Raw genomic sequence first — 68,641 nt, 5'->3', positions numbered from 1 at the left:
TAAAACTATTGGTCTGTCGGGTAACGTCCCGATGAACCACCGAACGCAGGATCCAACAAGGTACCTCACACGAAGGTGAGTCCAGAGATACAATGCCAAAATAATTTACACCACAGGCAATTATATTACAAAAATATACAAAATAACATTTGTTCTCACTGAGGAGAGTTTATTACAACACAAGTTCAAGTTTCTGGTTAAAGCAGTGGAGTTTGAAAAGCGTAGTTAATATACACGACGTCATTACAGATATTATGCTAGCCCTGGCATAATATCACTCGGCGGAGTCTGTGTTGGCCGGGGACGGATCCCATTCCACGGACCAACCATCAGGCAAAGGGTAAGGCCATGGTGTAATGAATGCGGGCTCCTCAGAAGGGTTACCTGAATTAAATCAACAAAGCAAGGCTGAGTATACTAATACTCAGCAAGACTTACCCGGAATTGGGTATATCTTAGCCCATAACTAGACTCATGATGGCTTTTAGCTTTGGGTAGGGTTTTCAGCTGAAAAGCAACAAAGAGTAGATCCTTATTTTCAATTTTTAGCTTTCAGGTTCTAGTTGTTTAACCATTCTAGGTAAGCACCTATAGCTATCCAAACATGGTAGAATCTTTACTCAAACATCATCTTTAATAATCACATAATTGCTCTTGTTACTCTATGTGATAAAGGGGATAAGCAGTCTCATACATCGTGAGAGGCGGACGATTCTGAATCGAGATTCAACCCTTGCAAGGTAAACCTAACACACACGCTTGGAACACCACAGGGTTGTTCCGAAGCAACCGTTTGCCTTTCATTCCGACTCGTGGATCAGTGCCACCACAAGCGACTGCAGGTCATATGCACTACAAAAGTGCAGGACGTACGTCTGTAGCGCGACTACAAAACCCGTACTCCTGGTTGCCCAGCAACACATATGCCTACACGTCGAACTAAGTAACCAAAAGAAGCAAATACATGTGGTGGGTGGTATGTCCACTCCTCGGGCCGATCGGTTACTAGGCTTACCGCTTACCATATTTCACGGCATGTGGCTAGTACTTTCAAACGCTTAGCCACCGCTACCACACACTGCGACCTTATCAAATTTCACAACACAGACGGGGTATCATCTTGACCATGATACCTCATAAAACTCCCGTCCGGCATCCTTATAGTGATAGCAGGAATATAAACATTACAATTCCTATATCGCGCGAGTGACAGGAAATCACTCGACTTCTACCGGTCCTATAAGCAGAGCAGCTAGTCGGACTCCAGTTCTAGTGTTCAATACATTGGTTTCTGGAATAATGCAACTAAGTTTTCAAACAACTCTTAAGAACGTAATGCATAAAGAGATATATATAAATAATATAGGTTGCAGTGTAGTAAAGTAGGGGTTATGTCCGGGGCTTGCCTTCGCTGGTGGGGTTGGGGTTAGTCAAAATATTTTCTTCCGAACCTTGGTTCAGGGCTTCAGAGAAATCCGTAACAAGAGTCCCGGGGTCTTCCGAATAAACTTCTTCTTGTTCCGGGATCAGTTGATAATCCCCGTCAGCGAGCGTGGTCGAATCTATATGAGATGCAAAATTACAAGTTATGGGATGCCCTTACTTTTATTTTACTTCCCGAAAAAGTTGCAATCCAATATAAATAACATTTTATTTGGATGCATTTCCTAATTACCCTGTACTGGGCAGTCATTTATTGAGCATTAATAAGTTTACTTAGATTCATTAAACAACAAATTTAGCTAGGTTAAGTATTCAATTAGTATCATGGGGCAACAGGTGGTGTGGTTCCTATTAACATTTATACTAAAGAGCTTTATATATTGATTTCACAATTTATTTGAATTTTAAGCTACCATTACCTTATAAACCAAACATATTATCTTTATGAGTTAACATCTAATTCTTAGTTGAAAATTTAATAATATGTTGTACTAATACAAAACAGAACATTAATATATTTTTCATGATTTTTTTGAATATATGAAAGTGTGTTTATCAATTATATTATGTAAACTACACATTATTTCTAACCAAAATCTATACAATAAGAAAATGTTACTAGAGTACAAGATTAATTATTTTTCTTCAATTCTACATGTTAAAAGAAAATTATTGGCACTGGTTTTACTAATTTATCATTTTTCTATGAATTACTATGTAATTCTTAAGTCTACAAGCAATTAACTTTGATATTTAAATTAGGTCATCAAATATTCAAAAACTAAAGTTGACTCTTAAAGCAAAGTTACAGATTCTTGTCTAAAGTTTCTAACAAAATTTAGTTTACTATTTTATGAATTTTCTTTGAAGAGATATGGTATTTCTAAGTTGACAGCCAAAATTACTTAAGTAAGTCCCTGGGCACTATTCCTCTGAGTCTATGGCTTTACACTTAACCCCCTGGATTTCTTTTCCTTCTAACCCGAGGTCCCTGGCCGTGAACCCGAACAGAGTGAGATCGAGATGGCCGTGTTCCGGCGACGGTGGTCGCCGGCGGTGAGGTCCAAGTGCCGGAATCGGGTCAGGAGCTTACTGTGGTCTTGTTGTGCTACGTGTCGTGGACGGGGATGGCCGGAACAGTAAGATTCAACTTGAACCCGAGGTGACGGCGGAGAGGTCGACAGCGACGAGGGTGCTCCGGCGATGAACGGGGGCCAAGATCCTGCGCACGAGAACCAGTGAGTCATGAGGAACGTGCACGTGTCAACAATTGGATGAAAACACGCTGGATCGAGAGAACTCGACGGAGACCGATGCGGCGGCGGTGAGGAAGATCGCCGGCGAGCGTCGAGAAGGCGCTGTGGTGCACCAGAGGGTCAATGGATGGGTCGGACAGCTTCAGGGGGATGATGTGGTTCTGTTAAGGGTGATGTGGTGGCTCGGGAGTACCTGCAACGAGCTGCCCACGGTGGAGGCCGAAGGCGACGGCGGCGGCGCTCGTCGAGGACCGGGCTCCAGTGGAAATTGGGGAGGATCAGGGGGTCGGCGAGCACGAGCAAGTCACGGGGAAGCTGGTGCGAGCGTTGGCTGAGGTGGAGGAGGTCCGGTGGGAGCTGCCCACGGGCGGATGGTGCACGGCCGGAGAAGAAAGGGGCGGCGGCGGCGGAATGTGGCTTGGTTACGGGAAATTGGACGCGGGAAGTAACAGAACAGCAGGTGGGAGTGGATGTAGTGCTACTGCGCGCGAGAGAGAGAGGGTTAATGCACCGGGGTGGCCTGTCCACGGCGACCAGGAGGTGGCGGCCGGCGACGGCTCGGGAACGTCGTGGCGCGCGTGGGAGAAGCCACCAGGGGAGAGGAAAGGGGTCGGGATCAAAAGGAAATGACGCGTGGATGAGTTCTGCAGCTGGAGGTGGCGCTCGGGGCGCGGCATCGGCGGCGAGCGGCGGTGGCAGGAGCGGCGCAGAAGGGGGAAGCGGCGCGGCCAGAGGAGGAAGAAGCAGAGAGCTGTCAGGAGGACCTGTTCGCCATTTCTAAAGAATTCAGGGACCCCTCTGTAAACTAAAGTTTTCCCACTGCTACAAAGGTCAAATGAAAAAGTGCTCAACATGAAAGTCGTAGAGTTTTTCAAACTCTACATCTTTGCTTTAAGGCTTGGGTTTGAAATCTTAAAGGGTACAGTTTTATTTTGAGAATTTGAACACAATTCAAATTTTAACCTTTATGTGTTAATTAAAACAAAATGCCCTAATGTTTGGGGTCCTTTATGTAATTCTTTCTGCAGTAATCATGACTAGCTCTTTTTACACTTTAGTCCTTAGGTAAAACTAAGTTTTACTTTTATCTTTTTACCATTTCACATGTAAGTCCTTATATGTTTGTATTAATTACATAAAGGTCCTTAATTTCATATAGAGTCCATTCCCCTTAGTGTTTATTTAACTTTTGATCTTTTATTAGTTATAGCCATCTGAAATTTGACATTAAGAACATTGTCACACATTTGCTCATGAGAATTTATAAAACTTATAATTTACAAATATACCCTTATGCTTTGTACAACTTGTATACATTATCCTATTTACATATAATATACCCAAACTTAGTATCTAGTTGTCTAACTACCTGGATATCACAGCCTTCCCCCCTTAAAAAGAATCTCGTCCCGAGATTCCGAAGCTGAATAGAATTGAATAATTAGATTTGGGGATTGGCTTGCAGGAAGTCTGGAAAACTCCGTTGAAGATAAGACTCAGTCTCCCAAGTCGCTTCTTCTTCGGTGTGATGATCCCATAAGATCTTGTACATCTTAACTGCTCTTCTTCTGGTGAATCTTTCCTTAGTATCCAGAATTCGAAGAGGTTGTTCGATGTACGACAAATCAGGTTCAATCTCAAGGGCACCTGTCTCAACGATTTCTGTGGGTACTTTGACACACTTCTTAAGTTGAGAGATGTGAAAGACATCGTGAATAGCCGTCCATTGAGATGGAAGACGAAGTCTGTAAGCCACTGGGCCACAAACATTAAGAATTTCAAAGGGTCCGACATACCGAGGTGCTAACTTCCCCTTTATGCCAAAGCGTTGGACACCTTTGGTTGGTGATACTCGGAGATAGACAAAATCTCCTATCTGGAATTGCAGAGGTTTTCTCCTCTTATCTGCATAACTCTTTTGTCTGGACTGAGCGGTTTTAAGATTAAATTGAATAACCTTAACCTTATCTTCGGCTTCAACAACTAGGTCTGGTCCAAAGATTTTGCGTTCACCGGTCTCTGACCAACTCAAAGGAGTTCGGCATCTGCGACCATATAACGCTTCGAAAGGAGCCATTTGAAGACTAGCTTGATAACTGTTGTTGTAGGCAAATTCAGCTAGAGCAAGGCACTTGTCCCAACTTGTACCATAATGAATAATACAAGCTCGGAGCATGTCTTCAAGAATTTGGTTAACTCGCTCAGTCTGCCCATCAGTCTGGGGGTGATATGCAGAGCTTCGAATCAATTTGGTTCCTAGAGCTGATTGTAGCTGCTCCCAGAACCGTGCAATAAATTGGGGCCCACGATCAGATATGATAGTTTTCGGAACCCCATGCAATCGAATGATTTGTTCCAGATAGACTTCGGCATACTTCTTAGCAGAGTAAGTGGTATGCACCGGAAGAAAATGAGCTATTTTTGTAAGTCTATCGATGATTACCCATATAGAGTCATGTTTTTGAGATGTGTTGGGAAGACCGACAATGAAATCCATACTAATGTCTTCCCATTTCCATGACGGAATGGGTAGTGGCTGAAGTGTACCAGAAGCCTTGAGATGACTGGCTTTGACTCTCTGGCATGTATCGCACTCAGACACATATTTGGCAATTTCTCTCTTCATTCTGGTCCACCAAAAATGTTGCCGAAGATCGTGATACATCTTGGTGCTACCAGGATGAATAGAGAATTTGGACAAATGTGCTTCGTCGAGGATTTGCTTACGGAGTTGATGATCCTTGGGCACAACAAGTCGATCGTTGAACCATAGGACTCCTTGACGATCAGTGTGAAAACACCGATACTTAGCTTCTCCCTGGGATAGCTTGGATTTAATAATTTTGACACCCTCATCATGTAGTTGCGACATGACGATCTTTTCCTGCAAAGTAGACTCAATGGAGATCAAGTTTAAACTACCTTGAGGAATAATCTCCAGATTGAGTCTCCGCAGTTGATGGCAAAGAGTGTCATTAAAAGTGGATATGGTCAAACAGTGACAATGTGTCTTGCGGCTAAGTGCATCCGCAACCACATTAGCTTTGCCCGGATGATAATGTACCTCAAGGTCATAATCCTTGATTAACTCCAACCAACGCCTTTGCCTCATATTTAAATCAGCCTGAGTGAAAATATACTTGAGGCTCTTATGGTCAGTGTAAATGTTACACTTAGCGCCCATAAGATGATGTCTCCAGATCTTGAGAGCATGAATAACTGCTGCTAATTCAAGATCATGTGTTGGATAATTTTGCTCATGAGTCCGAAGTGCTCGGGATGCATAAGCAATAACCCGGTTGTTTTGCATAAGAACACAACCAAGGCCAATTCCAGAAGCGTCACAGTAGACATCAAAAGGCTGGGTACTATCTGGCTGAGCTAGCACTGGGGCTGTCGTCAGAAGTTTTCTTAAGGCGTGAAATGCTTCCTCACACCCATCATCCCAATGGAATTTAACTTCTTTCTTGAGTAGCTCGGTCATGGGTTTGGCTATCTTGGAGAAGTCTGGAATGAATCGGCGATAATAGCCTGCCAATCCAAGGAAACTTCGTATTTGATGGACTGAAGTAGGAGGAGTCCAGTCCATAACTTCTTGAACTTTGGTTGGATCAACCGATATGCCTTGACTAGAAATAGTATGTCCCAAAAATTTCACACTATCTAGCCAGAATTCACATTTGGAAAATTTTGCATAAAGGCGATGATCTCGTAATCGTTGAAGAACGACACGTAAATGGTTAGCATGGTCTTCTTTGGTTCTAGAGTAGATCAGAATATCATCAATGAAGACCACAACAAATTTATCAAGCTCCGGCATAAATACGGAATTCATGAGATACATGAAATATGCCGGCGCATTTGTAAGTCCAAATGACATGACCAGATATTCATAAAGTCCATATCTGGTTGAGAAGGCCGTTTTTGGAATGTCACTAGGCCTGATCTTGATTTGATGATAACCAGAGCGTAAATCAATCTTGGAAAAGACCTTTGCTCCAGCTAGTTGATCAAACAAGATATCAATGCGGGGAAGAGGATACTTATTTTTAATAGTAACCGCATTGAGTGGACGGTAGTCGACACATAGTCTTAGACTATCGTCTTTCTTCTTGACAAAGAGAGCAGAACAACCCCAAGGTGAAGCACTGGGGCGTATATAACCCTTATCAAGAAGATCTTGGAGCTGGATTTTCAATTCTGCCAACTCATTTGAAGGCATGCGATACGGCCTTTTTGAAATTGGAGCAGTGCCAGGTTGAAGTTCAATGATGAACTCGATGTCTCGATCTGGTGGCATTCCAGGCAGATCGTCGGGAAAGACATCGGGAAATTCACATACTATTGGAATATCCTTAACTTTGATATTTGTGATAGCATATGTGCAAGGGTGTGGACATTCTGGCGGAGGCAGAACAAGAGTAATGGCTCCACAATATGGTGAATTAATTTCGATAACTCGGGAAGATATATCTAACTGAACTTGATGTTCAGCCATCCAGTTTGTCCCAAGTATGATATCGATACCCTCTAAATTGAGTAAAACCAAATCAGTTTTAATCTCTTTACTACCTAACTGAATTGGCACATATCTACTTATTCGGTTGGAAGTAACATTTCCTCCAGGGGTAGTGATCATATATGACCCCTGGATAGGACAAGATTCAAGTCCTAGTCGGGTTTCACAGTTGTTACTAATAAAGCTATGTGTTGCCCCAGAGTCGAATAAAGTAACAACTGGTTGGTGGTGAATAGAAAATGTACCCGACATGACAGGAGCTCCATCTGGAAGTTCCGCCAGAGTAGTGAAGTTAATCCGTCCTTGTCGGACCTGCATCACCGGCTTCTTTCCCTTATTCTGGTTTCCCTGAGTGGAGCTCTGCCCTTGATTGGATTTCTTAGGCCGCGGGCAATCTCGGATGAGATGATCCGCACTTCCGCAATTGTAGCAGCGATAGTTATTGCCTTTCTGTGGCACTTGCGGAATATTCGGCCGTTGGCCAGATTGTGGTGCTTGTTGCGGTGGCACAGGAGGTCTGAACCTTCCTTGCTGCTGAGGCGGCCTAAAAACCAACCTTCCCGTAGGGGCATTGCGTTGTGGTGCTCTGGGCTGCGTATTGGAAACAACCCGATACCTCGGTGGTTGAGCACTCGAGGGTCCAGCAGGGTTCTTCCGCTTATTCTCGGCAGAATGCGCCACAATGCAGTCTTCCTGAGTTAAGGCCATGTTGACCAACTCACTGAAAGTATTCGCCTTCACAAGATTCAGGCGTTCCTTGAGTTTGGTGTTCAGGCCCCGGCGAAAACGGTCTTGTTTCTTGGTATCATTATCTGCATGATACCCTGCATACTGGCACAGATGATTGAAATTCTGTGCGTACTGCAAAACTGTATTGGCACCTTGGGTAAGAGCCAGGAACTCGTTAAGCTTTCGCTCCAATAATCCCGCGGGTATGTAATGTGCTCGGAAGGCAACCCGGAATTCATCCCATGTGATGACATGCCCTGCAGGTTGTATGGCATAAAAATTATCCCACCAGATTCTAGCAGCACCACGAAGTTGTTGAGCAGCAAAAGAAGCCTTGCTAGAATCCGCACATGGTATGGTCAAGAGAGCGAACTTCGACTCAATGATGTGGAGCCAGGCATCAGCATCCAATGGTTCCTCGGCCTTACTGAAGAAAGGCGGTTGGGTACTGAGGAAATCCTGGTAGCTAGCCACAGGAGGATTACGATCATCCCGGCCTCCTCGGAATTGTTCCTGCTGATTCAGTTGGGCTTGAACCAACATATTAAGTAATTCCGTTTGCCGAGCCATGACTTCGGCAAGGTTGGGAGGAGGTGGTGGTGGTTGCTGAGAACTACTGGCTTGATCAGCCCTGAAACCCTCCGGGGTTCCTCTTGTAGCTCCAACCATCTGAAATAAAGGAGATGTCCATTATTAACTATATATCCTTATTCCCAATCTCAGAAGACATAATCAATGCATATATTCCGCACAATCATCTCGTCTCATAATTTAAAGATAATGAACAAGATGATGAAACCGGAAATTATATTACATTGCTTACTCAGATAGTTCTCACATCGCGTGTTGAAAGTTCACTACATAGGCCATCTATATTACATCAAATAGCGCGAGGTTTGACTACTTAAACTATTACATTCCCTTAGATTACATCTCGAAAGTTGACGATTTACTAAAAATCGTCAAAATTTCCTATAGAAGACTGACTGCCAGAAAGAGAGTGATGGGGACTAATAACAGGATCCCCATGCTCAGAATCAATCTCTGAAATACCCTCAATTTCCTCTGGGTCTTCTTCTTCTTCTTCAGGTACTATGGGTATAGCAGGAAGGATGGGTTGCTGCTGCAATTCTTCAATATGAGCCTGGGCATCATCCGCTTCGAGCATCAGATCATGAATATGCTCTTGTAGAAATTCTATAACAGCATCACGTTGGGTGATAAGATGATCACTCTCCATGATCTGATCTTCGCGGTGAAGAATTGTTTCATCCCTAGCTGCAATGATTTCATCCTTTTGGGTTACCAAAGCTTGTAACTCTTCTATTTGGGTCACTCGGTGATCAGCATTCCGATAGTGGCCTTGAGCCACACCGGTTATCTGATTTACCCCGTGACGCAGTAGCATCTGGTAACGGTATTGCACATCCATAAACCTGGTAATAATACGGACGGTTTCTTCAGCTACGTCTCCTAACAAATGACCAAAATGGTCTGTCCGAACATCCCAGTCCGAATTACTCGGGTCTATGGTAGGAAATAACCCAATAGGATATGCAGCAACTTCAATCGGATGTTGATTGCAGAAGAGTTTGATTCCTTCTAAAGCAGCAGTTTCAAGAGTATCCACTAGACGATATCCAACCACTTCCACTTCTATGGGAGGCCATAAGGAGCGGAAAGGGTGTTGAGGAATTATCATCTTAACCCTGCAGCGGAAAACTCCTTCTTCAAGATACTCTATCCCATCATACATAGGAGGCTCGGTATAATGAAACATACTCAAGGATTCCCACAAAAAACCCTTCCCAATGTAAACCATTGGTGTGAAAATGCCCCTCCTGATCCCAAAAGGTACTAGTAGGAGCAGCCATCTGCGATAACAATGCAAATGGTAAGATATTTTTACCCTGTCGAGAAAGTGTACAAGGTAAAATGGATTAAGATAGCCAATTCTGATAACAGCAAAGGCTGGAAATCAGATGGATGCCTAAGATACCCAACTAAGAATTTTTTTTTTTTACTTACCCAAATTAAGAAATACCAACATGTTGTCTATTTCTTAGGAAGCATCAGTTTAAACATTCAATTTAGTTGATTAATGGATTATGCATGCACGTACTAATCGATCTCACAAACAAAAATTAACTGCCAAGTAATCTTGGTCTTACGTGGTTAGTGACGGTGGCATAATATAAATACGTCTCTCACTATTAACTAGTCGATAAACCCTATCCGTCCTAGTTTCGGAATCGTGGTTAGTGTACCTGCAGAAAACCACAATGCATATATATATATATATCCAATGAACCTTTCATGCCAGCATGTCATGAAAGCGTCCCCATTCATTACTGCTCACTATAGAAACAGTATCTGTACAATTACCGCCGTACAGACAACGTTAATATACGTTATTTGAATAACGTATTCACGGGGGTACCGCAAAATGCGGGGGTATGAACAGCGATCGCCATACCCTGCGCCGAACCATATACTCCCAATGTAATCAATCGAAATTGATACATTGGCAGCATCTCAAGTAGGCCACTGCTTGAGAAACAGCGTTCGGTTCGCATCACCGACAGGAAGGCCAAGCTCCCTCAGTTGGCTGAGGATCCTTACCTTCTTACCTCACGATCGAAGATGTCGTTACAGAAAGTAAGGTTGGGTTGTGCATAAATTTAAGTTTCAACAGAAAAGTAATGCTGGAAGTTAGTCATATATATATATATATCACAGCCACCTTTAATTCCCATAATAGTATTACCCTAGGGCTTACGTACTATACATAATTCTTAACGAACCAACGTAGTTCGCAAATACTTGATTAATGAAATTTTATATTAAAAATTACTTTTTAAGGCTAATTATATCTCCAGGGTACACTTGTTAGCTCTGATACCAGCTGTGGCAGAACCAACCTGAATTATACCGGCTCAAGTACGCGAGTCCTCAATGAAGGGCTACCTCGCACTTCAAACGGTATAAAACTATTGGTCTGTCGGGTAACGTCCCGATGAACCACCGAACGCAGGATCCAACAAGGTACCTCACACGAAGGTGAGTCCAGAGATACAATGCCAAAATAATTTACACCACAGGCAATTATATTACAAAAATATACAAAATAACATTTGTTCTCACTGAGGAGAGTTTATTACAACACAAGTTCAAGTTTCTGGTTAAAGCAGTGGAGTTTGAAAAGCGTAGTTGAAAGGATCGATGGACCAAGAGGGGGGGTGAATTGGGCCTTTTTCAATTTCTAAAACAAGATAAAACAACCTTATCCTATGCAAAACTAGAAAGGCACCAATTCACCAACCGGATAGCTAAACAACCTACACAAGCTAGTTAAGATGAAAAAAGATAAAGCCTAGCAAGGTAGAGCTAACTAGTGATCCCTAAATCAAGCACATGAACAAATTGCATGAAAGATAATGCTTGAAATAAGTAAAGTGGACAAGGGACAACCGGATTTTTTCCCGTGGTATCGATGTGTTGGCACACACCCCTAATCCACGTTGTGACACTCACAAAGAGTATTGTCACCTCCCAAGTCACCAAGACGAGGGCGCTCACTAAGAGTCTCCGTTCACCATCCCGGTGTGGTGGAGATCAAGCCACGTACAAATCTCTTCTCCGGGCTTCCACAATCCTTGGCAAGCTCCGCGAGAATCACCTCGATCACCAAGATCGCCTAGGTGATGCCAATCACCAAGAGTAACAAGCTAAGGCCTTCACTTGAGCAAGAACCAATCACAAAGAATGGATGCACACAAGCTTCTCTCTACTCAAGTCCTTAATCTTGCTTCTTAAATGATTGAATGAACAAGTGTTTGAAATGTTGAAGCTCAAGGTGGCTCTTGACTATAGTATGAGTGTTTGGATGTTGCCTGGTGTCAAGAGTACTAGAATGACCCATTGGAGGGGTATATATGGGCAGCTCACACGAATAGAGCCGTTGGAGAAAAAGCTGCCAGAAAACTGCGTAGCGCCGGTTAATCCGACGTCCCTCCAATAGTCATCGTCGGTTTAACCGGTGAATGTAAACTGCCACATCTGAAAACTAGCCGTTACAGCTTGGGCAGATTAACCGTCGTTGCATCGGTTTAACCGGTGAGTGTAATCATCCATTGATCAACAGAAATACCAAGTCACTGGACAACTGCACCGCCGTCCAATTTCAAATAGCGTCGGTTTAACCGGTGAGTGTAGCTGTCCACTGATCAACTGAAAACCGAGTCTCTGGACAACTGCACCGACGTCCCTTTTTAAATATCATCGGTTGAACCGGTGAATTGACTTGTCAAACTCTGCTGACCTTGTTTAACCGACGTATATAAAACTTGAAGCGTCGGTTAAACCGGTGAATAGGATTTTTCTGATTTTGCCTGTTCTGACTTGAGTCTTGAATGAAATCCAAATATTCTTGAGATATAAGTTGAGAACCACTTATTTGAGCTTCTAGAAACCTGAGTGACCATTGTGTGCATCCATTTTCAAATGACCATGTCCATGCTCAAGTTACTAAGCCTAAACCCCTCTTAATAGTGCGATCACTACAAAACTATAAAACCTATACTAACCTAAGTGTCCTTCTCAACCTTATGACACTTAGGACTAGAAAGATCCTTAGTCTTGACATATTATAGAGTTGAATGCCGAGATCGCCTTTTTGAATAAAGAAAATTGGGGGCCTCTTTTGACATATAACCAAATGAGCAATAATGATCTATAAGGCTGCACAAACTCATTAGTCACAATAATGGTTGTCATTAATCACCGAAACATACCTTAAGGGCCTAGATGCTTACAATCTCCCCCTTTTTGGTGATTGATGACAACACAGACATAAATACCGAGAGAGCGTGAAGGATATGGCAAGAATAAACACAGGCAAACTCGAAAAGAAAGGAACCAAAAAGCTCAAAGGCTCAAACGAAATCCATAGATATGTCTCAAAAGCTCAGCATGCTCAAGTGACAAATGTACATATCCATGAACTAACATCAAATATAATACAATAAGAAACATCAAAAGTCAGATCGAGCTCTCTCTACTGCTACCCTCCCCCTGACTCCCTCTCCCCCTTTGGCATCAAAGCACAAAAAGGCTACTGATCTGAGTGCCGCGGGACGGCGAGGAAGCGATCCGGGTCATCGTCGTCGTCGTCGTCGTCGGACGGTGGATCCTCAGTGACTGCTGGAAGCTGCTGATCTGAAGGACCGGCTGGTGCTGAGCTGACGGGAGGTGTGGCTGTCGTCGAGGCAGTCGTCGAGGCCCTGGTGCTGGCACTGCCTGGGAGAGGGTCCGTGGAAGTAGTAGCCGGCTCAGCAGAAGATGTGTCAACATCTGAAGTGGTGAGTGCTGAAGCTGCCGGCTGTGAAGACTGCTGGGCTAAGGACACCTCTCCGCCTCCCCCTGAAGGTAATGACTGTGGTACTGCGGGGAGGCCAACTGACTGCACCGCTGTGGGTGACTCCTGGAAAAGTGCGGTCGCAGGCAGAGGAGAGAAGATAGGACGACTCGCAGACCCGAGAAGTGCTGACAGTGAGAACATGATCTCCGGAGTCGCGGAAGAAGCTGGAGCAGTAGTGGCCGGAGCTGGTGTGACTGCAAGTGGAGGTGCTCCGGTGCCCTGAAGGCCTGACTGTCCTGGCTGCTGAGGGGCGAGTCCGGTGTGAGAATATAACTGTGAAATCATCCCGAACATCGCCATCATGCCCTGCTGCATCTGCTGGAACTGAGCGTCCGTCCTCTGAGAGACTCTGTCGATAAGACCGACGAAACGCTCCTCAGTAGCAGCTCGCTCTCGGGCGGCCTCCCTCTGGATCTGTGCAAGCTGTGCCTCATGGGCTCTCCTGGCCTCCTCCTGAGCACGACGATCCTCTCTCTGCTGTGTGACCAGCTGCTGTAGGAGTGCGGTGAGCTCAGACGGCTGAGACACCTGAGACTCAGAAACTGTAGCAGTAGCAGCTGTCACTGGAGCTGGCTCTCCTGAACCTCCTGCCTCATGATCATGACTAGCTGGTGCTGGTGCAGGGAAGTACTCCTCATCCTCGGAGGAGTCTGACTCTAGGTCTGACCAATGAATCTCATCATCTCCTCCGGGAAGCTGTGCCTCGGCAGCAAGTAATGCCTCGTCCTCCTAGGCCACTCGGGCCTGAACCTCCGGTGACAATCGTGCCATGGCAGCTCTATCAGCCTGCCTGCCTCTCCTCCGGTCCGAAGGTGCTATCGGTCTGTAGACGGGAAACCATGGGACCTCGTCCTGTCTGTAAACTGCACTGACGGGGGACTCAGCTGGCACAATCATAGAACAAATGAAGCTGATCCAGTGAGCATATGGACACGCACGACACCCATCCCGTCAGTGATGACATCCTCAATCTCAGCCAAAATGAAGTCAACAATGTCGAACGGCTCATGAGTAAGGATGTGAAGAAGCAGTAGCTGCTGCAGACCTGTGAACCCCTCTGGGTAGCCACTCCTCGGGAGCAAAGTCCTCCGGAGTGCCATGTGAACTGCGTAGGCCTCTGGGGTCAGCAGGCTAGGGACTCTGGCGTAGGAAGCAGGGAATGGCTGACGAAAACACTGAGAGATCGCCTCGTGAGAAGGTGCAATCCCGCCAATCATAGCCCTGCGTGGTGGATCTGCATCACCGTAGACCATCTCGTGCAGAGAGACGTCAACAAGGTCAACTCCAAGTATCCCAGCAAGTGTCGCTCTGGACAATCCAAATACCTGCCCCCCAAACATGAAGTGAACAGCTCTGCGCTCTGGGGCTATCCAAGCAGTGGCATAGAAAACTCTGACCCAGTCCTCAATGTATCTGTTCCTCTCAATCGAGAGCAACCTGGGCAGACCTCTGAAGTGCTCAAAGTGCTCACGGACATCTGCTCCCCCTGCTGCTGTCCTCAGTGAAACCCAGTCAAGTACTCTGTGCGGAAATATCCTGTGGCCCCGCCTCTGGTAGGTCTCATAGAAACTGGCCTGTAGAAGTGTCCAGAATCTGCGATCGACCCTGCTGTCTCGTGTCACAGGAAACCACTCCTCCTCCTGTACACTCCACCTGAGCCTCTTGACCTTCGCCGCATTGGCCTTGGTCAAGTTCTGGAGCAGTACGCCTGGCTCCAGACGCACGACAGTGTCCATGCGGAACACTGCGCGCTCGGCCGCTAGGGCCTCGGCTCGTCGAGCTGCTGCTGCTGCTGCTGTGGACCTGCGAGGCTCCTGTGGCTGGTGGCCTCCTCGCGTCCTAGGTCCGGTGCGACGCTCGGTCGCAGGTGAAGTCTCCTCTGGGGACGTCTGCCGGGTGCGGCCAGAACGTCGTAGAGCTGGTGACTGCTGTGTGGCCTGCCCCTGAGACTGCTCGGACTGGTCTGTCGCTGACTCTGACTCGGACTCTGCCGCTGAAGCTGACTGCGCTGACTCTGCTGCTGCTGCTGCGGCTCTGGTGGCCCTGGCACCTCTGACTCGGCCCATCCCTCTGCCTCTGCCTCTGGCTGCCGGATCTCTGATCGCGAACGGACGAGCACGTCCGGACGCCTGCTCCTCGGCGGCCTTAGCCACCATCTCGGCCCTCTCGGCCTCTCTCGCTGCGCGAGTCCGCTTGCGCGCGGGCTCCTCAACCACGATCTCCTTACCCTTTCTCTTGTCACGACCCATCTCGATCACACACGACGCGGCGCAACGAACTAGGTCAATCAAATGGAAGCGCGGCGTGAATGCGGTGTAATGCGGCGGCGAGTGTGTGTGCAGAGGATGCGATGGCACGGCGTGGAAGGTGGCAGTGGTGGAGACACAATGTGTGGGCGTTGCTCGGGCGCAGGTGCGAGTGCGCGCGGGCGGTGATGTGTGACGGCGCGGAGGTGGTGCACGGGCGCGGCTGGCGCGCGGTGGAAGGCGGCGGCGGCGCAGAAGGTGCGCGGTGGAAGGCGGCGGTGGCAGCGCGTGAGTGCGGCGAGCGGCGGAGCGGAAAGTGCGCGTGCGCAGACGACGGCGGTGCGACGGGCGCGGGAACGCGGCGGCGCACGGATGGCGAGCAGCGGCGGCGCACGGACGGCGAGCGGCGGCGGATGGCGACGGTGTGACGTAGGCGGTGGCGAAGACGAGGGGTCGAGCAAAAACACGAATGCGAGAGAGTGGGTCATGAGCCGGCAAGAGAGAAATATGACATGTGGACCCCGCAGTTTTTCTTATCGCCGGTTGAACCGACGCTTAGGTTTTGAACACCGGTTGATTGCGTCGGTGCAGTTTACCAGAAACCCTGCCAAATCTGTGTCTGTACGCCGGTTGAACCGATGATCTGAAAAATGAACTCGTCGGTTGAATGATGCAAATAACAGTTGATTTTCAGGTCAGAATTGTGTTCTGTTCATTGGTTGATCCGATGCTGCAAACTTTGTATACGCCGGTTGAACGCCTGAAATGACTGAGCTGAGGCTGACACTTAGTAACGCCGGTTAAACCGATGGGTATAGATCCATTGAACGTCGGTTTAACCGGTGAACCCAAAAACCCACTCTCAGCTCACTTTTCTATGCTAAGTCCAATGAACTTATAAGATTCAGCTAAACTCAAGTTAATGGACTTGCATAGGCGACTTTACCCCTCAAAATAGGATAGCTTAATAACTTTAAATAGTTTTTCTTTTCAAGATCAAGGTTAAGTCGCAAAGAGACAAAGCGCCAATTTAAAATGTATGAGCCATGTCATAGGAATATTGAAGGAGGAAAGCTTCAAACTCACAATGACATTGCTCACTAGGCAATAACGCACCTAACACTTTACTCTTTTCACTTCTCAAGAATTAAGATCTTGCACGTAAAACAAGTCTCATTTTCATCAAGTGATCTCCTTTGTGACTTTTACGCATGCAATGATAATGCAAATTACAAACACATGCGAAAGGAAGGTAAACATGAGATGCACAACTATATGACAAGAAATGCATAACGAGAATTTAAGATCTACTTGTCAAGTTTGATCCCACGGAAAGCTTCATCATGATGAGCCTTTCTACAAGCCTAGAGGAAAACAAGTGGACCACCACCTCTAGCTAAACCCTTGCTCATCACTATCTTACCATGGTTAGACAAGAGTCCTATATGTATGCATTTTTCTATATGACATGGCAACTTACATGACGTTTGCCGCATCTAACACATTTAGCTCATTTCTTAGCCTAACAAAGGTACTCTCGTCTAAAGGTTTTGTGAAAATATCCGCCAATTGCTCCTCGGATCTCACACCTTGAAGGGAAATGTCCCCCTTGGCTTCGTGATCACGCAAGAAGTGATGGCGAATATCAATGTGCTTTGTGCGAGAGTGTTGAACCGGATTCTTGGCAATTTTTACGGCACTTTCATTGTCACAAAGGAGTGGTATTCTTCCTAGTTTCACACCAAAATCCAAAAGGGTTTGCTTCATATATAGAATTTGGGCACAACATGCACCGGCTGCTATATATTCCGCTTCCGCGGTGGACAAAGCCACGGAATTTTGCTTCTTACTCGACCAAGAAACTAGAGAACGCCCAAGCAAATGGCAACCCCCGGAGGTACTCTTGCGATCGACACGGCTTCCGGCAAAATCCGAATCCGAGTATCCCAAGAGATCTAAGCTAGCGCCTTTGGGGTACCACAAGCCTATGCTAGGGGTGTGCTTGAGATACCGAAGGATCCTATTCACAGCCGAAAGATGTGATTCCTTAGGGTTAGCTTGAAAACGGGCACACAAGCACACGCTAAACATTATATCGGGCCTAGATGCGGTAAGGTAAAGCAAAGACCCTATCATAGAGCGATAGAGGGATTGGTCAACCGGTTTACCGTCCACATCCAAGTCGAGATGCCCATTGGTTGCCATGGGTGTCTTGATTGGCTTACATTCATCCATCTTGAACTTCTTCAAGATATCTTTAGTATATTTTTCTTGATAAATGAATGTCCCTTCCTTCATTTGTTTGACTTGAAAACCAAGGAAGAAGGTCAATTCGCCAATCATGGACATCTCGAATTCCCTAGACATCATGGTAGCAAACTCATGGCTTAGTAAATCATTAGTTGAGCCAAAGATAATATCGTCAACATAAATTTGACAAATGAAAAGATCCCCGTTGACGTCTTTTGTGAACAAGGTGGTGTCCACCCTCCCGATCTTGAAGCCTTGCATGATTAGGAAGTCACGAAGCCTCTCATACCAAGCCCTTGGAGCTTGTTTGAGCCCATAGAGTGCCTTGTGCAACCTATAAACATGATTAGGATTCCTCGGATCTTCAAACCCGGGAGGTTGCTCAACATAAACAAGTTCGTTAATAAAGCCATTTAAGAACGCACTTTTCACATCCATTTGATATAACTTGATATTATGATGTGAAGAGTAAGCAAGAAGGATGCGGATAGCTTCAAGTCTTGCGACCGGAGCAAAAGTTTCACCAAAATCCAAACCTTCGACTTGAGAAAACCCTTTTGCCACAAGTCTTGCTTTGTTGCGTACCACCACCCCATGTTCATCTTGCTTGTTTCGAAAGACCCACTTTGTGCCGATGATGTTCTTGTCTTTCGGAGGAGCTTCGAGGACCCATACTTCATTGCGGGTGAAATTGTTCAACTCTTCTTGCATGGCCATCACCCAATCCGAGTCCTCAAGTGCTTCCTCTATGCTAGTGGGTTCAATACAAGAAACAAACGAGTGATGTTCGCAAAATGAAGCATGCTTAGAACGAGTTCTTACTCCTTTGGAAGGACTACCAATGATTTGACCAATTGGATGATCCTTGGAGATGCGACCATGCTTCACTAGCGGTATTTGCGTGGATGCTTGTTGGGGTGGATCATGAGTGACTTGTGCTTGTGGTGGAACATTTTGGTCTTCTTGTTCTTGGACTTGGGGTGTTGGCGTTGACACATTTTCTTGAGGTAGTGGATCAACTTTATCTTGATCTTCATCCACTAGGGGTGCCGTGGAGGTGCTTGGTGTAGATGAGGAAGGTCCTCCCCCTTGATCATTGCCTTCATGCACCTCTTCCGGCTTGATATCCCCAATGGACATCTTCTTCAAGGCTTCTTCAATCTCTTCATCCCCTACATTCTCATAGCCAACAACCTCCTCTTGGGAGCCATTAGATTCATCAAACTCCACATCACATGTTTCTTCAACTAACCCGGAGGTTTGATTGAATACTCTATATGCTTTGGAGTTTGATGCATAACCAAGAAAGAAACCTTCATCACATCTACTTTCAAACTTACCGAGCCTTTTCTTCTTATAAATGAAGCATTTGCAACCAAAGACCCGAAAGTATGATATATTTGGTTTCTTCCCGGTGATGAGCTCATATGGAGTTTTCTTGAGGAGTCGGTGAGGATACACTCGGTTGGATGCATGACACGCCGTGTTGATTGCTTCCGCCCAAAACTTCTCGGACGTGCCATAATCATCCAACATTGCTCTTGCTAGGGTGATGAGTGTCTTATTCTTTCTTTCCACCACACCATTTTGTTGGGGCGTGTAGGTGGCGGAAAACTCATGTTTGACTCCTTCTTCATCGCACCATTCTTCAATCTTCATATTTTTGAACTCGGTGCCGTTGTCACTCCGAATCTTCACGATTGGGGAATTATATTCCCTTTGAGCTTTTCTTGCAAATGTCTTGAAGATTTCCGGAGTTTCACCCTTATCGCCTAGAAACATGACCCAAGTGTAACGTGAAAAATCATCAACGATTACTAGGCAATAGAGGTTACCACCAATGCTCTTGTATGAAGTTGGACCAAAGAGATCCATGTGTAGTAGCTCGAGCGGCTTGGAGGTAGACAACATCGTCTTGATAGGATGATGAGTTGCAACTTGCTTCCCGGCTTGACACGCTTTGCATAGCTTGTTCTTGTCAAAAGTGACGTCCTTTATGCCGGTGATCATCCCTCTCTTGTGGGCTTTCTTGAGGTTGCTCATGCCAATATGAGCAATTCTTCTATGCCAAAGCCACCCAAGAGACGACTTGGTGAAGAGGCAAGTCATGGTGCTTGTTTGCTTTGAAGAGAAATCCACCAAATAAATATTGCCATGCCTAAACCCCGTAAATACCAATGACTTGTCTTTTTCATAAGTCACTACAACACCATTCTTGTCAAAGGTACACGTTAGTCCAAGATCACACAATTGTGCAATAGAAATGAGGTTAAAACTAAGTGCTTCTACAAACAAAACATTTGAAATGGATAAATCTTTTGAGATTGCAATTCTACCCAAACCTAAGACTTTCCCCTTTGAGTTATCACCATAGGTGACATGTTCATGATCGCCGGGGTCTTCAAGTGAGTGAACATGCTATCATTGCCGGTCATATGTTGAGAGCAACCGCTATCAAGTACCCAATGTTTTCCACCGGCTTTGTAGTTCACCTACACACATGAGAATTTATTTTTGAGTTTTCGGAACCCAAACAAGCTTTGGGCCTTGCACATGTGTGACAAGGCTTTTGGGACCCAAAGTTGCTTGGGGAGCTTCTTCTTCGACTCCTTAGCAATTTTGCCAATGAACTTGGCCTTCACCTTGCCCTTCACTTTACTCAAGAGAAAATGATTATCTTGAAACATTGATGAGTAATTCTTGGGTAATTTAGGAAGAGGACGTGATGGTAAAGTGCACTCCCTAGTGTGGTGCCCGGTGACTTGGCAATGTTGGCAATATGAACCAACTTCCTTGATGAAGCTTGTCTTGATCTCCGGAGAAGGAGTTGTAGCCATGTTTGGCTCCGGAAATGAACCAAGACCTCTCTTACCATAGTCACGGGCATTGTTGAAGAGAATCTCCTTGTGGATATATTCTCCCCTTGAGAGTTTCTCCACACTACTCTTGAGGCTTGCCACTTGATCCATCAATTCCTTTTCCCTAGAAGAGGCAAGCTTGGGCACAACATTAGTGGCATATGCATCAATGAGTAGGTCATCACATGAGGTAGAAGCATTGACCTTTTCAAGAACAACTTTCTCAAGACTTGGGTCAATTACTTCATAAGCAAATTCAAGTTCTTGATACTTGTGAGCCAACTCCCTATGCTCTTATTTGAGCTTTTTGTGGCTCTCTTCAACTTGCTTAGCAAGTACAAGTGACTCATTATGCTTTTTGAGCAAGTCATTGTACTTACTAAGTAAGTCGGAGTGGGCAAGCTCTAACTTAGCATGAGTGCTCTCAAGAACTTTAACTTTGCCCTTTTCCCTCTTGATGACGGATGTATACTCATTGATGAGGTTAGTAAATTCATTAGGATCAAGCTCTTCATCACTGTCATCTTCACTATCTACCTCACATACCTTGGTGTTACCTTTTGCCATGAGGCACATAGGAGGCGGAGGTAGAGAAGGTTCTTCATTGGTGAGGGCGATGGTGACAATGTCTTCTTCATCACTTGAGTCTTCGCTTGATGAGACATCGGTCACCCACTCTTGTTTCTCCACCAAGAAACTTTTCTTGGTGTGCCCTTTCTTCTTTGGGAAGAGCTTGGTCTTCTTGTCATGGGTCTTCTTCTTCCCAAATCTCTTGTTTTTGTTCTTCCTCTCCTCTTCTTCATCATCGCTTGAATCATGGCGATGCTTACCCTTGTTATCCTTGCTTCTTTTGTCCGGCTTGGGGCAATTTGGACGGATGTGTCCTTTTTCGCCACAATTGTAGCAAATCTTGTTCTTGACATCCATTGGCCGGAACATTCCCTTCTTGGAGTCAAAGTTGAAGCCCTTCTTATTGATCTTCTCATTCAAGCGTGTGAACTTTCTCATCATGAGAGCAAGTTCTCCATCATCTTCAACATCGGATGAGCTCTCATGGTGATCATCTTCTTCATTGCTTGAGCTTGAGTCTTGTTTGACCATCTTGAGCTTGTGGGATTTGTTTGTCTTGGATCTTTAGAGCAATTGACTTGCTTGATGTTGGCTCTTCGGTCATACCAAGAATGCTCATTTCATGAGCGCGAATTTCGCCCACAAGTTCTCCAACTTCCATTGCGGCGAGATCCTCCTTTTGAAGCATAGCATTGATGATGTTATACTTGGGCTTCGGGAGTAGCATGAGGATCTTGCGGTTGATGGATGCACTGTCAATTTTGGATATTTCAAGTGCATTAATGTCCTTACAATGACATTCAAGCGAGAATACATATTATTGCAATTTTCATGAGCTAGCATTTTGAATGAATCATACTTAGCTCTAAACAAGTGATATTTTTGTTCACGAACTTTGGTGGAACCTTCATGTATTTCAATGAGCTCCTTCCAAATATCACTTGCTAGGTCCATGCCATTAACTCTAGCAAAGACCTCCTCACTAATAGCTTCGAAAATTGCATTTCTAGCTCTAGCATTCCATTTTAATTGGTCGGGGGTGGGCTCTCCGGTGAATCCGACTTTAGTTGCCAACCACACTTCGGGGGCAATCGCATCAAGGTATGCGGCCATGCGAACTTTCCAATAGGCAAAGTTCTTGCCCTCGAAGTGAGGCGGCGAACCACCCATCTTGGCCATAGCTCTAGGCGGTGAAGCCTAATGATCCAAATGAGCAACGAGGCTCTGATACCAATTGAAAGGATCGATGGACCAAGAGGGGGGGTGAATTGGGCCTTTTTCAATTTCTAAAACAAGATAAAACAATCTTAACCTATGCAAAACTAGAAAGGCACCAATTCACCAACCGGATAGCTAAACAACCTACACAAGCTAGTTAAGATGAAAAAAGATAAAGCCTAGCAAGGTAGAGCTAACTAGTGATCCCTAAATCAAGCACATGAACAAATTGCATGAAAGATAATGCTTGAAATAAGTAAAGTGGACAAGGACAACCGGATTTTTTCCCGTGGTATCGATGTGTTGGCACACACCCCTAATCCACGTTGTGACACTCACAAAGAGTATTGTCACCTCCCAAGTCACCAAGACGAGGGCGCTCACTAAGAGTCTCCGTTCACCATCCCGGTGTGGTGGAGATCAAGCCACGTACAAATCTCTTCTCCGGGCTTCCACAATCCTTGGCAAGCTCCGCGAGAATCACCTCGATCACCAAGATCGCCTAGGTGATGCCAATCACCAAGAGTAACAAGCTAAGGCCTTCACTTGAGCAAGAACCAATCACAAAGAATGGATGCACACAAGCTTCTCTCTACTCAAGTCCTTAATCTTGCTTCTTGAATGATTGAATGAACAAGTGTTTGAAATGTTGAAGCTCAAGGTGGCTCTTGACTATAGTATGAGTGTTTGGATGTTGCCTGGTGTCAAGAGTACTAGAATGACCCATTGGAGGGGTATATATGGGCAGCTCACACGAATAGAGCCGTTGGAGAAAAAGCTGCCAGAAAACTGCGTAGCGCCGGTTAATCCGACGTCCCTCCAATAGTCATCGTCGGTTTAACCGGTGAATGTAAACTGCCACATCTGAAAACTAGCCGTTACAGCTTGGGCAGATTAACCGTCGTTGCATCGGTTTAACCGGTGAGTGTAATCATCCATTGATCAACAGAAATACCAAGTCACTGGACAACTGCACCGACGTCAAATTTCAAACAGCGTCGGTTTAACCGGTGAGTCTATTTGTCCACTGATCAACTGAAAACCGAGTCTCTGACAACTGCACCGACGTCCCTTTTCAAATATCATCGGTTGAACCGGTGAATTGACTTGTCAAACTCTGCTGATCTTGTTTAACCGACGTATATAAAACTTGAAGCGTCGGTTAAACCGGTGAATAGGATTTTTCTGATTTTGCCTGTTCTGACTTGAGTCTTGAATGAAATCCAAATATTCTTGAGATATAAGTTGAGAACCACTTATTTGAACTTCTAGAAACCTGAGTGACCATTGTGTGCATCCATTTTCAAATGACCATGTCCATGCTCAAGTTACTAAGCCTAAACCCCTCTTAATAGTGCGATCACTACAAAACTATAAAACCTATACTAACCTAAGTGTCCTTCTCAACCTTATGACACTTAGGACTAGAAAGATCCTTAGTCTTGACACATTATAGAGTTGAATGCCGAGATCGCCTTTTTGAATAAAGAAAATTGGGGGCCTCTTTTGACATATAACCAAATGAGCAATAATGATCTATAAGGCTGCACAAACTCATTAGTCACAATAATGGTTATCATTAATCACCGAAACATACCTTAAGGGCCTAGATGCTTACACTCAGCCTTGCTCGGTGACTCCAGTACAGTATATCGTCGAAAGACGGCGTAGACAACAACTTGGCTTGCTAAGTTGATGGAAGAGGCTGTGTGCGTGGGTGGTGCAACGAGATGCTGTCGTCCGGCAGGCGCGGCTCGTCTGTTTTGATAGGGTTCTTGGAAACAGGGCAACACTGTTCTTCATCCTGACAGCGATTTAGTAAACGAATTTGCATTTTGGAGTGCTGAGGCAGGCGTGGCGAGGCCTCGCGTGAGGCGAGACGACGAGTCGAACGGGGGATGTGGCGAGGCCCCGCGCGTTCTATTTCACGGTGGCGACTGTGAGGTGAAGCGTCCCCCCATCAGGGAAGACTTAAAAGTGTTGCTCTATCAGTCCCAGGAGGCTGATAACACTTTTATTACATCAGATGGTACATCACCGTACAACTCTACGCGGTAATGGGCAGTGAAGCGCCACTATCGCGAGGATTACAACCAAAACCCACACAACTATACTAGCTACGAACAAAGGATCATCAGAGTCTTGCGCCATGCGGAATCCAACGGTGGCCTCAACCACAGGCAAGACTGGGTGGAGGACGAAACCCTACTCGTTGTCTTCGGGGATGTAGTCTGGGTCTTCCACTGTAAAAGTAAGAGAGGGGTGAGTACAAACGTACTCAGCAAGTCCAATCACACCCACGGAAGGGGGTTTAATAGAATTTAATGCACAGGATAATCCAAGGATAAGGTTACGGTTCATTTGCGGAAAACACAGTTATATGCAGGGGTTCGTTTTAAAAGCACTTTTCAAAACAGGTTTTCTTATACCAAGGAGCACACAGTGTTGATCCACACAGGATCCAAGTTTGAAAATGCTACCGGACTCCCCGTCCGCCGTAGCACACGGCACAACTGCCGGACACTTTCCAAACAACTCACACCAGCCCAATACATTCCCAGGGAGAAACACTAGTTATGTGACCACACCGTAACTTGCCCAATACCGTGGGCACGGCTATTCGAATAGATTTTTTAACTCTGCAGAGGTGTGCAACTTTACCCACAGGTGGGGTACCACAGCACGAACACCTTAGTGCCGGTGCAGATCCCAACAAAGCCATTACCCACCTTAGCTAGACCTGACTAGCCACCACGGGATCCATCAAGGGGTCATTCGACCTACCTCCGAGGTTCAACCGGGGCATAAGTCACACAGAGCTTATCCCTTCTCCTTGATCACCCGTTGCTCTCAGCTCTCCTGATGGCTATCAGGCTAACTAGTGGGGTTTATGCTAAGCCGTTGCCCATACAACGGTCAAGTGGTTCGCACTACAAGAAGCTAGGTGAGATGTCACATCAACTCGGTCCTTAGGGGTGACAAGATGGATATCTCCCTTCCTCGCTCAACCACACAGGTACGAGCACACCAATCGGCAATTCACACAGAAATGCCATCCATCTCGTCTAACTCACTTTTCAAAACCACATTTTATCCCTTCCCACACACACGCATTTTCTTTATAAATCAGGCAGTCAAAGTATGGTTATTTCAAACAAGGGTGGCTATCCTACCGGGTTTCCAGCACGCAAAACAATGCAATTTTATAATACAGGCCATTGGGTTGTGTTTATAAAAACTAGGACAAAACATGCATCAAAGGGCGGAATTGAACTTGCCATCGTCAAACTCTTGCGAGAAGTCCTGGTCGAAGCACTGTCCCTCGGGTTCGGGGTCGCAGTACTGATCCTCGTTTGCTTGGTCACGCTCGGGTCCTTCCTCGTTCACTCCGTGTCCTACGACGCAATCAAACAGGCACACAATCAAGCACAAGAAGTAAAAGCTTTTATCGTCGAGCTTGAATCGGAAATAATTTAGTTACGGAGGTCGGGGCAATATCTCTGGGTGGTTTCTTAATGGCATGGCTAGAACCATACTAGAAAGGGCGTGGTAAAGTTTCGGGTCGATCGGAGGTCGTTTCGCACATAAAATGACGCGCCGAATGTGGTTTCAGGGCTCAAACGGGGGTCCAGGGGCTTATTCGTAACTATCAGAAAAGAGTAGGGATTTATTTGCGAATCTTAGAAATATTCTAGGCATGCTAAAAGGTTGTCAAGTATATCTAGATGTATGCATTGGAGGGTTTAAATTAAAATACAAAACAGGCGAGGTTTCTTTTGTAAAAAGGGAATGGATAAGGGTACTCTTAGAGAGAGGGGGGGGTTTTCTTGGAGAAAACAGGAAAGCGCAGGGGGTTACGGGCAAAATGCCCTTTTCTTCCTCCTTCCTCCCGCATAGAGCAGAGGAGGGGAGGTGGGGCGCCGGCGCCCGGCCAATCCGGCGGCCTAGGGCCCGGGCGGCTCGGGGTGGAGGAGGGAAAGAGGGAGGGGGGCGCGGGGAACCGGTTCCCGGCCTCACCTCGGCTTGGGGCGCAGTGAGGGAGTGGGCCCACGGTGGGGGGCGGGCGGCGGCAAGGCCACAGGCGGCGGCGGCGCTAGGGACAGGGGAGGAGGCAGGCGGCGGCGGTGGGAGTTGTGGGGGAGTGAGGGGCTGCGCGAGGGCCTATTTATAGGCGGGGAACGGCGGGGCGGAGGGGGTTGGGATGGGGTGGCCGGCGGGCGGTGCGGGCGCCATTAATGGCGCTCCGGCCGCACGCGGCCGTCGCGACGTGGCGTGGCTCGGGGCGGCGCTGTGCAGCACAGGGCAGGAAGCGGCGGCGCGCGCGCGGGCAGGACGCGGCAGCGGCGAGCGGCGCGGCACGCGCGGGGGCAGGCGCACGCGGGCGCCGTACGGCGCGGCGGGCGGTGCGGCGTTGCAGCGCCGGGCGCGGGCGTGTGCGCGCACGGCACGCGTGGCGCGGGCCAGGGGCGAGGCGCGGCGCGGCGTGGCGCGCGGCTACGCGGCGCGCGCGCGCGTGCGGCACGGCCGGGCGGGGCCAGTGCACAGCGGCGCTCGGGCGCGCAGGGAAGGAGGAGGGAAGGGGGAGGAGGAGGAAGGAAGGAAAAAAAAGGAAGAAAGGAAAAGAAAGGAAGGAAAAGAAAGGAAAAGGAAGAAAAAGAAATGGGAGAGAGAAAGGAAAGAGAGGAAGAGAGAGAGGGGGTGCGTCGGCGCCGGTCGCGGCGGCGACCGCGGCCGGTCGGCCACGCGCGCACGGAGATTCGCGCGCGGCACGAGAAGCGCCGGCGCTAATTGCGGCAGCGGTCGCGGCCGGTCGGCCACGCGCGCGCACGCTGCACGAGGCGAACCGCGTCGCACCGGCGCCGATTGCGGAACACAGTCGCGCGTGGATGGTGCGGAGATGGGACGACGGTCAGGCTCGCGTCGGCCGTCCGTGTGGCGGTGAAACGGAGGGAGTCAGGGTTTTACAACGAATAAGTTTTCGATCAGGACGTCTTAACGCGTAGTTTAATTTTGCGATTTTCAGGGTGTCACATGAGGCAGCCTGTGTGTGGTCCGGATCCGGTGGTTTCACCCTGTCGGATGGTGTGTGGTGTTGCAGCGGCACTACGATGGTAGGTCCGGCATGGCGGTGGCCTTCTTCGATGCGGTGCAGTATGTTTCTCTCGTTTCCCTATCAGCGTGGGGCCATACCCGACGGCGGCTACATGAAGTGGATTGTTAGCCGCTGCGGCTAGGCTTCGGTCCGCCTACATTGCCTAGCGGAGTGGTCTCGTCCGTGTCGATATCCCAATCCGACCGGGCAATGTTGTCTCGTGGAGACATGTTGTGTGGCTTGTGTCGATATCCCAATCCGACCAGTCTAAGCTACTGTTTGAGGGGCCCGTATTGATGCCTAATTCAACCCGCCGGTGTTGTTATCGTGTCTTCTGTTATAGCCTCCCATGACTATATCCTTATATTTTTTTCTGATATATCAATGGAAACACACTCGTCGAATATTTTTGTTAAAAAAAACAGGATCTGCGTGACTCAAACTCTGTCACATAAGTAGCATGAGGCGACTCGCCTCTTTAGTCATGCTAAACAGACTGGGATGACCAAGCACGAAATGAAAATTGTCTCTTAAATCATGCCAAACCGACCACCGGACAAAACGGCTACTTAAGAAAATTTAGTTTTGCATGCTATGGTTAAAAATTTATCAATAGATTATAAAAAAGGCTAAGAAATTTCTCTATGCCGTATCATTGTTGTCTCATCGACGCAGAAAGAACATCCGGCTGGAGTTTCAGATACAACGAAAGTACTACGCCAAGTGCAGAGGCGACCAAAGTTTAAGGGTGTGTTCGTTTCCAATCCTCTAAATTTTAGACCCATCACATCAAAAAGAATCTTGCTATTTAGAAGTATTAAATAAAATCTGTTTATAAAACTTTTTGCACAGCTGGGTGCTAATTTGCGAGACAAATTTAATGAGCCTAATTAATCCATAATTTGCCACAGTGATGCTACAGTAATCATCCACTAATCATGGACTAATATACCTCATTAGATTCGTCTCGCGAATTAGCACTGGGGTTCTGCAATTAGTTTTATAATTAGATTTTATTTAATATTTCTAAATGACAAGATTCTCTTTGATGTGACCCCTCTAAACTTTAGACTCCAGGAAACGAACACACCCTAAGCCCAAATTAAACAAACGCAGCCGTATAGTACATATGCTTTTATTGCTCCTCCTCACACGCATCAGTACGTACATTGCTCGATCGATCGGTCCCTCCTCTACAGACGCCAGCCAATCTGCCAGCGCCTAGCAACTAACACGCACGCACGCCGTACGCGACGACACGGTATTATTGAACAACAACAACAACAACACACCGCCTAATAATTAGTTGAGCACTAAAGTTCCGCCGGCCGGCCGGGCGGCGCCTCAGGCGGCGGTGACGGCGACCTTCATGCCGGCCTGGCAGTGGCCGGGGACGCTGCAGATGAAGTAGTTGACGCCGCGCTTCAGTGTGACGCGGTCGTTGCCGGAGGTGAGCGCCCTGACGCCCCTGGGCGCGGCGCACGAGTTGTACCCGACCGCGCTCACCGGCACCACGTTGTGCGCCTTCGGGCTGTACCTGAACACTGCGTTCGGGCGCGCACATGCCGTTTCAGAATAGCCAAGAATCGGAAGCAACCTGTACATGTACGCGCGACATGAGGTGGCTAGCACTACTCACCCAGCACGTCGCCGGCGCGGAAGCGCTTGCCCCTGGGCCAGCTGGCGGTGTTGAAGCCCCAGCCGCCGCGGTCGCCGACGGTGTACACCGCGGACTCAGCAACCTCGCCGTGGAGGAGCACGCAGAGGAGGACCAGCGCCGCCACGGCGGCGGCGTTGCCACGAGCAGCACTGCCCCTTCCCTGAGCCGCCATGGTTCCGCTCTGTCTCTCCCTATCCCAACACGACACCTCGCTCGCTACTAGCAAAAGGCTCAGGACGGGAAGTGCTAGCTCCAAGGAGAGTGGTGAGTGTGAGTTGAGCTGCTGTAGTGCTCGGTGCACCCCGGGGGCCTCTCCTTTTATAGGCGGCCAAACTCACCAGCCAATGAGCCGTCGACCAAACTTGTGGCTCTTGCACGTTTACTTTAACACGGCGGAGTGGATAGTGGACTAGCAGGCGACGCGACGCCGGCGTGTGAACGCGAGTCGTGCGTCCACTAGGCGTCGCGAAAGAAATCGTTACAGGATCAATCACCGGCGCTGTTCCGGGGCATCGGAAGTGGCGCGCCACGCCGAGCTGCCTGCTAGTAGCTGGCCGGGAAAGCTCGATCGCCGCCGCGGAGGGGAATTCCTATGTTCACGGATGGTGGAGATGGGGGTAGGAGGAGGAGGAGGAGGCCATGGCCATTGGCCACCCACCCACAAGGACGACGGGTGCGGCCAGAGCCTTTGGATCAGCAGGAGACCGGGCGTGTGTGCGAAGCAAGCCAGTGGAAAACGACGAGTACTAGTGGGCACCGCCGGGAAACAGCCCGTTGCCAGGCGAGAGGCCGCCGGGCAGCTTCGCGGTCTGCCGGAGGCCCGTCTGGTGTGGGTCCGTTTCGGCGATCGGCCGGTCAGGGAGCGGATCAAAGTGCGAGCCAACCCGCGGCGCCAACTGGGGTCAAGACGTTTCACGGATGACTGATGAGCGAGTTGGGGCTGGGGCCACTGTGGCCGCTGTTGGGCAAACGTTGCCAGGAATGGGTGTTTGGATGTGGACAACAGGAACGTATCTTTGTAGGTGCGTGGCATGGTTCCATTCGCTGCTGGCTGATTTCAACATTTAGTTTTGTGTCACTATCTTAGCTCATTTTTGTTTCTATTTTTCTTTGAAACCTGGGGTAGTAGTTCATTTGAATCAGTGGACAGCTCTGCTATGCGCCATCCATGTGGCTACCGTAGAAAACCATCTATTTGAAATCTTTGCTCAATTACTGCTATTTGTACCGTCACCAATTTATTCATGGAGAGCGCTTTTTGTGTGGTTGGCATACCTACGTGCCTATGGCTTTGATTTCCAAGAAATCCGTGCAGCAGAATATCCTGAATTTGGCACTTGAGGCTCCAAAGGAAAAAAAAAATCTGCAAATCCCTACCTCTGCATAGTGCAAACAAGCTGTTGAACAAGTGAATGTAGTACTAATTGTCCCGCACAAGACATGCTAGAAAGGGCAGTCACAGAGGAAGAATTCGGTGACGACATAAGTAAGAGTTGCTACTCCCTTCACCACTACAACTACTCCTAGAAAATAGGCATGCTTTCTCCAAAAACTCATGATTCAACTCAACTAAGCACTTTTACTTCAAAAAGAAGAAAAACTCAACCAAGCAGTAGCACTTCTTGCCGCACGCTCGCTGCCCCATGTTCGTGATGCGAAGCTGCCCGAAGAAAGCAAGTCAACTAGAGCCCTCCCAAGTCCACGCTTGGAGTGCAGATTTCCCGATCGCATTGAAGACCAAACGGTTGGGCGCGGAGCGCTTCCGGTCTTCCACTGCACGTCTTCGGAAGGCTGCCGGTTGGTCCAACCTTGACGAAAAGTTTGGCTCCCGGCCGGAAAAACAGCCACACGGCATGCTAGAAACCCGACTTTGTCTGAACTTCGGGAGCCCCATCCCCTGCTGTTTATGCGCAAGAACCGAAATGTGTCGACGAATTTTCGTAGAACTCGATCTTGCTCCTAAGACCAGCACAGGTGTTTGATACCTCGGATTAAATTGTACAGTGTCTGTCATATCGGATGTGGACACTAATTAGAAGTATTAAATATAGATTAATTATAAAATTAATTGTATAAATAAAGATTAATTTACGAGACAATCTATTAAGCCTAATTAGTCCATGATTTGATAATGTTGTGTAACAGTAAATATGTGCTAATGATGGATTAATTAAGTTTAATAGATTCGTATTGTGAATTAGTTTTTATTTATACAATTAGTTTTATACCTTCTAATTAGCATCTAAATATCCGATATTATCCGGATTAAAAAATTAATCTCTAGATCCAAACAACTTGAAGTCATCGTAGGCACGCACCTGCATGCCGGTTATTTTGGCGGTGCCCAACCGAGTACCAATATTGGATGCATGAGATGCTATCATGTGTACACACAAAGGTCGGCGAAGGACACTGAGATCGTAGCTAGATATATATTTCTCCTAACATGTTGTGTCCTAATGGATTTAACGATTTCGTCTGCCAATATATGTTCCAAAAAGCTGAAAGTTTTTTATCTTCTAGTTGATGTGATCATCAGCTCATCGTTTCAGTATGGCAGGTGGGTCATATCCTCGTTTGTAGTAGGTAACGAGGTAGTGGTCTTTCAGGGACGAAACCAGACGAGAAAGTCATCAAGATTGGATGCATTAAACATTAGGTCGGCTGTATGAATGTACAATACTAAACAGTAATTTTTATTGATTTTGATAATTTTATCGGACCCGGTGGCTGCAAGCACCTCCGCCCCCTACGCGTGATGATCGATCGATCTAGTATTGTGGACAACGCAGCTCATGAACTATAGCTAGGTGATGACTACCAGATGTCTACATGCGCACTACCGAAATGCATGCATTCCAGATGTTTGGCTGGGATTCTAGACAGTGCGAGCTAAAGCTATAGCATCTTTGTTTACGGTTACGGGTGTGATTACAGCCGGCCCCGTACTTTACGTGCCCTCGTCTAATCTGATCCACAAGCTATACACGATATAATATGGGAGGCTACTACACTGGCGGACCTGACTAAAGCAATCAGTTAGTACATGATGGATCAGTTAGTGTGGATAAACCTGTCGGGACCATGCGTTCCTTGTTTCGTAACACGACACGGTCCTCCCATTTCCTGCACCGAGCTACCCCTGCTCCAATTGAAGCAGCTCGTCATATGCAGTTCCTCGACCTCGAGCCCATCCACCTCACGTAGAAAAACAAAAGAACGCCCCCCTTTTTTGACACCCAAGGTCAGCATGTACAGCTTTTGCCTTTTCTTTTTTTTTTTGCAAAACTACAGCCTGTGGCCTTTGCATGCTAATGCACTCTAACTAGCTAGCTGTGACCGTTTTAGAATCCGTTTGGATAGGTTAAAATTAAATGCTATATTATTTTTTATTCTAATTGGCTAAAGTTTAGTCCACTCATTAGCAATCATATTTGGATGAACCGATACTAAAATTTTACACTTTAGAGCACTAGCATTTGGATTTAAACACCTCTTAAAAAAAAAGCTAGGTGTGAGTGTGAGAGCCTGTACGTGCCGCGACGGGGTTCACCTACCACGCCGCGGATCCAGGCCCGGCCAGCAACGCGACGTGTAGACGCTTCCTGACGTGCGGCGCGCACTACCACCCAGGCAGGGAACGAGCTCGCTGGTCGCTGCGCCCGCTGCCGGACACGTACGACGGCCGCCAGGCCGATATACACAAGGCCGGCCTCCTGACCGAACCCCACGCGATCTCCGGAGAAAGTACGGCTCGTGTCCACACGCACTTTGACCTGTGTCCCCTGGCTCCCTGCGCACTACCACAACCAGCTAGCGATCGGAGAGCAGGTCCGGGTGGCCGTCGTCGTCGTCAGCTAGCTTTGCCCGGAGGAGACGCCGGAAAGGGGAGCGAAACGATATCGATCGTGCACGCGGTGGCCGCGGCGCAATCATGCGACCGTGCAAGCGATCCGACGGTAGTGGAGGACAGGAGGGGCTCCGGTGAGGTATGCGTGCGTGTCCAGAAGGACATGTGGCGTGCCCGTCGTCGATCGGTCGCGACGCCGGGCCACTGGGCCAGCGTAACGTAAGACTAGAGGGGGCGCCGCGACGTCGTGGTCGCGGCTTGGGAGCTTCTGCTGGTGGTGGGGGCGTGCGCTGCCCGTGCATCATGATCACGTACGAGCGCAAGGGAGGCCCAGAGCGACCGACGCGCCAGTGAGCTCTCCCTCCTAGGGTCCGTTTGGTTGGGGAGCCGCGTCGAATGGAACGGTTCCATTCCAGTTTCTGAGAATGGAGCCGTTCCATTCTTCGTTTGGTAAGGAGAACGGAGCCGTTCCATTTTCTGTTTGGTTGGAGAGTGCGCTAGAGTGGAACCGTTCCATTCTGTGTTTGGTTGGAGAGTCAGGAGAGTGAGGTTACCTCCTCCTTTATTGGGGGTGAGGTTACCACCGTACACAAAAAATGGAATATAAACTAAGTTGTAACATGACATAATATGCAATATAATTAACTGAGTTTCAACGTAACATAATATGCAATATAATTAACTGAGTTTGAACATAACATAATAAAAATCATGACATACATAATTTTAAATCAATCGAAATAACACATATATGAGTTCAAATCAACCGAAATAAAACATACATGAGTTCAAATCAACCGAAATTACACATACATGAGTTCAAATCATCCGAAATAACACATATATGAGTTCAAATCAACCGAAATAAAACATACATGAGTTGAAATCAACCAAAATTACACATACATGAGTTCAAATCATCCGAAATAACACATACATGAGTTCAACTCAACCGAAATAACGCATACATGAGTTCAAATGAACCGAAATAACTAAACTAACGAACATAAGGGCAGCAGCCGCCATGACACAAACAATGACCCATAAGCTAGAAGTTCTCAGCCACGAAACTCGAAAACCACGATAGCTTCCAATCGGACGGTAGATTCACAAAAGCATGGGCATCATTGGGATGCCTAACCAAGTACTGATAGTATCGAGTCTTGTGGTGAAGCTCAAAACCTGGGAGACTGTCCACGGCTTCGAACAAACCATGTGGTAAACCACTGCTTGCTTGCGCTATTGCATTTGCTAGCGTCTGGGTGCCACACTGAAATGCTTCAACCAAGCCATCGATCTTTCTCCCGGTATCATCAATAGTCTTGGCTCTCTTAGCTGGTCTAGCTGATGAAGATATATCATCATTGATGACACTTTTATCAATACCATGGTTCAGCCCATCATTTTCTGCAGTGGCATCACCCCCATGGCTCACACCTACATAACTATCGGTCCCAATTGGGTCATTGGAGCTCTTTGCATACTGACCGGTAGCGACGCTATTGCCAAAGATTGTAGCTAGAAAACCATAGTATGGAAGAGGCTTGTTCAAATATTCATCATCAGCTTTATTTTTTGGATCCTAACAGCGAATGCAACAGAAATTAAGTACAATATCCAGCATATAGTGATATCAAATAGAAAAGGCAAGTGAAAATTCGTACCACCATATGCCCTTTGTAGTGGTCATGTTCTAGAGAGATAATGAATTCATCTTCATCCCAAAGAGCAGCACTCAAATTCTTAAGATAGTTGATTCTAACATATTTCTTTTTCCATGTCTTCAAGTGATTACTAACTTGATCACCTGTTCATGTCAGTTTAAAATGATCGTTGAGAGCCTTAGCACAAGCGTTGAGATGAACTTTCTTGAAGCCGGTAGAGGTCCTAGTGCCATCAGCTACAATATTAGTAAGAAAGGTGAGCACAAATGTGGACTGAGTTGGAGTCCATTGACACAGTCCACTAGCAGCTTTTGCACCGCTTGCCTCTGTGTCCATCCCCTACATTATAAATCATGACATCAAATACATTAAATTCAGAAAGATAGTTTGCCAAAGCACATGTCCATATTGCATCAAGTTTGCCAAAGTACATGTCCATACAAGTGAAGGCACATATAAAAATACATGTTCATACGAATAAAAGATACATGTTCATACGAATAAAAGATACATGTTCATACGAATAAAAGATACATGTCCATAAAAGTGAAGGCATATTAAAAGAAATACATAACTATCATATATTGTTTGCATGATAGTCTGCCCACATGGCATTGGCAAGTTCCTGCCTGAAGTTAACCATAAAGGCATGGTCTGCTGCTTGTCCATGAGAAGATGTATGATGATTAATGGTATCCAATTCCTCACTCGCTTCAATGATAAAGTCATCACCTCCATCTTGTATAACCCAGTTGTGAATAATACAACAAGCAACCACAATTTCTACTTGTGTAGAGAAGGGAAAGAATGGTGTGGCATCATCAAGAATTTTAAATCTCCTCTTCAACGCACCAAATGCCCGCTCAACAGTGACTCTCAACGATGAGTGCCTATGATTGAATAATTCCTTCTCATTTTGCACAGGATTGTTGCCCCACTCGTTCAAGTGGTACCGAACACCACGAAAAGGGGGCAGAAATCCAGGTTTGGCTCCATATCCGGCATCAACTAGGTAGAACTTGCCTAGCATACAAGGGATATGTATGTAAGCTAGGCTAGGTATTAAATTTAATAACTAAAATAATGAGCTACACAACTTTTATTTTACCTTGTGGAACACGAAGACCATTTTCCCTCTCTAAAGCATCCCGTAAGACTAGAGCGTCATGAGCTGTCTCCTCCCAACCGGCCAACACATATGTGAATCGAAGATTAAAATCTACAGCTGCCATGACATTTTGAGTAGGATAACTCTTTCTACCACGAAAGGAAGCCTCCTTGTGTTTAGGAACAGAGGCCCGCACGTGTGTGCCATCTATTGCTCCAATACAATCCTATTATACAATTAGAATGGAAATAATATCAGAAATTACAATCTGAACTCCACCCTTAAAATAAAGGGGAGATAGGCCTCACACCTTAAAGTAAGGATCCCATCTTGGGTTTCCTGCAATTTTAGCTGGAGTTGATGTCGACGGTGGTGTAATGAAGTCGTTTCGTAGCTCTCCAATAGCGTGCATTACTTTGTTGAAATACCGACTAACAGTTTCACCGGACCTATCAAAATTGGTGCCAACTAACCTATTTCGAATATTGTGACCTACTGTGTTTAAAAACATTGCAACCTGCTGCTCAACACACAAATGTATGGTGTCTTGCAAAAGGCCCCGGTCCCTAAAAAGCTTACAAAATCGGAAAAAAGATGCTCTATTAAGTCTAAGCATATTGACACAAGTTACATCATTCTTCCATATCTTATTATTCAGATACTCAATTCTCATTCTATCCCTCTCCTCAATTGGAGCATAGGTAATTGGTTCTACAGGTTCACGGCGTTTTCTTTTTCTAGATTGAATAATCATGGCCATCATCGAAAGTAACGTGTACGCTGCAGCTGTGTAAATGAAAAGTTGCTGCTTCCTATCCATCTAAATTATACAGAAACAAGATAAAATCAATAAATTTTTAAGGCATAACAAGTAATCACACAAAGCATATATTCAGTAAGACATAACATTCTACCTTCCGAGGCGTGCACGCTGCCTTCCAAACTTCTCCTGCGAGCTGCCAAAATCAGAGACAAGGATCAAGATTGTGCACACATAATGCAAGCTTTGAATCAGAAAAGAATAGAGCAAGCTACGCGGGGGGGGGGGGGGGGGGGGGCTGCAGGGGCTCCGGCGGGGGGGGGGGGGGGGGGTGGCGGCTGCAGGGGCTCCGGCCGGGGGCCTGACAGGGGCTCCGGGGGGGGGGGGCTCCGCCGGCGGCGCGGGTGGGGGCTCCGGGCGGGCGGCGCGCGGGCGCCTGGGGGTGGGGGGGGGGGGCTCCAGCGGCGTGGCAGGGGCTCCGGGGGGGGGGGGGGGCTCCGCCGGCGGCGCGGGTGGGGGCTCCGGGCGGGCGGCGCGCGGGGGGCTCCGGGCGCGGGCGCCGGCGGCAGATCCACCGCGGCGCGCGCGGGGCGCCCCGGGGGGGGGGGGGGGCTCCAAAAGGCGGCGCGCGGGGGCTCCAGGCCGGCGCGGCAGATCCGCCCGGGGCGCGTCGCCGGGGGGGGGGGCCTCCAGCGGCGGCGCCGGCGCCCGTGGGGGGCGGGGGCGGGAGGGCTCCAGAGGGGCGGCACTCACCTGCGTCGGGGGGAGACGAGGCGGGCGGTGACGGGCAGCGGGCGCGTGGGAGGCGAGCGCTCGCGTCCGGTCGATTTCACGGAGCGAGCTCGTTCCGAATCTGGAGCGAATATTCCCACGCGGGAGCGCTTCCGCTCCGCTCCGCTCCACCATCCTCCAACCAAACATCTGTACAAATGGAACCGCTCCGCTCCGCTCCCCCTCATCCCTCCAACCAAACACACGGTTAGAGTCCCAAGTCCTACCGCTGATGATGCCGGTGGACCTCGCCGTCAGACACCGGAATGGGCGCTCGATCTTGAGCTAGTCTCCTCTTTTGAAAAGAGTCTGTTCCCGTAGCATCAGAGAGCGGGTGAGACGGCTCAACAGCACGCATGCGAAATCCGGCAAGAGAACTCGACTACTCGAGCCAAGAACTTGTGATCCGAAGACGGCACGCGGAAGTAGAGCACGCCGCCATGACGAACGCGGCTCTGGCGGAGACCGGGGTGGGTGGAGCCGTGCAGCGTGCGGTGGAACGAGCACTGCACCGACGTGCGGCGGGCCTAACGCGAGTGCTGTGAAGATTCTGAAAACCCTGACCCAAAATGTCGAGCAATCCGCCAAGCAGCGAACTGCAACTGAAGAGATTCGACGGAACAACCGAACAATCCGTCAAGGCAGGGGCTTCCTTACCGCGGAAGAAAAGGGATCAGCCCAGCCCAGGTCAGGAGTCAGGAGAGGCGCGGATTTGGGCCGGCCGAGGGGTGTTTCGCAGAGAGTGTGGTGGAGACAGTGCAGAGCCTTTGTGGAAGCGGATGGACCGAGCCGCCACCAAGTGACCAAGGGCCGCCGGAGCAGTGATGGGATAGGCTGGTTTTGCAGCTCGCCTATCCGATCAGCCGCGCGGGATAATGCTAGTACAGAGCTACGCGTAGTTGACGATGAAGAAGGCCGGCGTTGAGCGATGAATCATCAGAGTCTCTCTAAAAGTCTTGTCTTGCGCTAACTCTGGAAACCTAACGAGCGGTGAAAAATCGGAGCAGAAGAAGAAATCGTGCGTGACCTCGTAACGAGTGGTTTTCGCTTCGGATCCGGGATTTGAGCTGATCCGGGGTTTGAAGTTTGAACCCATCGAGAAAGTCAGGCGACTGCGTTTCTGACGAAATGACAAATGACCGAACCCATCGAGAAAGCCCGGCAATCCAGCACTGGCCCATGGTCCACGGCCCACGGAGATGGAGCCGGCCTACATGTCGCTATTGCGCCGGTAAACCTACCTGCCTTCTGGATGTTTTTTCTTATGAGGCTATCGATGTTTGAGATTCATGCGCTTGGCTAGGTTTGGTTGCTGCACGATCTAGGTTTGTATATTAATTAGAAGTATTAAATATAAATTAATAATAATAAATTTCATAACCTAAAGGTATTTTTGCGAGACGAATTCATTAAGCTTAATTAGTCCATAATTAGCCAATGTGATGCTACAGTAAACATGTGCTAATTATGAATTAAGTAGGCTTAATAGATTCGTCTCGCAAATAAGCCCTAGGCTTATGCAGTTAGTTTATAATTAGCTTATGTTTAGTCTTTCTAATTGTATCGAAATATTCGATGTGATAGGACTTATTATAATCACCTAAAATCAAACAGCCCCTATCCATCCGATTTGATACCCTATGCCTTCTCTCTCCTACCGTTCGTTGCCTCCTCCACCGCCGCCTGCTGCCAATGCCGCCTTCCGCTCCCGCCGCCGCCGCCTTCTGCTGCTCCCCCGCCCCGCCTGCGCGCCGCCGCCCCTGCTCCCCGCCCGCCCGCGTGCGTGCACCGCCGCCTCCCCAGCGCGCCGCCGCCGCCGCCACCCCCACGTGCGTATGCCGCCGCCACTACAGCTTCTCCGCCCGTCGCTGCCGTCGTCTTAAAAGAAGAAGTTAGGATAAAAATATGTTGATCTAGATTTTAAAAAATATTGAATCTGTTTTTTTAAATGTTGAAATAGGTTGTAAAAAATGTTGGTGGTTTTCTTTTTAAAATGTTGATATGTATTTCTGAAAAATGTTGAATCTGCTATTTTTAAATGTTAATCTATTTTTTAGAAAATGTTGAGTCTAACGTTTTGAAATATTGAATTTAAATCTCTAATTTGGACCTGATGAGCTTTGAAGCCATGTCGCTTAGCTAACTTCCACTAGTTATATAAGAGCCCCTATTGCACTACGCCTTCTTCAGTTCTCGACTTGCACAGGAGGCTGGAGGCGGGAGGCCAGGTCGGCAACTCGGCGCGCGAGACGAGCTGACGCCGTGCCAATCAAATCGTCTGACGCGTCGAACGCCACTTTCTCCCAAGGACATTCCGCCGGAACGGAACGTTCCTGGACGCTGCCTGGGTGCTGGAGCATCAGCCGATCCCTCGCGCGAACTTAACTTGGCTGCCTCGGTTTTCTTCAATGGAAGGCGACTACTTCGTTCCGTGGCGATGAAATGTGTGTTCTCGCAGGTGGGAACGGACCAGAAGAAATCGCAGCTGGGAAAAGGAAAGAGCAGCGCGTTTAAATTCTCCGCATAAAACGGGCCTCAGATCGCGATCGCGACGAACCGGTCACCACGCTATCACGACCACAGCGTCGATTGGGATTGGGACAGGACGAGGAGCCACAGTGACGAACTAGACCAAGGCACTGCACGGACGGAGCTCCGCTGCACTGCGCGCCGAGTGCGTGCTGCACAGGTGATCTCAGTCAGTATTCACTCCTTCCCGGTCACACGAAACCCTGCGCGGCACGGTTCTTTTGGCGCGACTAATATCCCCTCCTCGCCTCCAAGTTTTTCAAAACAGTAGTTGCTGCGCTATCGTTTTCGACTGGGAAGGGAACTGAAGAAAAGCAATTTGAAACCTCCTACTTTTCTTTCTTCTTGAAAGCAACCAACCTACCGGTTTGGTCTTTCTTTTTTACCTCTATTCTGCCTATCTTTGCGAAGCCTTTTAAAGAAGCGTTTCATATTCATTCGCATGTATATCTTTGCTGCTGCTGCTGCTGCTGCTATTTATGCTAGCTCGGTTGGATCTTTAACCGGAAGAGCACACGGATTAGTGCTGCCAATTCAACAAGGATAGATCAACTAGCTGGCAGCAACTAGGCCACTGAAAAGATGCCCGGGTCAATTAAGTGATTAACAAATTAAAGCCACATCGATCGATGGCCAATATGGTACTAGTAGCTACCCAGCGCGGCGGCCGCAGATGCTTGCACCGGCGATCGCTTGCACCTGAGAGGGCGGAATTCTCGCTCGCGTCAAGTGCGCTAGATAGCGCACGCTGCTACACGCAGTTGGCGTGTCGCGTTCTGGAAGAGGCGAGGGGCGGCGGCGCTGAGCGATGAAAAAACTCGCCGAACGGTGAAACGAGCTCAGGTCCGGTCGCCGGCCGGGGCGGAAAACACGCACGCGGCTCGCGACTCTTGACGGGTGGTTTCCTGACGTTTCGGGCTCAGGATTTGAACTGGTCGACGATGATATTTACGCTCAGGTTGTGACAAGTGGCCGAACGGACCAAGGGGTGGGCAGTACGTGCGCGTGGTTGGGGGGAAGGCACGAGACGAGCTGGTTCGATGCCGTGGCGTTCACGGTTTAGATATTTCGGCATATTTTAATTCTAAATATCATTAGTAAATTCATGATGCAAATTAGTGATCTTGTGACGATAAAGTATTTGCTTGTGTTCATATTAATTTCACCAAATAACACAAGTAAAAGGATAGATCAGAGGGTGTTTGGAAAGTACCCCAGGGCAGGGCAGGACCAGTGCCGGCAACGCGGTTCCTAGTACTGTTTGATGTAGTTAAACTGAGTTGATGAGGGCCGTCCGCAAGTAGTCGGGATGATCTTGATGGCTTGCTGTTAACTTAGAGAACACAGCTACGCAGTTACGGCGGCCGTCTAAAGGTAGTCGTACAGCATGAATCGTCCGGATGAAATAGTTGTACAGCTCGAGGATGTAGTCGATCGGGGCGCTATGTCTTGAGAAAATAGTCGCACAACTTTAAGAAGTAGTCGTGAGACTTGAGGGAGAAGTAGTTGAATGGGGAGCGGGTGACTAGTCGGGTGAAGACGCTCTAAAAACCTGATTGCCCGCTATCCCGTGTAGGGTTTCGGAGGCCCGCTCTCGATAGAACTGCGGGCACAGCAAGAGCGATGGGGATGCTAACAACAGAAAAACAGGGAGAGAAAGAGTGAGGCCTCCTTAGCAGGAGTATCGTAGAGTGTTGAGATATATCTCAATGAGAGAGGCCCCTTATATAGATGATCAAAGAGAAGAAGGATTGCGCCACTAACCAATTTTTTAGTTCTCTATTTTAATCACTGATTGTAACCTAGCTATTGCTCTCCTCAGTTACCCACAAGGTATTAATCACCTTTTAACTCTCCAACATTAACTCGTGAACCTTTTAATTCTTAATTTATTATTTAAATAAATAGATCTAGCCCAACTATTCCAACATTCACACCGTTTGACGGGACAAGCGCCGATTTCCTTTCCATGGTCACGACGCCGGAACCGAACCTTCTTCCTCGGAGAATGCCTGTTAAGACGAGGTTGTAGCTTCCATCCCTGTGATGGTGGCGCAGTGCTTGGACCTTGGATTGGTAGGCTCGTCGCAAGCAACGATCAATCCCTAGCAGAGCAGTAACTAGGTGGTTTCGTTTTTCTTTTCCTTCGGTGGAAGGCGACTGCACCAAGAAGCATTTACTGGAAGATGTTACAGCTGTACGGAGTAGGCGTTAGTGACTTCTAAAGCTGTCTTCAATGGTACCCTTTAAACCGTTCTCTACCCTATATTGCTCTCTCTTGCTCCATCAGCGTTCTCTAAATGGTCCTCTAAAATAGAGAACGCTACAGGTTTCCTCTATATAGAGAGATTCTCTCTTCTCTTCTCTATTTTTTCTTTACGTTTTAAACACTGAATTAAATAAAAATAAAATATGTCCATAGCATTTGAGGTATGATAAATACGTACGTACAAAAATTTGGAACAAAATACGTTTCTAATATAGGGTTTAATGTATAGAGAACGAGATTTAGAGAACGTTGTTGGAGAGAAATGAGATATAGAGGAAAGAATCTTGTAGAGAATTCTGTAAATGAAGGATATAGAGAAGGATATAGAGAACGACGGTTGGAGATAGTCTAGGAGTACTTCTTTTATACACGTACGACGTTTGAGGCAATTCTTTCTCTGTTCGTTTATGTACACATACAAGGTCCGATCAGTTCAAGTCCCTAGATTCGCATGCTAGGCGTTTTGAACGCGGGCGCAAGTGGTGTCGCTTAGAAAAATTTAATGTTGCAGGGGGGTTTCATTTGTTGATTTGCCGAGAAACAGAATAGCAAGTGCGTCCATGCCGCATGACTATCGTGGCTCCTTTTTATCTGACGTGTCTTTTTTTCATCAAAGATACTCAGGGTGTTTTTTTTCCTGGGGAGGACTGAACCGACATATTTTAAGATTAGTAAAGTTGCCACAAAGCGCGTCACTATCATTACAAATATCGTCCAAAGAATAATTAGCCAAAACTACAAACTTCTCCATCATTGCTTTCTAATTTAAAAACATAAAAATGGCACACGTTCAAGAGTGCTGCCTATCACTCCGGAAGAATAAGCACATGAGTTACGTTATCCTAGATTGACGTACAAACAATGATTCACGGGTATCGAGTTTCTCGAGTCAGCTAGGTTATGGATCGTAGTAGTTAGTGAGTCCTTTTTTTCCAGTAAATTAAAAGAGAACCATGGTTATGAATTATAGGTCAGTACGTCGGTACGTTGCTACGAACAAAGTCTATATAAGTATATATCGATGCATTAATTTGTGGGGTCTATGAAAGGGCTAGTCCAACTTGCATATGGGATGGACCGAGTTCCACCTATCGATGATAGAAATTGGATCAAACCCAAATAAAAAATTAAAGTAGAAATGTTACGTGCTTTTTACAAATAGATAGAAATATGCTCACAAGCAATATGTTCCGGAGAAAAGAAAAATCGCGTTTGCCGCAGTAGTCAACCGGCCCTCCCGCCGGTCGCCATCACGGCGAACCGTTCACCACTCTATTGTGACAGTACCGACTGGGACAGGACGAGACGCAGTCATACAGGCTCAGTCCGTACGAAAGGTGGTTACACGGACGCAGTTCCCTTTGCTGACCAAGCGCTCCCTGCCCAAGTGCACAGGCAGGTGCTCTTCCGTATCCCACTCGCGCTAGTAGTATCTGGTGCTGCCGCTCCCCGTCCGCGGCTGCAAGTTCTCAACCGCAGCGCTGCCCTGTCGTTTTCAAATAGTGGTGGAGCCAGGATCCTAATCTACCTGCAGGGAGCGTAGAGAGCGTAGAGAGCGTTGCACGCGGAGCAGCCGAGGGAGCGTTAAACGGTGGTGCGCCCTTACTGTGAGTCACCAGGGAAGGTGTGGCGGCTACCGGATCTTGCTAGATTGGTGGCTCCGCTGCTGGTTTTCGACCCTTTCACCACACCAGTTTTCTTACGAAGCACTTTCCAATCTTTATTCTGGTCAAAATAAAATCGGAGATAAGGAAGAAAACCGCGCCACTCGCCGAGCGGACGTGGCAGTGAACGTCTTCAGACGCTGTTAGACTAGTCCCAGTACACAGTTTCATATTACAATAATCAAATCAAGATTTAGAACTAAGTAATTGTGCTGATTGAATTTTATAGGGACGAAACTTCTCTCTTGTTCTGTAAATTTTTTTCTTCTCTCTCCTCTCAGCAAAATTAATAATGTAATATAAAATTTAATAATATTAAACTTCCATTGAAATCGGTCCCGATGCAAGCTGGCCGCGCGGGTCCGTGCGCGCACGACCTGGTCCCTTTGCGGCGGAAGGGAACCCAACCGCTGAACGGCGGCGCCTCGGCCCACCACGCGTCCGCTCAGACGTTTAAACCCCGTCGCCCTCGCTCGCTCGCCTTCGCCACAAAGCTAACCCCACACCCACCCGCGCAAGGAAGCGTATCGCCACCCTCGGATCCTTCGCCTTAATTGCTCGCGTCGCGCGCAGCTTCCCTTCCACGCCTTCCACACCGCGCGCGCCTCACCCGACGGGGGTATAAAACACCAGCGTGAAACCGCCTTGGCCTTCGCAGACACACCAGGCCGGACTCGATCGGCGGCAGATAAGCCAGGGGCGGTTGCTCTAGCTCGGCGCTCGGCGATGGGGAGGCGGCTGGACGTGCTGCTGGGGCGGACGACGAAGCAGACGGCGCGGCTGCGGTCGCTGCTGGGGCTGGCGGTGACGCGCCTGGGGTGGTGCGGGGCCACCGCCAGGTGCGGTGCGCGCAGGCGCGCGGGGACGTAGAGCAGCTGCTCCGCCTGGGGCGCCCCGACCGCGCGCTGGCGCGCGCCGAGCACGCCGTCCGGGAGCAGGACGCGCTCGACGCGCTCGCCGACCTCGAGGCCTACTGCGGCCTCATCGCCGAGCGGGCGGCGCTCGTCGATGAGCACAGGGAGTGCCCCGATGAGCTGCGGGAGGCGGCGGCGGGGCTCGTGTACGCCGCCGCGAGGTGCGGGGACCTGCCGGAGCTGCAGGAGGTCAGGAGCATCCTCGCCGCCAAGTTCGGCAGGGAGTTCGTCTCCGCCGCCTCCGAGCTCCGCAGCGGCTGCGGGGTCAACCCCAAGGTAAGCACCACTTCTGACTCGATCAACACTCGAAATTAAACGTCTCTGCGACGAATTCTAACGAAACCCGAACGATTCAGATCGTGCAGAAGCTGTCGACCAAGCAGCCGAGCCTCGAGAGACGCCAGATGCTGCTCCAGGAGATCGCTGCGGAGAAAGGGATCGCCGTGAGCGTCTACGAGCCTCCCTGCCAGGGCTCCGGACGCTCCAACGACAACCACAGGAAGACGAAGCAGGACGAAGAGATGATCAGGACGCCACCAGTTGATGACCTGGACGAAGACGTCTCCGGCGACTCGGCGCAGAGGTACAAGGACGTGGAGGCGGCGGCGCAGGCCGCGTTCAAGTCTGCCGCCTCGGCCGCAGCCGCCGCGAAGGCAGCAATGGAGCTCTCGCGTGGGGAGGCCAGGGGGCCCGGCGACGGGAGGAAGACAGGAACGGCGCTGATGGATCATGAGAGCAAGAAAGGGGACGATTCGGTTGATGGAAAGAAATTTGAGAAGATTGGACATGCCCGGAATTACAGTTCAGAGATTGAGATCCTGCCGGATGACGAGGCAAACCATGGCAACACTGCAGCCAACGAACTGAAGCACCATGAGCAGAGGGAGCCTGCCAGGGGCAAGCCACAATCGGTCAGAACAAAGTGGGGATTTTAGCTGCAACCAAATGGCAACAGAGGAAATGGTTTCGTGATCTCAATATATTTAGTTGAATTTTCGCTATATGCCTGTAGTTAGATCCTATGGCATATGCTCATGCCATATGTGCAATGTAAATGATAAAAAGAGAACAAAAAAGAACGAGAAATTTGATTCGTTGCCAGGTTGTAAGCAGGGTGCAAAATCATCATATATTGCTGAATGCATTGTTTTAGATACAATCAAAGAGGATGGAGAATTTGCTGTCACTCAACTGGTTCAAAGCTATATTAAACCTCATTGCTGGCAGGATTAACACATCCGCTAAGGTCTGAACTACCCACTAGAATACTCATAAGGCAATAAATATAAATATTAACAGAGGACACATCATCATCTATCTGGATTCTGGAACAGCTCAGCAACATAAACCGTAAGAAATAGCAGAACCATAACGTGTAGTTGGTAAAACTTCTGTAACTGATTTTTTTGACTAGTGATGTAGATACTCATACTACATCAGCGAGAAATTTTTCGCCTTTTGTTAAGACTTGCCAGCATGTCAGTGTAAGACTGCAGGTTCACGCCGACATCTTCGTCATACTCAAGGCCAAGCTCTTCCTGCAGATGGATATTGTTAATCAGCGTTATGAATAGCTGGATGGCAGCAACAGGAAAGGTAAATCCCAAGTGCAGTCAAAGGGTAAAAGATAGAGGGGGAATGCAGCAAAAACCTTAAATTCCTTCTGATCTTTCGGGCTATTCTCAGTAATATTATCCCAAAGCTCCTTGAACATCCTCTTCCGCCTTTTCCATTGGCTAACTTTTTCAGCAAAAGAATCCTCAATGATCTTCTTGTCCTCAGGTTTCACCAAGATGACACCACTCCGCAATTTATCGAGTTTCTCTTCCATTTCCTGGACCTAAACAAATATGGTCCTGTAATTAGAACTGGCCCAAAGGAACACAGACACATAGTAAGGAGCAGAAGGGAACAATTTTTGTATGCACGTACTTCGCTTTGTAATTTAGCCTCCTTTGACTTAATCTCTGTCAGCGTCAAGTTTGATTGCAGACCTCGTACCTCTGTGCAAGATTTAAATTTAGATATCATTGAACTATGATCATTGCATACTGCATTTGATGGACCAATAAAAAGACAAAGGTACAATTTGGAAGTTTGGAACTTACCAGATTCAACCTCACTAATTGCTTTCTTTTGATCTGCAAGTTCTTCCTGCAACTTGGCATTTGCTTTCTTCATCTCCTCAAGTTCTTCCCCATTTGGAATGTCAAATTGATCTTGCCGAGCAAGGTAAATTTTCTGCTTGCCATACTCCTTGAAGGAAATCTGTCCACTATCGGCCAATGCATCCAGTGCCTTTTGTACTGCAGTTTTCTTCAGATTAAACTTCTGTAGCGCGTCAGCTACATTCTGTGAATTCAATGGCCTGTTTTGCTGCACAGTCATAGTAGTAGTGAACTCAGTGATACCCAGAGCTTAAAAAAATCAAAACATGCGGCTTTTTATGTGTTATTATATCAACTATGAAAGTGGGGATTTGAAGTACTCCAAACTGACCAGATTATTGAAGAACTGTACACAAAGCACTTTCTGAATAAACTCATCTCATATTGACAGTCACATACACTACTTAGCACATAAGTAAATCAAATCGGGACAAAAGCAGTATCTGAAGGGAAAGACAGTAATACTTCCTCCACATCTTATTTATTTGAATTCATAAGGAAGCTTCACTAAGTTAACTGGGAAATAAAAAATGTAACAAAGCAGAATTAATGAAAGTACATTATAACACATGCTCTAGAAAGTAGAAACATATACAACTCTCTGAAATGGGGAAAACAGTGTACAGTGAGCATAACTACATCTGACAGGGCAGAAAAAATAGCCAACAGTGAAGAGCAAAAACCAAAACTGATCTGCAAAAGCAGTGTACTTGTGTTACCATTTGCAAGCATTTGTGAGCTAATTTGCAGTTACAAACTTAAGGGGACAGTTTTCTGGTAAATCATAAGATGGTGCTGCTAAGCTGGGAGGGGACATTTGAAAGAGAACCTGATAAATTGTCTTATACAAAGGGCAAACACAAACCACAATGCAATTAGCACCAGGGAGTCTACATTCAAACCGAAACTAGTCTAAAACTTTTGATCTATTCTAGGGATTGGCATAGAACTCATATGCTGGCCACAGGAATGAGTTGCTCACTACCATGTTATCCAGCTACGTTTCAGCACATGACTGCAGGTAGCTGCTTAATTGTAGGACAACTACAATTACGATCATTCTGAATAATGACCAAAAAACAAAGTGATGCCAGTTGCAACTAACATGTATAGATTAATCAGCATGGTGACCAGGGTGTCCTCACATGATTCTAACTAACCACCTGAATCTACAGAAATGTAGTATGGACAATAACCGGTATTCATCAAACAGCATACTGCTATCATGAGCTACCGCACAATCAATACCCAGCATGTCTAGTACTCTAGTTAACTTTGTCACATCCATAAAATCCTAAGGATTCTAGAAAAATTCTTATACATCACAAATCCCGACAAGTACCAACAGAGTGAAAAATCGAACCCTAATGGCGCAAGCATAAGCAGGACCAGGGGTTTAGGGTTTTGGGGTTCGGTTTCAGGAATTCAGGGGAGAGGTAGCACCTCATTGACGAAACCCAGGACGATTCCTGCAGAAATGGAAGAGAAAAGGGATCCGTAAAATCATCAGAAACATTGATTAGGCCAAGCTCCGGATGGTCAAAATCGGGAAGGTTTTGAGCCAAAAAAAAGGGGAGCCATTTCAGTTAGGAGGGGGCAGGGCCGCAGGGGTGAATACCTTCAACGCTATCCGATTTAGGCGGCATTGCCTCCTCGCCCGCCCGCCCGCCTCGCCGGCGTGGCTTTGCTTGCTGCTGCTCTTCGACAGGGAAAAGGCGGAGCCGCGGAGGAGAGCGCCGGCGGGGAATGGATTGTTTGGGAAGCCGTGGGGTGGGGGATCGTGTGTGTCGGCCTGTTGGCCTTGGCGTGGCCTCTGCTTACGGGTCACTGACAACGCGGGGCCGCCTTAGCTGGTGACGCAGGCGGGAAGTTTCCACTTTCCCGCCCAAACAACCAGTACGCGTGGCGTGGTGGGTATGCGCGACCCCTTCGTGGGCTATCTGCAAGGCAGTAGTAGAATGAAGCCCATGGAAGCCCGCTGCTCGGAGAATCTGAACCCAGGAAGAAACCCCGATGCTTGCACGGGACCAAAGCATACTAGTAGGAAGTAGGCAGTGACTGCACCACACACACGAATAACTGAGTGTCAAAAGAAACTCAGTGTCACAATAGAAGCAACATGATATTCGTGTCACGTGTTAGGTAAAATTTGCACCCAAGCAAACCGAAGAAGAGTTCATGTCTAGCAATTGATAATTTGACATCCTTGGGACAGAAAATGCACAAGAAAAGAAACCGTGTTCAAGCAAGCGGTCTTACGATATATTACAAATCTATCCAAGCTTGCGCGTTACAATATCCAAGCTGGTCATCCGTTCCATGTCCCATCCAGCTATCATGGTCTTAAAGCTCCGGTGGCATAGGAAAAGGACAGAAATGTAAACCAGTCTAAAGTCTAAACGAGTTCAAGCCAAAATTTTAGTTTCTAAGTTGTACTGAATTTCACTCGCCAGATACAAATGGATGGCTAAGTGCCTGTTCCACCTTTAACCTCTTTTCCGGATCTAGCACTAATATTCTTTTCAGGATATCATTAAATTTGGATAGCATTTTTGGGTCCTCGCCAGGTAAGCTTGAAACAAATGAACTAAGATCCTGTCGTTTGATGTTCATAACAGGATGTTTCTTCACAGTCTACAGAAAAGGAAGAGACCATTCAGTTATTTTAAATTTATTGTAAGTGAACATTAAAAAAATACCATCACAATTTCGCAATATGGATTAGAGTCATACCATTTTCGTCACCGGATCCTTCTCATCGAAGTAGTTAAAATCCTGGTCAAAGTGTTCCTTTGCGAAGGTTCCCTGTGCAATTAGGAACACTCATGTTAGCACACGCCTACGTTGTCACCTTATTTTGTTAGTATGAAATGAATGCAATAAAGAGTCATATCAACAGGTGACTGAACTTGAAGTGCTAAATGGAACAACAAGATTAAATTAAACCAGTTGACAACTGCTAATATAAGCTTTTGATACTTGTAGGCATCAACCATATCTTAGTACTCCCACATACTAAGATATGGTCAATGCCTGTTTTGATGGGCACGCAAGAATTATCCTATACACACTAGACAGTACTATACTTCAAGTTTGTCTCAAGAGTACATGGAAGATATAAGCGCTCAAAAAAAGTTAAATGCACATGTCATCAATTTTTCTAACCTTGCGAAGCATCTTCTTAGGAAGGGTACCCTTCGATTCCATGTGAAGCCGAAGCATGTCGTTATTCGTTTTACCAGGAAACAAGACTTTTCCACTGTAAAGTTCAAATAAGGAACAGCCAACTGACCACATATCCAATGGATGATCATAGGGCAACCCAAGAACTGCAGGAAGAAAACAAATTATAATGTGACCGCAAATCAATAAGGATTGCAACAATAGAAAGGTAGGCTTGCTTACAAGTAATATCCAAGTAAACCAAGACCCTAACAAATAGTGAAATGAGGTATATTGATATTGTACATATAAAACTAAGAACTCACTAATCTCAGGTGCACGGTAGAAGCGGCTCACAAGATAAGGCGTGGTCTCATTCATTCCAGCAGACATAGCACTACCAAAATCACACAGCTTCAGCTTAGTTTTAGCCTCATTTACCTACAGAAAGATACAAGTAGAAAAAAATTATGCTAGAGATTGACCTTAAAAAAGTATGCTAGAGAATGCTAGCACAAAATTAACAGAATGGGAAAAAAAATACTCATCAAAATTATATACCAGCACATTATCTGGTTTGATATCACAGTGAAGAACATTGCAACTCTTAAGATGCTTCAATGCGATGAAAAGCTGCTTCGAGTACGTCCTTACAGCAGTCAACTTAATCCCCACATCGGAACCAAATTTCTTTAGAAGCTCACGTAGGTTCATGTGAAGAGATTCAAAGATCAAACAGAGATGATTTCGATACATGAAACTAGAAATAAACCTCACACAATGCCGCCTGTCTTTAGGATCGGCACTAGCCAGCTTTTCCAATATAGAAATTTCTTGCTTACCAGCCTTGTATCTATATAACCAGAACACCATATTAGCAAGTCATACAGTATTTCTTTTATATTGGATATAATACCCAAAAGAGAAATATAAAATGGTAATGAACTCAGCTTACATCACAGGAATGTTCCTTAAAATTTTGATAGCTACTTCATTAGAATCATCTTTCCCAGCTTTAAGATCCTTTGCCCGGACAACATTAGAGAAAACTCCCATCCCATGGCCTGCCATGATTTCATAACGTCCATGTAGAACCTCTCCACAGCGGTAAGCTGTATAAAGTTGCAGAAATACTTAAATAACAGAGAAATAAAAGTAAAAGGATAACAAAAGGGTGACATATATGTATCAGATGGTGGAGCTTACTATAATATCCTCCTGGATCGTCCCAATTATCACAATGAGCATTTTCCTTGATGAGGAAGCCACGTTTCATGCCCTGCACACACAAGTATCTACTACTGATCAAACAAAGTAATAACTTTTTAGCAAGAACATAAACTGTCAAAGGAATAGCAAGACAGTTGGCAGCAAACATAAAATTTGGTGATAATGACACTCCGAGATTGGGCAATACAGGAGAGTGAAGAAATAAGAATTCACCAGTTCTTGAGCTCCAGTAGGTGATTCTCCAAAAATATCATTGGCAAATATATCCTCTGATCTTTCACTCTGCAATTTTCAAGGATGTTAAGATGATGAAATACTAAAATATTGAGCAACTATGTCGCGAAGATTATTACCATGGGAATGCCCTCTCCAAGACCCGAAACACCCACCGTTTTCTGGTTACCAGATGTCCCTAAGCCGATTGAAATGTTAAGCTCAGTTTGATAATACAATAGACGGTTAATGATTAATTTTCAATCTTTCCAAGATCATTAAGTTGTTAGATTTATCATCTTTAAGTTTTGTTGGACCAGTATTTGTATCCATCCACTGATGTTACTTCTATTTGTCAAAAACTTAGTCACCAAACTGTCAGTACCAGAAAACCTTATCATTTAAGCATAACAAAAGTAATGTTTCACACAGAAATACAATACAGTTTAGTCAAAACAAGCTACCTTCATTATTACTGCAGCGGACAATTTCCAGTTGTTGCTTCTGCAACTGTATCTCGCTGTATTTCTTCAGAGTAACATCTGCCCTCTTTCTTGCTTCAGCCTTGTGTTTTTCAGGAACATTCCCTCCTAGCTTTGATACCAGTTGTTCGAATTTCTCTTCAGTTTCCTCCCTGACATATAGTAACACTATAAATTAATGGGCAAGCAAATTAATTAAGGTCACCGAGTATGACTATATGAGTTAGTCGTGCATGAGAAACTTTACTTGTAAGATTTTTCCTTTGCTTCATCAGGTCTCCTCTTCTATGTATGGCCCTCTGTATCATTCTCTTTAGATCTAGATATGTCTTTCTGACCATTATACATACCACAGTTTACATGCACAGAGTCATTATGCTTATCTTTGCCATTTACTCCATTCCTAAGAGCATCAGTTTTCTCCTTTTTCACGTATATTGTCAACATTATCTACTTCTTTATATCTAATACAGTTATCCCCAATTGTATACTTCCGCTCTTTGTGCCTTGTGCTACTAAATCGTCTATGCCTCTCCCAGTCTCCCTACATTCTCCATGGATAGGGTCCAAAGTGACGGTTACTCAATTCTCTTTCCTTATAGTCCCATCTTTCAGATTCCTCCTTCCTAGTTGAATCTCTCTACAGCTCACTACATGTTATCATGGTCAGAACTATCCCTCACAATATGCTGCGACTGGGACTGCGATCCACTAGCGTCAGAGATAGTATATCTGTTAAGCATGGCGGTACCTTAAGTAATCTTGGGCATGACCTTCAATATGGTTTCTTAATAATGGACATATCCTAGAATGATCTTCCACATGATAAGTATAAGATCTAGCAGCATGCTCATTATGTTGGCCATGATGCATAACAGAAATCACCATTTCAGAAACAGGAAATCTCATACTGACCTTGATTTCGAATCATTCAAATCAGCATCCTTGTGATTTTCTTCCTTCACTCTTTGTGACTGTGGATATCTCGCTAAGATTGCATCAGAATTAATATCAGGTTTCTACAGGCACAATATCACTGTCAGTTCCTGGAGAAAATAGCAAAGCACGAACAGACAAAATTAGCAGGAAGTAAGAGTAAATACCAAGCTCCCATTTGTTCACTGATTATGATATAATATTGTTTGTATGCAGTTGCACATTTGTTAGGAAGCAATAAACATATTTATTTCTCTGGTTACAACTTAACAAAAATATTGTAACACTTTTAGCTTAGTTTTCCTCTTACAAGAAAAATAGTTGATATAGAACACATATCAACACTACAGGATGCTACATCTTCTACCAAACTGCATATACCTCTTGCTAAAAGTCTGTATCAGAGAAACGTCTGGGTAAACTCATGCCATGTCAACAATTTCACTGATAAAAGTTTACACTAAATTTTATTTTATTAATCCGTGACACTCTTCTACATAGAATGCTGGCCTTTGTTGGCTTAGAATATTATATATAATCCTTTTTTACAAAATATTATACACAATTCTAGCTTAGAAATGGTAGGGACAACACGTTTGGCGCTATTATTAATCAGAACAAGTTCTACCAGCGATAGATCGCGTCTTCATCGCATTGTTAGGCCGTTCAATAAAATAGAACTAGTACAGGTTACGATTTGATATCCTCTGAAGAGTGTACGCTGTTACTGTTGGAAACAAATTCGCACCTCAACAACTCAAAAAATAGGACACAAGCAACACCAAAATGCACAATAACACAACAACTTCTGGAGCAGAGAACGAGGGCAACAAAAATAACCTACACGCATTACCCAACGGCAACAGAGAGCACGGGGGGCGGATCGGAACAGACCGGAGCAGGTGCGAGTGCCCTCCCCGCGTCCGCGGCGGCGGCGGCGCCCTCTTCCAGCGCGATCGCGCCCTCACCCGCCTCCCCCGGCGCCAGCGATGCCGCGCCGGCACTCCCCTCCGCCCCTGCGGCGTCCTCCGGGTCACTCCCGCCGTGGTGGTGGCGATGGTGGCTACGCTTGTGGCGCTTCGGGGCCGAACCCTCCTCCGCGTCTTCCCTGTCCATGAAGGCCGACGCCGGAGGTGGCCGCGGGCTAGGGTTTGCTGGGGATGGAGGAGTCGGTGGGAGCCTGGGAGTGGGTAAGCGGCGAGCCGAGGCGCCGCCGCGGAGGAGGCGACGCCTTCGAATCGATTCGAGCCCGGGAACGAGACTGGGCTCACCTCGTGCTCGGGTTTCAGTTCCGGAGGAGGCGAGGCGAGAACGACTGTTCCTTTGAACCGCACGTGGCAAGCGGCGCAACTGTACTGCGCACACGCGTTACACCTTCATGAATTTCGGATTGTGATCGATCAGGCCGTGAAGATTACGTGCCATTTTTTCTTCAGCCGCAAATGCTACAAACTTTACTTTGGTAATGCGGATTGGGGGCAGGGACCTAAATTATGACACTTTTTTTTGTTCTCGAATTAATTCGGTGACAGATAAACTGAGGTACCAAACTTACTGCAACTTCAAATCAAACCATACCCAAACCATGAAATGCTGGCGAGACTTCTCTAGAACTCTGGAACAGAAATTTACACCTAGAGCTTTGGAAAAGTACTATGATTTCCCATGGTATTTTGGTTTTAGTAAATTTCAAGTTGTTCAGACGCAACGTATCTTGTGGGTTTGAAAACAATGGTATTGTTAAAAGTAGTCTTTTTTAAGTTTTGCGAATTTCAGTCCGGGCATCTTTTTCCCTATACCATGGATTCTTTCTGAAGCTACAATTTAATTTCCCGGCGGTTGATAACATGGTGTTTTAAAACTACACATATCAATATCATGGCTTAAATTTGTAAATCGAGTTTTTCATATTTGGGACAGGACCATTCACAATGGTAGAGCTTTTTTTTTAAGGAAAAGTTGGAGCTTTATTAATTTTGTAGAATTAAGTTTTTTTCTTGAGGAATTGTAAAATCTATAGTAGTAGACCTTGAAAAAATAGAAACCCAGCCCGTCAATCTGTTCACCTCGTGGCCCAAATATAATGAGTTACTTAGCCCAAATCTGCAGAGCATCAAATCCAGCCTGTTCAAAGTTTCAAACAGAGGCCTCTGCTCTGCCAGCCCACCGCCGTGGTCCGTGGGACTCACGACCCGAACGTTCTGGCCACATCGGAGGACCTGACCGCACTGCGACCATCCTGTTACGTGGCGAGGTCCCATTGGGCGCCAAACGTGGACCGCCTTCTACGGTGCCCTGTGAGGTGGAGGTCCGGCACGGGCCAGAACACTCTGGCGACTACCACGCCCATCGCCGGCCAGAACCTATAAAACCAACCCCAGAGGCTGCGCTTGCAGGATCATACATGTTCCAAGCAAGACAACTCACAAGTGGCAAACGAAGCGAACACCCATTGATCCATCGGAGAATCCTCAGCAGACGACGGCGACGATGACGAAGCACTTGCACTCTGCTCTTGCTCTCGTCCTGCTCTCTCTTCTCTGCACAGGGTTCTTGTGCGGGGTGGTCGATGGCGCGGAGTCGGCGAAGGGGAAGAAAGGGGGGAAGGCGGCGTCGGGGCCGGTGATCGGCATCGACCTGGGCACCACGTACTCGTGCGTCGGGGTGTACCGGAACGGCCACGTGGACATCATCGCCAACGACCAGGGCAACCGGATCACGCCGTCGTGGGTGGCCTTCACCGACGACGAGCGCCTCGTCGGTGAGGCCGCCAAGAACCAGGCGCCGCTCAACCCGCAGCGCACCATCTTCGACATCAAGCGCCTCATCGGCCGGAGGTTCGACGACGAGGAGGTGCAGCGGGACGTCCGGTACCTGCCGTACAAGGTGGTGGACCGGGGCGGCAAGCCGTACGTGGAGGTGCCCATGAGGGGCGGCGAGCGGAAGGCGTTCAGCCCCGAGGAGATCAGCGCCATGATCCTGTCCAAGATGCGGGAGACGGCCGAGTCCTTCCTCGGCCGGCGCGTCACCGACGCCGTCGTCACCGTGCCGGCCTACTTCAACGACGCGCAGCGGCAGGCGACCAAGGACGCCGGCACCATCGCGGGGCTCAACGTGCCGCGGATTATCAACGAGCCCACGGCGGCGGCGATCGCCTACGGGCTGGACAAGAAGGGCGCCGAGATGAACGTGCTGGTCTACGACCTCGGCGGCGGCACCTTCGACGTCAGCGTGCTCAGCCTCGACCGCGGCGTCTTCGAGGTGCTCGCCACCAGCGGCGACACGCACCTCGGCGGCGAGGACTTCGACCAGCGCGTCATGGATCACTTCATCCGCCTCATCAGGCGGAAGCACGGCAGGGACATCAGCAAGGACGGCCGCGCGCTCGGCAAGCTCCGCCGCGAGTGCGAGCGCGCCAAGCGCGCGCTCAGCAGCCAGCACCAGGTGCGCGTCGAGATTGAGTCCCTCTTCGACGGCGTCGACTTCTCCGAGCCGCTGACGAGGGCCAAGTTCGAGGAGCTCAACATGGACCTCTTCAAGAAGACGCTGGGACCCGTCAAGAAGGCCATCGCGGACGCCAAGCTCAAGAAGACCGACATCGACGAGATCGTGCTCGTCGGCGGCAGCACCAGGATCCCCAAGGTGCAGGAGCTCCTCACGGAGTTCTTCGACGGCAAGGAGCCCAACAAGGGGATCAACCCCGACGAGGCCGTCGCGTACGGCGCCGCCGTCCAGGGCAGCATCATCAGCGGCGAGGGCGGCGCCGAGACCAAAGGTAATGTACTACTGTTTCCTTAGTTTGTCAATGACACACTGATGGGTGCCTGCTTCAGATGCTGACATGCAATTAATTCTTGATATCCTCAATGGTCAGACATCTTGCTGCTCGACGTGACGCCGCTGACGCTGGGCATCGAGACGGCCGGCGGCGTGATGACGAAGCTGATCCCGCGGAACACGAGGATCCCGGTGAAGAAGTCGCAGGTGTTCACGACCTACGAGGACCACCAGACGACGGTCTCCATCAAGGTGTTCGAGGGCGAGCGGAGCCTGACCAAGGACTGCCGCGAGCTGGGGCGGTTCGACCTGACGGGCATCCCGCCGGCGCCCCGCGGCGTGCCGCAGATCGAGGTGACCTTCGAGGTGGACGAGAACGGCATCCTCCACGTGACCGCGGCGGACAAGGCCGGCGGGCGGTCCAAGTCGATCACGATCACCAACGACAAGGGCCGGCTCAGCCAGGAGGAGATCGACCGGATGGTGCGCGAGGCCGAGGAGTTCGCGGAGGAGGACCGCCGCGTCCGGGAGCGCGTCGACGCGCGGAACCGCCTCGAGAACTACGTGTACCGGATGCGGTCCACGGTGAAGGACGGCGGCGGCGTGGCGGGGAATATCGGCGAGGAGGACAGGGAGAGGATGGAGGCCGCCCTGGCGGAGGCGCTGGAGTGGCTCGAGGAGCAGGACGGTGGCGGCCGGACGGCCGAGAAGGAGGACTACGAGGAGAAGCTGAGGGAGGTGGAGGAGGTGTGCGGCCCAGTCATCAAGCAGGTGTACGAGAAGAGCGGAGGCGGCGCGGGCGGGTCGGCCGGCGCCGTGGACGAGAACGATGTGAACGAGCTGTAGAGTGATCGGGATCGGCTGATCATCTTCCAGCTGCTCCGTCGAGAGTTTTCTGGGTGTTTGGGGGGAAATCCTGATGTAAATAAAAAGTTCTTGTAAAGTGATCGAGTACTAGACCTTGCTATTGCTAGTAAATCATCAATTCACTGTCACTACTTTTCTTCAGTAATGGAGTAATGGTAATTGACAGACAGTTATCAGGTAGTACATCAATCAAATGTTGAAGAAACTATAACGACACTTGCAAGGACCTTGGATCCACGATAATATCTGTGATCCGTGAGCGAGGCGAAGAGGATGCTTTTACATCTATAAGCATCGCACACCTCTGAGGCATCAGCGAAGGAAAAAGGGCGCCTGCATTGTATTGTTCGCACCAGACTACTCTACTCTACCTAAGCCGCGCTCCTGCCAGGAGTGGGCTCGGCGGCGCGGCGGACTCCGCGGCCTCCGGGCCGAACACGTACCGCGCCCACTCCGCGGCCTGCGCGTCCGCCTGCGCCGCCGCGGCCCCGCGCGCGCCCCCGTCCGCCCACGCCGTCGCGACCACCGCGGCGACTAGCGCCACGACGAGCAGAGGCGCCAGCAGGGACACCAGCCGCGCCGCGTCCTCCGCCGCGATCACCGCGTACGCCGCCGCCATCGTTACTCGGCAGGAAGGGACACTCTCGGCTGCACGCGTCTTTCAGCTGTCATGGAATGGCAAAGGGGGGCAGCGAACATATATGGACGCCGCCGCCGTAGCTTTCTCGTGTCGTGCGCAACCCCACCGGCGCCATGGATCGTGTGAGGCGAGCTCCGCAAAGAGGACGGCCCCGCCCTCTTTTGTTGTCCCGGATCATGAAAAGTTAGGCCATGAGGCAAGAACAGCAGCGCGCAATCCGTATGTTTGCTTGTCCGCTTTAACGGATGGTTCCCTGTCTGCCCGGGAATTCCACCCCGGCCATGGCGCTTTTGCGTGCTCCGGTGCTCGTCCCGTGGGCACCGGTTGGTTGGGGGCTTGGGGCTCCAGCAGTCCAGCGGTTGAGCCCACTCAGATAAAGCCATTAGCCTTGTACAGGAGGGCCACCCCTTCGGGTAGCTTGGGTGCTCAGTTACTCACTAACCTAAGTTAAAATGATGTGCAGTTGTTTTTCACGTTTTTTGTTGGGAGCTTTTCCGATGCTCCGGCCTCAGCGGGTTCTTTGAACCTCCGTGGTTGTTAACTCAAGCACCAGAGAGGTGCTTGAACTGCTTTTCTTCTTATTAATTAACGCCAGCAATGTTCCGGATCTTTCGAAAAAAAATGATGTGCAGAAAAGAACAAATTACATTCCAAGATTTAGAAGTTGCTTGGCAGTCTGAAATGATAGATGGATGAGCTGTATGAAGTTGGAAAAGATGATCCAAAATGATTCTGATGATGCCACGTGTTGCAGCAGGGAATTTGCAGCAGTACTGCAATTTTCACCAAGAGACATGATGAATTGTGCCGGTGCAGAATGTATTTGTGAAATTCATTTGAATTACACATTTTTCTTGGACTATATGCATGAAAAGCCATCCTTTAACGGAAAGGGGGTACATGAAATGCAAAATTCAGGAAAGATGGCAACGGTTGCTCTCTTTCTTTTTCCCTACTTCTGGTATAAGTGGATATATAAAGTACAGATGAAATCCATCACCACTAGGCACTAGCCATCTATATTTCTTCCAGGGGGGAAATTCAGTACACAATAATTACCAGCCAATTTTCTTAGCATCATGATCTCAACCAAACCGTACATGCTTACCAGCTACTTTCAAGGTAAAGTCCTATAGGCTATACCTCAGATAGAGGGCCATCATCTTCTCTCCCTCATGTCTCCTCGACAGTCCTACTCAAGAGCTGGTGCCACTTCAGTCGGATTGCCTTCAAACACATCGGCGCTTGAGGATTCGGTCTCCTCAGGGAACTCCTGTGTTTGCGATTCCTTGTAAGCAGGAGTGTCTCTGAAATCTGTTGCCCCATCGTTGTAGGTAGCTACCGCGACACCACAAGCAATGAGCTGCACAAGTAGGCAACATTGATTCAAAACTGAATCCACAAAATACTATCACATCTCTTTGCTGGATAGTTAAAAATGTATACTTGAGGAATCACAAGTAAATGTTTTTCAAGGCAATCAAGTTCAACAAGGATGTAGGACAACTCCCAGTAAACATAAATCAGAATGTTTCATTCAGCGACATAACTCAATAAATTAACCCTACAACTTGATCTTCTCGAGCAGTACACAAAGAAACAAATTCATGATTCCTTTCAGCAGAACATAATCTGCCACCCACTAGCCACTGGAAAGGATCGTTTTTAGCCCAGATACGGTAAATAACCACTAACAATCAGTGGAACTAAACCACCATATACTGAATTTTGAATGCTAGTTATTACCACTACAGATAAATTCAGATGAGCCATCAAGATTGACATGTCAAGCTAGAGTCAAGCTCAAAATATCACACTGCAGTTTAAAACTATACACTAAGGTTTACAGCATAGAGTGGACTGTGTCCCGATGACCTCTATATGCAGAGCAATTCAACGTGGAGCCACGGAGGAGTCCAATTAACGTAAGATTTAACTTTGTTGAGCGCTTGACTCACGAGCATGGATACCACAGAATCAACAAGCAAGAACCAATAGAGGAGGGTGTACTCACGCCGAACACGACGCCGAACGCCCACATATACTGGACGAAGAAGCCGAGGGCCTCCCACTGGGGCCCCTCCCAGAAGTCCGGCGTCTCCGGGTCCGGCAGCTCCGGCATGGGCTCCGTCGACACCTCGAACCCCAGAGGCTCCCCTTCCCACTCCGCGGCCCCCGCCTCCGCCGCTTCCTCGTCCATGTCGGGCGCCGCGACCCCGCCGCGGCGCTTCTTGCCGCCGCGCTCCTCGAGGCGCCGCTGCGTGCGGGACGAGACCCCGCCGCGGCGCGCGAGGGCCACGTGCAGGGCAGCGCGACCGCTCGCGGGGAGAAGGGGAAGCGGCGCAGCGCGACGGCGGACGGCGGCAGCGCCGAACGCCGTGGGGGAGGCGAGCAGAGACATGAGGCTGAGACGGCGGGGCAGCGTGGCACAGTGAATGCGTGTGGTTACGTGGAGAAGCTGGAGCGGGGAGCTCCTGGCTGTGGATGCCTGTCTCGAGCTGGAAGGGCGGGGAGGGAGATGAGATAAGATTTTTCCTTTTTCTTTTCTTTCTTGGTTTTGTTTGCATTTGCGTATAAACGTTACGTTTCATTTTCCTATTTCCCTGCAATAGAAACGGGGTTGATTTTTATTGTGGGATAGTTTAGATTCTTGAGATAGACATCTATTTCTTCTCAGAACTTTGAGTGGCGCGAATAAACCCATGAGAAAAAAAAATAGAATTCAGCATGTTTCCTCCCAAACTTTTAGAAAAATCTGATTTTGGTCTTCGAACTCTAAAACCAAAGAAATCATCAAGTTATCGATGTTATCCATTGTCCACCTTCAAACTGGTTTGGAAAAAAAAAATCCTATCTCAGTCACACAAACTTCTTCATTTAATCAAGCAACCAAAACATCAAGCTGGGGGCTATGGAAAATTGAGATAATATAATATCATGTAAAGATTTGCTATAATTTTTTCGTCTTATAAAATTTGAGCTCTAACGACATGTCTATGATCTACCATTTTCATAAATTTTGAGAAAAAACATCATGTTTTTTTGAGCTAAAATTTTATGAAATGATAGATTCTTGCTGTACCATACTCTATCACTCTTCTTTTGAAACCTTTGACGACTCTTAGCATGAGGTTTTGATTGGTTGACTACACAAGTAAAGTCTATTGGCAGGTGTAGAAAAGAAGCAGAGGACGGTCTAAGCTCTTTCTTACTCCTATATTCTCTCTAGTAGCGTTTCAAATTTTAAGTGGATAACCAAAAACGAGGATCTGCCAGTGGACATGGGAGAGAAGCATAGAACTACTGGATATCCGAATAGTCCAGTGAATTGTCCATCAATTTCTGTGGACAGTTGGAAAGAATATCAATGGTCGTGCTAGAATTATCATGCAGTTGTATAATACAAGCACGAGACCGTGCGTGCGACAAAGGAAGAAAGGGGAGCATCCACCACCCACCAAGGCTGAATAAATAACTATGAACAGAATAAATTGACGCCACCAACAACAGCTTGTTGACAGGCTACAAACTTGATCTTCAGTCCAGTTCAGATCAGTTCACCAATCTAGGCTAATGTTCCTCGAGAGGAAGAGGTTATCGATGTACTCTATAATAGGACTAGAAGCATCAATGTATCTCCTCATCTCCTTCTGCACAGAGCAATCTGCAGGAACAATCAATAATGGGCACTGTTAACACTTGACATCAAAAAATATTAGCAGGACATCTGAATACGAGGCTCCTAGAAGTTTGATAACAGATCATCTGCAAAACCTCCGATCAATTTTGGGAAAAATTCAAGGTGCTTTCTTTAGGAAAATCCGGATTTGAAAGGTTGATAAGCATTTTGATCCTTCAGAACACGATGGGCGGTCATGTTTGCTTACCAGTTTCGTTCAGCCTCACTATCAACTGCTCCCTGCTTGGAAGAGTGTACATGCCAGCGCCAACAGCCTTTCTGATTGCCCAGCTATGAAATGGCGCGCAGACCTGTCCGTAAGCTGTCGTGGCAGCATCATACAATGAACAACCCCTGAAAATTCAAGTGACAGAGAACAGAGCGACCTGTCAATAATTTTCTTAAAGCAAAAGGACTAGTACCTGTCAATCATAGCAATTGACAGTTACATACGCAATATCTTACGAGCACCAGTTGGCAATTGGTAAATAGATTTATCAGCAAACACAACCATTTCTAGGATCATGCAGCTGTCATCATAAAAAAGGGCAGAAGACGTTGTGTACTGGACGACAATATTCAGACAAGCGGCCTAGATGTTCAGACTTGAGTGATGAGGCGCTTGTGTTTGGGTGAAATGCAAGGAGACGTACTCGGTGGTGAGGAACTGCTCGAAGAGGGCCTTGATGAGGCCGAGGCCGAGTCGGACCCTGCGCAGGTTCCGGGAGTGGCTGCCCTGCTTCTTCACGGAGTCGTTCTCGATGTCCTTGTCGAGGATGTCGCTCAGGGTGCGGTACGACTTGCCCGCGCCGATGAGGTCGTTCACCTGGACGGATGGATGATTGAATATTCAGTATTCAGACGGGAAAACGCGGTTACATTTCTTCACGGGACTATTCCTCACGGCCAGTAGAGTACGTGAGCAATTTTGCTTCTTTACTAATGAACGCCGACCATTGAATCGTAAAAGAGTCTGCACGCAAGCCACTCCAAGTCAAATCAACGTGGCAACGTTCCTTCCAGGAGCTTTCTTGAAGGAAGAGAAAAGGTTTCAATTTTTGGGGGGTGAAAGAAGAAAACTGTAGAATAATCCAATCAGATTTCCGGAGTAACATCGGTGGACGGTGCAAGATCTGAAGAAAGTCAGAAACAACGTGGCAATCGAATCCAGGCGCCGCTCGCACGATTTCACCTCGCCGCCGTGCCAAATCTTGGATCTTTGCCCCACGGATCGAAACAACGGCGCGAGAGAAGCAAACGGTTCCAAAAGGAAAACGAAAAAAAATAACCCCAAAAGGAAACAACCGCGAAGGGGATCGATCGCGGAACGGGGTCGTCCTCTGGCGCTCACCTTGGTGACGTACTCGATCTCGGCGAACCTGAAGGCCATGCCGAGGCTGCTGAAGAGCACGGAGACGAGCGCGCAGGTGTCGCTGAAGGGCGCGAGGCGGAGCTCCCCGCCGTCGGCGTCCATCCCGCGCGCCAGCTCCTCGAACGCCTCCGCCACCGCCGTGAGCGGCGTCTCCATCCCCTGCCGCGCCGCCACGACGGCCGCCGCGCCCTCGAAGAGCTGCCCCTGCGACTCCTCCTGCGCCGACGACCAAGGCATCTGCGTCCTGAACCCGAGCATCGTGGCCTCTCGCGGGGGACGCGGAACCGCTGACGACGGGTGCGCCGCCGGAACCGGTGGTGGTGGTGGTGGTGCGGGGGGTAGGGGTGGCGAGAGGGGAGGACCGGCGCGCCCGGGGATATAGCGCGGCGAGAGGTGTGCGATGCGAACGCCTCACCTCCGCGCGCGGCTTGCCTGGGCGGGGCTCGGTGCTGGGGAGGGGAGGGAGGTGGGGAGGCTGGCTGGCTATGTATAGGAGGGCGGCCGGAAGCGGAATTCTGCCGTGGACGGGGAGGGAGGATTCGAGGGGCAACGGCTGCGCGAATCTGGCCCTGCTTTATATAGGCATCTCGTGGGGAATTGAGGGGGAGGGCGAGTCCAGATGAGTCCCAACCGAATCGAAAGCGACTGGTGGTGGTGGTCACTGACGGAGTGGCGGAACCAAAACGGAACACGGGAGAACCGCACCCTAAATTTTGAGCGAATGTCACGAACCAAGGCGTTTCTACGAATCACGTTGTCTCTATGTTTTTGTTTGGAAGATAGTACATATTTAGGGTGCCCCTTCTGGCCTTCTCAGATTAGAAGATTAGCATGGGCACCTGTAACATTCTAATTTTAATTTTTCAAAAGTCAATTCCCTCAATACCATAGAAGACTCCTTCGTTACCATAAAAATTTTAGAAGTTGCTTAAATATCATAGAAATTTTGTTCCACACGTAGATGCCATTCCGTCGCTATTTCCGTCAATGTGATACTAACTGAGATGCGAAAAGATAATTTTTCCCCGCAGCCGTGTCCCGGAGTCCTGTTGCCGGCTGCCGGCCGCTGGTCCCTGCTATTTCGTTGTTATTTCCGTCCGGCAACGTGATGTTAACTGAGATGGGAAAAGATGATTTTTCCGCGGCCGTGCCCCGGAGTCCTCCTGTTGCCGGCTGCCGGCCGCTGGACCCTGCCGTCCTCGCGTCGCCGGCCTCCTTCCGCTCCAGCGCCCCTCTCCGTCTCCCGCCACTCTCCGTCTCCCAGGCCAGTGGGGCGGCGCTCCAACGGCGGCCGAAGCAGTGTGTGCTTACCTGTGCGGCGATGCTCGCCCGTCCGTCCCGTGGCTGGACCGGCGGTGCTCGCCCGCCTGCGCGCGCCCGGGCCGCGGGAAGGAGGGGCAGAGGTAGCGAGGAGGCCAAATCGACGAGCGGCGGCCCCCTCGAGCTCCCCTGGCAGCCAATTCGACGAGCCACCGCCCACTCAAGCTCCCTTCATGGATGAATCAGCCTCAAATTGAAGAGGCGGACAACGATCAGTGGTGGACGGCCTCTTCCTCACCCATTAAAGTACCAATTAAAGACTGAATCTCTGACGAGCCTCTTCCTCACCCCCGCTATCGTCCTCCCCGGAGGGGCGGCGCCGCGAAGCCGGCGAGCCGCGCGGGCGCCAAGTCGTCGTGGGGCATCGTGAAGGACATGATGGACACGGAGAAGCGTGACCTGCTCGCCGAGCACGCCGAGGGCCTCCTGGTATTCCTGAAGCAGAGGTTCCCCGGGCTCACGCAGACGAGCTTGGACATGAGCAAGAATAGTGATGGCAACGGGCACGCGCCCGCTGCGTATTGCTTGTCCTCTACCCGTATCCGTCAGGATAAAATACATCCGCTAAGAAATCTATACCCGCTGCCGGGTACATATTATAACCCAAACCCGTACCCGCACAGGTGGCGGGTACCCGCAGGCTGCCCGTGCCCGACAATCTGTTAATTACTCAATCACTCAGATATATCAGCCAATAGATACATATATAAAACTGAGACAATAATACATGATAAACATCAATCATAAGATTGAATGAGTGTTTCATAAATCATAACACCATTGATCACATCAGAATTACAAGTTCACAGCTAAATTAATATCCAGTTACTGTCCACCATCCCTAGCATGGTACCACTAGGTCACTACATTAAATATTAAAGTTTCAAAATAAAGTTATTGGACCGTAATAAAATAAGTATATGATGTGCATTCTTTATATTATGTCGGGTTTAAAAAATCCGTGGGTTTGTGGATTCGGATAATGCGATCCCACATCCGTGCCTGCTGGGTACAGATTATCACCCATCAAGAAACCCACTATTAGCCCGTACTCGTAGTGTAATATAGTAAAATCCCGCCGAGTAAAAATCCGCCGGGTTTCGAGTGTCGGGTACCCATTGCCATCTCTAAGCAAGACTCAGTACAACAAGGTTCGTGCCTTTCTGAATCTACTGAAAGAGTAATCGTGTTCTTCAGGACGTGGGGAAATCGATCCTCGAGAGCTACTCGAGGGTCCTGGAGAGCCTGGCCTCGAACATCATCGCGCAGATCGACGACCTGCTCAACGTCGACGAGCTGAGCAAGCTGTCAGACCACCTCCTCGCCGGCGGCGCGGACGGGAACATCGCCTGCAAGAACAGCAGCAGCAGCAGCAAGGACGCGGCGGTGCTCGCCTCGGGCACGCCGTACGCGACGGCGTACGCCACGCCGAGCTTCTCGCCGGCGCAGCTGTCCAGCCCGTCAAAGATCGGCAGGGCCCTGTTGGTCGACCGCCGGTCGCACCACGCCAAGGGGGCCGGAGCCAAGAGAACAGCGACGCCCGCGGCTGACCGGGCCGGCACGGGGATGCCAAGCTCGCCTCGACGCATCAGCTGCTTCAGTCGCACGGCTGGGAGTACGGGCGGACGGGGAAAATCGAGTTGAGCGAGCGAGAGAGAGAGGAGTTAGGCACTAACGGGTGGGACCAGGTGTAAAATCGTCTTTTTAAACTAAACTTCACAGCACATGGGTAGAAATAGCAACGGAATGGCATTGAAGGGGTGGAGCAAAATTCCTATGGTATTGAAGGAACTTCTAAATTTTTATGGCACTAAAGAGAGACATCAAAATTTCTATGGCACTGAGAAAATTGGCTTATTTTTTAATTTAGGAATCCAAATAAACTTTGTTAGATTTAATGCAGGCTCAATAAGGTTTCATTTAATTCATTTTGAATTTAGAGCATTTATCGTGAATTATAAATAAATTATTTGGTCATAAAAAGAATGTAAGGTAACATTGATTTTGTGCATCTCATGCCGTACTGCATTGTTTTATTATTTGTCCTGCAGTTGAATTTAAATTCTCAATTTAAATTCAAATAAAATGGTTTGTATCTCTTTTGGCTCAAAAACCCTTTTGTCTTTTTCCCTTCCTATCTTTCTCTCTTTTGGCCCAACCCAAGTCTCTCTCTTTTCCCTCCCTCTCTTTTTTCCTCCCCCTCTTTCTCCCTTCTCGCTCTGCTCAGCCCAGCTTCCGGCTCCCCCTCTTCCTTTTTCCCTCGGCGCAGCACAACCGGCCCAGCTTCCACTCCTAGCCTGCCCCGTCTCCCTCTCTCCTTTGCTCTTGCTGCGCGGGCCCCGTCCGTCGGGTTCGTCCCCGACCTCTCGACCGAGATGGACTCAAGCTTGAGTCCAACTTGGACACGCGTGTCGCCGTGCCAAGGACCCCCGGCCTCTGTATAAGCGCTGCCAGACCCTCGACTTGATCCCATCGACCTCCTTTGCCCTCCAAATCCTAGCTCAAGCTCGCGCTGCCGCCCTTCGTCGAGCTCACGACCGCGCCGTGGACCTATCGGCCCGCCGCCTCTCCTTGACGATAAGCCGCCGCGCGGAGCTTCTCTACGCGGTGAGCGACTCGCTAGCCCTCTTCTCCCTCTCTTTCTTGCTTCCTCGCACGTCCGATTGGTCGCCGGAGCGCCGCCAGCCACCTCGCTGCTGCACACACCCGCCGCCGCAGCAACCCGTCGTCTCGACCCTGCCATTCCCCATCATGCTATCTCTCTCCTTGGCTTTTCCCCGTGCGAATCCAACCCCGGACATCCGTTTTCGGCCAATTCCGGTGAGCCGCCCGCCCCTGCCGCCTCGGCCGCCGCCCGCCGTTGGATCTCGATCCGATGATCCAATCTTGCCCTGTAATTTTGCAAAAGAGACCCTCTATTTTATAAAAATTAACCCGCACTCCACTCTAGTTCAAAAGCATTTAAAAAAGATCCTTTTTCTTCTGTTTTAGCCCTTGGACTTTTCTGAAATAGAACCTGTTGTCCAAATATCTCTGTTTCTAAATCTAAACCCTAGATTTTAGGTTTATTTATATTTTGGTCCTCGGTTTCTTCGTTCAAAGCCCCTTTTAGTTTCAAATCTCTTATGAATAAGTCCCTAGAAACTTGTTTTAGCCATAGCTTTTTCGTTCAACTCTATTTTCATCGATTTGTGCGCTCACACGATCCTTACAATGTGTACAGAGGCTTTATCACCTTATTTTGTTCTATTTACATTATTTGGTGTAGTATTTCTTATTTGTTATACTTGTTTGCTGGTATGTACTTGTGTGATGCGATAGATGGTGCGCAGTTTGAGGATCCGCAAGACCAAAGCTTTGAAGACGCCCCTGAGCAGCATGAGTGCTTTGAGGAAGGCAAGTTGGTTCTTGATCATATTCCGGTCCCAATAACCTTTAATATACATATTTACTTTATATACATGCCTATAATATGATGGATCCCAAACTAAGAACGTGTCTAATTTCTATTGTACTTTCTTGATTAAATATGAGTTATTTACCTGATGTTGAATAGTTTTGCTGGTTGCTTACACCTTTAGGCTATGATTAGTTAACTGAAAATAAAAGCTACACCTGATTTACTTCATATTCTGGAATATTTTATTGGTGATATCTTTAAGATTATTGTATTAATTGAAATATGGAGAACCACCTAGGAAAATAGTGCAACCACAATACCACATAACTCTGGTCTTCACTGATTAATTAGAAACACTAGCTTATGACAATCTTACTGAAAGGGCAAGAGGGGTTGCATCGTCGCGTCATAGCTCGGTTCTCTCGAGAGTTTCATACGTGGTTCTGGTTAATCCATTTTATCATTAGAGAGAGTTATGGCCGTTTTGACTTGAGTCTTAGCGGATTATTATAAGATAGAAAATCTTTGTAAAGGCTTCACAGTGAATTCCTGCCACTCACCTCGAAAGTATTTAAAGATCCTGCAAACCAGGACATCAAGGGAAAC

General features: G+C 48.0%; 9 protein-coding genes across 10 annotated transcripts; 3 read left to right on the top strand and 6 right to left on the bottom strand.

Moving 5' to 3' along the window:
• Positions 1-28,692: 28,692 nt before the first annotated feature.
• LOC112873601 (chemocyanin-like) lies at positions 28,693-29,540 on the bottom strand. Its single transcript, XM_025936610.1, has 2 exons — positions 29,240-29,540; positions 28,693-29,144 (listed from the first exon to the last, which is right to left on the bottom strand). The coding sequence occupies exons 1-2, from the start codon at positions 29,430-29,432 to the stop codon at positions 28,945-28,947; spliced, it is 393 nt and encodes a 130-aa protein (XP_025792395.1). The 5' UTR covers positions 29,433-29,540; the 3' UTR covers positions 28,693-28,944.
• A 5,811-nt stretch (positions 29,541-35,351) lies between these two features.
• Positions 35,352-36,674, bottom strand: LOC112877627 (putative nuclease HARBI1). Its single transcript, XM_025941974.1, has 3 exons — positions 36,193-36,674; positions 35,883-36,108; positions 35,352-35,797 (listed from the first exon to the last, which is right to left on the bottom strand). Exons 1-3 carry the CDS (start codon positions 36,643-36,645, stop codon positions 35,352-35,354), a joined length of 1,125 nt encoding a protein of 374 aa, XP_025797759.1. The 5' UTR covers positions 36,646-36,674.
• A 7,736-nt stretch (positions 36,675-44,410) lies between these two features.
• Positions 44,411-45,941, top strand: LOC112877567. The gene is given in 3 exon segments (XM_025941905.1): positions 44,411-44,689; positions 44,692-45,065; positions 45,146-45,941. Coding segments are annotated over 3 exon segments (1,041 nt in total). The 5' UTR covers positions 44,411-44,601; the 3' UTR covers positions 45,725-45,941.
• On the bottom strand, positions 45,896-48,951 carry LOC112877568 (homologous-pairing protein 2 homolog). The gene is made up of 6 exons (XM_025941906.1): positions 48,576-48,951; positions 48,401-48,426; positions 46,898-47,165; positions 46,722-46,792; positions 46,441-46,629; positions 45,896-46,327 (listed from the first exon to the last, which is right to left on the bottom strand). Exons 1-6 carry the CDS (start codon positions 48,601-48,603, stop codon positions 46,226-46,228), a joined length of 684 nt encoding a protein of 227 aa, XP_025797691.1. The 5' UTR covers positions 48,604-48,951; the 3' UTR covers positions 45,896-46,225.
• A 225-nt stretch (positions 48,952-49,176) lies between these two features.
• On the bottom strand, positions 49,177-54,295 carry LOC112873833 (serine/threonine-protein kinase prp4-like). Of its 2 annotated transcripts, none has more exons than XM_025936913.1 (12): positions 53,875-54,295; positions 52,960-53,063; positions 52,027-52,196; positions 51,703-51,761; positions 51,563-51,631; positions 51,326-51,398; positions 51,075-51,231; positions 50,681-50,972; positions 50,446-50,560; positions 50,123-50,286; positions 49,691-49,762; positions 49,177-49,591 (listed from the first exon to the last, which is right to left on the bottom strand). In XM_025936913.1, the coding sequence occupies exons 1-12, from the start codon at positions 54,094-54,096 to the stop codon at positions 49,400-49,402; spliced, it is 1,689 nt and encodes a 562-aa protein (XP_025792698.1). In that variant the 5' UTR covers positions 54,097-54,295; the 3' UTR covers positions 49,177-49,399. The 2 variants fall into 2 exon arrangements, with proteins under 2 accessions (XP_025792698.1, XP_025792699.1); XM_025936914.1 differs by having other exon boundaries at positions 53,825-54,011.
• Positions 54,296-55,381: 1,086 nt separating this feature from the next.
• On the top strand, positions 55,382-57,752 carry LOC112874026 (heat shock 70 kDa protein BIP2). The gene is made up of 2 exons (XM_025937173.1): positions 55,382-56,755; positions 56,855-57,752. The coding sequence occupies exons 1-2, from the start codon at positions 55,471-55,473 to the stop codon at positions 57,601-57,603; spliced, it is 2,034 nt and encodes a 677-aa protein (XP_025792958.1). The 5' UTR covers positions 55,382-55,470; the 3' UTR covers positions 57,604-57,752.
• Positions 57,753-59,177: 1,425 nt separating this feature from the next.
• Positions 59,178-60,782, bottom strand: LOC112874028. Its single transcript, XM_025937175.1, has 2 exons — positions 60,279-60,782; positions 59,178-59,627 (listed from the first exon to the last, which is right to left on the bottom strand). Exons 1-2 carry the CDS (start codon positions 60,663-60,665, stop codon positions 59,457-59,459), a joined length of 558 nt encoding a protein of 185 aa, XP_025792960.1. The 5' UTR covers positions 60,666-60,782; the 3' UTR covers positions 59,178-59,456.
• Positions 60,783-61,616: 834 nt separating this feature from the next.
• Positions 61,617-63,862, bottom strand: LOC112874027 (ACD11 homolog protein). Its single transcript, XM_025937174.1, has 4 exons — positions 63,295-63,862; positions 62,597-62,769; positions 62,152-62,297; positions 61,617-61,928 (listed from the first exon to the last, which is right to left on the bottom strand). The coding sequence occupies exons 1-4, from the start codon at positions 63,571-63,573 to the stop codon at positions 61,822-61,824; spliced, it is 705 nt and encodes a 234-aa protein (XP_025792959.1). The 5' UTR covers positions 63,574-63,862; the 3' UTR covers positions 61,617-61,821.
• Positions 63,863-64,333: 471 nt separating this feature from the next.
• Positions 64,334-66,638, top strand: LOC112874029 (rop guanine nucleotide exchange factor 5-like). The gene is made up of 2 exons (XM_025937176.1): positions 64,334-65,064; positions 65,833-66,638. The coding sequence occupies exons 1-2, from the start codon at positions 65,011-65,013 to the stop codon at positions 66,277-66,279; spliced, it is 501 nt and encodes a 166-aa protein (XP_025792961.1). The 5' UTR covers positions 64,334-65,010; the 3' UTR covers positions 66,280-66,638.
• Positions 66,639-68,641: the final 2,003 nt, after the last annotated feature.

The sequence above is a fragment of the Panicum hallii genome, chromosome 9 (genome assembly GCF_002211085.1).
Source record: "Panicum hallii strain FIL2 chromosome 9, PHallii_v3.1, whole genome shotgun sequence".
NCBI classification, from domain to species: domain Eukaryota; kingdom Viridiplantae; phylum Streptophyta; class Magnoliopsida; order Poales; family Poaceae; genus Panicum; species Panicum hallii.
This window is presented reverse-complemented; position numbering and strand designations above follow the sequence as displayed.

Excerpts from the sequence above, each read along its gene's own strand:
- LOC112873601 (XM_025936610.1), bottom strand. The coding sequence starts at position 29,432 with ATGGCGGCTCAGGGAAGGGGCAGTGCTGCTCGTGGCAACGCCGCCGCC. Across the intron at positions 29,145-29,239 it reads CCGCGCCGGCGACGTGCTGG|TGTTCAGGTACAGCCCGAAG; the intron begins GTGAGTAGTGCT and ends GCCCGAACGCAG.
- LOC112877627 (XM_025941974.1), bottom strand. The coding sequence starts at position 36,645 with ATGATGGCCATGATTATTCAATCTAGAAAAAGAAAACGCCGTGAACCT. Across the intron at positions 36,109-36,192 it reads GATGGGATCCTTACTTTAAG|GATTGTATTGGAGCAATAGA; the intron begins GTGTGAGGCCTA and ends ATTGTATAATAG. Across the intron at positions 35,798-35,882 it reads TGGTCTTCGTGTTCCACAAG|GCAAGTTCTACCTAGTTGAT; the intron begins GTAAAATAAAAG and ends CTTGTATGCTAG.
- LOC112877568 (XM_025941906.1), bottom strand. The coding sequence starts at position 48,603 with ATGCCGCCTAAATCGGATAGCGTTGAAG. Across the intron at positions 48,427-48,575 it reads TAAATCGGATAGCGTTGAAG|GAATCGTCCTGGGTTTCGTC; the intron begins GTATTCACCCCT and ends CCATTTCTGCAG. Across the intron at positions 46,328-46,440 it reads AAGATCAGAAGGAATTTAAG|GAAGAGCTTGGCCTTGAGTA; the intron begins GTTTTTGCTGCA and ends ATCCATCTGCAG.
- LOC112873833 (XM_025936913.1), bottom strand. The coding sequence starts at position 54,096 with ATGGACAGGGAAGACGCGGAGGAGGGTTCGGCCCCGAAGCGCCACAAG. Across the intron at positions 51,632-51,702 it reads TTGGAGAGGGCATTCCCATG|AGTGAAAGATCAGAGGATAT; the intron begins GTAATAATCTTC and ends TGAAAATTGCAG. Across the intron at positions 51,399-51,562 it reads CTACTGGAGCTCAAGAACTG|GGCATGAAACGTGGCTTCCT; the intron begins GTGAATTCTTAT and ends TTGTGTGTGCAG.
- LOC112874026 (XM_025937173.1), top strand. The coding sequence starts at position 55,471 with ATGACGAAGCACTTGCACTCTGCTCTTGCTCTCGTCCTGCTCTCTCTT. Across the intron at positions 56,756-56,854 it reads GGGCGGCGCCGAGACCAAAG|ACATCTTGCTGCTCGACGTG; the intron begins GTAATGTACTAC and ends CTCAATGGTCAG.
- LOC112874028 (XM_025937175.1), bottom strand. The coding sequence starts at position 60,665 with ATGTCTCTGCTCGCCTCCCCCACGGCGTTCGGCGCTGCCGCCGTCCGC. Across the intron at positions 59,628-60,278 it reads CGTTCGGCGTCGTGTTCGGC|CTCATTGCTTGTGGTGTCGC; the intron begins GTGAGTACACCC and ends CTACTTGTGCAG.
- LOC112874027 (XM_025937174.1), bottom strand. The coding sequence starts at position 63,573 with ATGCTCGGGTTCAGGACGCAGATGCCTTGGTCGTCGGCGCAGGAGGAG. Across the intron at positions 62,770-63,294 it reads AGATCGAGTACGTCACCAAG|GTGAACGACCTCATCGGCGC; the intron begins GTGAGCGCCAGA and ends CCATCCGTCCAG. Across the intron at positions 62,298-62,596 it reads GAGCAGTTCCTCACCACCGA|GGGTTGTTCATTGTATGATG; the intron begins GTACGTCTCCTT and ends TTGAATTTTCAG.
- LOC112874029 (XM_025937176.1), top strand. The coding sequence starts at position 65,011 with ATGATGGACACGGAGAAGCGTGACCTGCTCGCCGAGCACGCCGAGGGC. Across the intron at positions 65,065-65,832 it reads AGCACGCCGAGGGCCTCCTG|GACGTGGGGAAATCGATCCT; the intron begins GTATTCCTGAAG and ends CGTGTTCTTCAG.